Source organism: Camellia sinensis, chromosome 3 (genome assembly GCF_055761805.1).
Source record: "Camellia sinensis isolate YWXY chromosome 3, ASM5576180v1, whole genome shotgun sequence".
NCBI classification, from domain to species: domain Eukaryota; kingdom Viridiplantae; phylum Streptophyta; class Magnoliopsida; order Ericales; family Theaceae; genus Camellia; species Camellia sinensis.
The window spans coordinates 213,126,221-213,191,655 of NC_138963.1; the positions used below are offsets into that span (position 1 = coordinate 213,126,221).

At 33.8% G+C, this 65,435-nt stretch overlaps 2 protein-coding genes across 2 annotated transcripts; one reads left to right on the forward strand and one right to left on the reverse strand.

The window, feature by feature from the left end:
* The first annotated feature begins 17,839 nt into the window (after nucleotides 1-17,839).
* On the forward strand, nucleotides 17,840-19,586 carry LOC114322727 (uncharacterized). Its single transcript, XM_028270116.2, has one exon. It carries the CDS (start codon nucleotides 19,042-19,044, stop codon nucleotides 19,411-19,413), a length of 372 nt encoding a protein of 123 aa, XP_028125917.2. The 5' UTR covers nucleotides 17,840-19,041; the 3' UTR covers nucleotides 19,414-19,586.
* Nucleotides 19,587-26,452: 6,866 nt separating this feature from the next.
* On the reverse strand, nucleotides 26,453-47,666 carry LOC114322726 (uncharacterized). Its single transcript, XM_082918820.1, has 16 exons — nucleotides 46,602-47,666; nucleotides 46,353-46,502; nucleotides 45,723-45,993; nucleotides 45,518-45,610; nucleotides 44,629-44,803; nucleotides 42,736-42,978; nucleotides 42,388-42,582; nucleotides 41,696-41,887; nucleotides 31,294-32,215; nucleotides 30,192-30,307; nucleotides 29,537-29,712; nucleotides 29,192-29,382; nucleotides 28,991-29,077; nucleotides 27,344-27,501; nucleotides 27,040-27,250; nucleotides 26,453-26,946 (listed from the first exon to the last, which is right to left on the reverse strand). Exons 1-16 carry the CDS (start codon nucleotides 47,394-47,396, stop codon nucleotides 26,806-26,808), a joined length of 4,116 nt encoding a protein of 1,371 aa, XP_082774946.1. The 5' UTR covers nucleotides 47,397-47,666; the 3' UTR covers nucleotides 26,453-26,805.
* Nucleotides 47,667-65,435: the final 17,769 nt, after the last annotated feature.

Consider the following 65,435-nt stretch of genomic DNA (forward strand, 5'->3'; position numbering starts at 1 on the left):
CGGCCCGCCCTAGCCCCGAGCCCCACCCCGTTGGTCCCCCCGAATGATATATATATATAGTCATCCTTATCTTTTATTCATTTAGATATATATATTTATTCATTTAGACTTTTTTTGATTTCATCTCCATCTACTCTCTCTCTCATAAAGTAGATCTACTCTCTCTCTCTCTCCATTCCTCACATCTCTCCTCCTCCTCCATGGATCACATCGCCATCGTCTCTCTCTCCCTCACTCACGGCGGCTCCTCTCTCTCCTCGCAGAACCCCCGCAACCACAGCCCTAAGAATGGCCACGGCGGCTCTGTTCGGCCTCAGTCCGTCGATCCTCCACCACCACATCCTCTGCCGCAGATCTGAACAACACAGCCTCTACCCGTCCTCCGCCGCAGATTTCGACATCACTCCCTCCTCCGTCGCAGCACCACTTCTATCCAGCCTCCGTCTCAGCTCCGGTGTTTGACCTAGACGATGGCATACGGCATAAGCACTCCCTCTTCCGTCGCAGTACCACTTCATCACTCAGATCTGTTTTTTTTTTTTTTTTTTTTTTCAAGTTGTTGTTGATCACCAATTCATCATCACTCAGATCTGTTTATTTATTTATTTATTTTTCAATTTGTTGATGATGAAGATGATGATAGATATGTTTGTGTGTATGTTTGTGTTTCAGATTATTTTTTTTTAAGTTTTTTATTTTTAAGTTGATGATGATTGTTGATGATCATGAAGAAACGGATTTTAAAAAAAAAAATTGTTGTGTTTCTGTGTTAAAAAAAATTAAAAAAAAAAAACAAAAACAAAAACAAAAACAGGTCGGGGATTTTTCAAGGTCGGGGAAACCCGATCCCCGTTAGAGAGCGGGGGCGGGGGGGTTGATGGTGTCCCCGTCGGGGATCGGGGGCGGGAACGGGGATTTTCTGGTCTTCAGGGATTGGGGACGGGGAGGGTGATCCCCGGCCCCGCCCCGCCCCATTGCCATTCCTAATGTAGTGAGGCCTTCAGCTCGAGCGCCCGACTTCATGCTCGAGCTTAAATTTGACATAGCCAGTACTTTTGCAGGCCTCATGGGTCCGCTCGAGCGGGGACCCTGTTTTCTGAAATTTTGAAAAGGCATTCTGTGTTTTGTTTTCTGTTCTCTTTCACTTCTGAGTACTCTTAGGCATACATTGAGTATTGTAAATGAGTTAGAAGAATAAGAATTAAGCCTAAAGAAGAATATGTGAATTAAGAACGGATTGAATTGGTTGTGACCCATATGTGTTATGTGATGTGTAGGGTCAAGCTCTAGGGCAAATCAATCAGCCTATCACTGTGAGTAATATCTTAACAAAGATATCTGAAATATGTTATTGTCCAATTGCTTACGTCCATGTAAGTTTTATAAGATTCATTGATTCGATTGGTGGACAATGTTTGCTATACCGAATGAATGGGCCAGAGGCCGTTTTGACAAGAATGGATGGATGGGCCAAAGGCCGTTTTGACAAGAATGGATGAATGGGCCAGAGGCCGTTTTGACAAGAATGAATGAATAGGCCAAAGGCCGTTTTGACAAGAACGAATGAATGGGCCAGAGGCCATTTTGACAAGAACGAATGGATGGGCTAGAGGCCGTTTTGACAAGAACAAATGGATGGGCCAGAGGCCGTTCTGACAAGAATGAATGGATGGGCCAGAGGCCGTTTTGACATGAATAAATGAATGGGCCAAAGGCCAGTTTGACACAAATAACAGTTTGACACGAACGATAGTTTGACACGATTAACAGTTTGACACAAATGATAGTTTGACACGAATAACAGTTTGACATGAAAATATGAATGGGCCAAAGGCCAGTTTAACTTGAATGATACGAATGAATTGGGCCCGAGGCCGTATGATGTGTTTGGAACTGCAGTTACTTAACTTACATATGTCTTTGTATGTGTGTATTAGTTAGAAATATAAACTGGGCCCAAGGCCGTTTGGGGTATATTGTTTCAATGTATATTCTTTATTTGATATTATTCACTGGGCTTTCGCTCACCCGCATTCATGTGTTTGTAGGTGAGCCTAGAGGAGTCTAGACCCAGCCTCAGTAAAGTCTGTATGGAACAACCAAAGTTTTGAAGAGTCAACCCTTGCGTCTCACGCACGAGACACGTCTTCGCCATTTTGCCATTCTGTGTATTTCGTCACGTTAGCGAGGGCTTTGGTTTACGTCTGTGTATAATTCTGTTTGGCTGACTTAGATTTGAATGATCTTGTCTGTACAGAACCTTACGTTATATACTTTCTGTGGTGAGTTATTAACATATGTAAATGTGGAATATTATGATGCGCGTATAAGCACGGCTTTATGGACAAAGTTTTAAATTTGCTTCCGTTTGGCCCCTTTACTCTGATGAGTTTTGTCTTATTTGGTTTGAGGCCGTAGGTAATCTCGTAATTACTGGCCGGTTATGGCCTTAATCCATAGGGGCGGGTTCGGGTCATGACATTAACCCCAATCTTGCAACCAGAAAGCTAAAAGTGCTAAGAACTAGGCTGGATAAGGCAACTTTCAAGTTGATACAAGACTTGGGTCGAATTTAGGTTCACTCCTTTCATCCCACACAGCACTGCATTAAGGAGGTACCAAAATTGGTGGACAGCTAATATGGAGGTGCTCCTGGCTATCTCTCCTCGGATCTGTTGGTATGGCTAGACGTGCCCTCTCAAGCTAAGTCCAAAGAGACTGGGACCACTACTATTGCCTCCACTGCCCCTGTCATCCCAACTCTTACTCTTGTTGTCTCTGTGTCTGTTTCTATTGCCTCACCTCCTCCTCCAAGACTCACCAGGGCTACCTCAAAGAAAGGTATGCATTTCTATTTTCCCTTTCTCTTTCTTTTATGATGCCTTGCTTATTTACTTATAGCTTCTATTCTTAGTGCAGAAACTCTACAGGAAGACTCTCCTCAGAGAGCTCAAGCTTTGAGCATTCTTAAGGGCAATCAATAACAACAAAGAAAAAGGAAACTCTTGCTTGATCCTGAAGAAGAGGTGCCTGAAACTTCTGCAGAAGAGGAGAAAGCAGCAAAGAAAAAAAAAACTCCACTTAAAAGGAAAAAGAAAGTGATAGTTTCTCCTTCTAATTTTTCCCAAGACCCTAGTCATGAGGTAGTTGTCAGGGTAGTGGACCAAGAACATTCCAAAGAAATTATTGTTTTCCAGATGTCTGAGAAAATGAGGCAGCAACAAATGCAAAGAGAAGAGGCTGCTACTGTTGAAGCAACACAAAAGGAGGCTGCAAAGAAGAAACAAACTGCTGAGCTTTATGCCCTTTTCAGCTCTGTAATCATCACCATCACAACCTCTGAAGTTGGTAATTTTCCTTTAATTCTTTTTGATTCCTTCTCCAGAATTTAACAAAAAGTTTTTCTTTCTATTTTCTGTTATGCAGCAGCAGTCATTCTTCCTTTAACATTGGCTCCTTCAGCCTTAAAAGAACAAGGAAGACTCATATTGAAGTGCCAATGAGTATAGAGCCCATTCAAATGATGCTTCCACTTCCCAGCTCTATACTCTCCATGCCTTCCTAATTGAAGCAAAGCATCCCACCTTCCTTATGCCTAGACTTAACTCCATATCTGCCCCATCTTTTTTTCATTTCATCTCATCTTACTCCCCCTATAGTCTTGGCTGCATCTTTACCACCTATGAAAATTCTAGTTTTCACTTCATCTTCAGTGGTAGTTGGTACTCGCAAGGAAGACATTGGTGGCTCACCAATTTTTTTCTCACTATCTAGCTTCAGTCCCTCTTCTCTTAACTTGCTGGTGGCTAGAACAATAGACACTGCTAGGGATTCTTCCACTCCTTTTCCTATTCCTAGGTTCCTATCTCTTCTTTTAACCAGTGATCTTTCTGTGTTGCCAATGTCAAAGGGAGAGATGGGCATCTTTGAGGCTCAACTGGCTAGCTTGTTTGGCATATCTTCACCAGTTCGAGCACCAAGCAGTGAGACTGAGACATTGGTCCTTGCAAACTCTCTCTTGGAAATTATTGAGAGCTCCTCAACTACTACTGAAGCTTCTTTGCCTTGGGTGGACTTGGGTGCTTGCTTGGACCTGCTGCAATCATTCTCAAGGATTCCATTTGAAGCCTTACAAAAGCCTATCATAAAAAATGGTTTCTTTAAGTGCTGTAAAGTGTTTGAGCTGTGCAATATGGCCTTCTTAAGTCACTTATCCCAAATAGTAGCCACCTTAGATTTTTATGTCAATATCTGTCAGATGGCCAAAGCTGCAGAAGAGAAATTGCTGAAAGACAAGGAGTTTGTCTCCCATATACATGCTGAGGTGTTTGAATTAAAAGGACAACATTCCTATGCCTCCCAGTTTCGAACCCAACTCTTGGAAAAGAAAGCCCAACTGGAAGCAGAGCTAGCAGCAGTCAATCTAGCCTTGGATCGAAATGTTAAAAAGCTGCAAATTACTAACCAAGGACTGGCTAACAGAAAGCAGGACATGGCTACAACCATTCAGTTGTTCCCATCCCTTAGGAGTAGAGAATCAATTGCAATGGAACAATTGAAACATTGTACTGATTTTTGGGCTAATTTGTGGCTGCATGTACTTAGTTCGTTATGAAATGAAATCCTTATTTATTATTTAAGTGCTTCATGCTCTTTTGTTTACTCTTACTTAGCATTTCTCACACTTCTTGTGTTTCTCATACAGTTTGATAATGAGGTTTTAAATATCTGTCATTAATTTTCTTGGGATGCACATATCCATTTAGATTTCTTATATGGTATGCTCTCCCGAAAAGACTCTATGAACTTGATATGGTCCTTCCCAATTAGGTGACCATTTGCCAAATTTATGGCTCTTAATGCCTACTGGAAGTATTGTCTTCCATACCAAGTCACCTTCATCAAAACTAATGTGCTTGACTTTTTTATTATAGCTCTTGGCTGCCTTCTTCTTTTGGAAGAGGAGATTATTTAATGCCAAAATTCTAGCTTCATCTACATTATCTAATTCCAAGAACATGCTTTGATGGTATTGCTCAGTAGTTAACTGGTCTTGGCATTTTACCCTTAAGGACTTAATGTTAATTTCTACAGGCAATACTGCATCATGCCTATATACTAAAACATAAGGAGTGATCTCTGTACTTGACCTTTGAGAAGTCTTGTAAGCCCACAATACATCTAACTACAAGTTGTGCCAATCCCCAAGATTATCTTCCACAACTTTTTGTATTCCTTTTTTCAAGGACTTGTTAGATGATTCTGTTTGATTATTTGCTTGTGTATAATAGGGGGTGAAATTGAAAAGATTAATTCCAAATTCTGCTGCGAAAGACTTCACCATCTTTCCATCAAACACAGCCCCATTATCTACAATTATGGTCTGAGGGATGCCAATCCTATGGATTAATTCTCTGATAAATCCAATAATTTTAGTCTGATCCACAGCCTTATAAGGCTTAGCTTCGACCTATTTAGTGAAGTAATCTGTGGCCACTAGAATGAAACAATGATGTTTCGAAGAGGGTGGATATATTTTTCCTATCATATTCATTGCCCATCCTCTAAATGGTCATGGCTTTACTACTGCATGCAAATTAGTTATTTGCACATGTCTTATCATGCCATGCTTTTGGCATGCTTGACATCCTTTTGCATACTCTATGCAATCCTTTAGGATGGTTGGCCAATAGTAAGAATGTCTTCGAATCAACCATCTCATCTTCACACCAGGCTGATAGACACGACAAATACCTTTATGCACCTCAGCCATAGCAGTCAGTGCTTCTTTTGGCCTTAAACATTCCTACAACAATCCATCTGCTCCCCTTTTGTAAAGAGCATTGCCATACATTATATAATACATAGACTGTAATTTAATTTTTCTGTTGGCCTTCGAAGAAGGGCCAGTTAAATATTGAATGATTGGATGTCTCCAATCATGCTCTTTTAAGTTATTCTGATTAACTTCTACCATGATACCCTTTTTAGCCAAATGTGATATTAACTTCTGATATGTTACTTGACTTATGTCCACTTGGGGGTCATCATTTTTTCTGAAATTTGAGGCCTTTTGGGATACACCATTGGCCTTGTGATTCATAAATCTTGGGATATAAGTCACATTGGCTATCTGAAACTGAGAAAGCAAATGCAATGCAGCAACATAATATGACAACATGCTTACACTTTGACATTTGAAAATTCCCTTTACTTGGTTGATTACCAATTAAGAATCTCCAAATATATCAACTGCATGAGCCTGTAATCCAATAAGTATCTCAAGTCCCATTATTAAAGCTTCATACTCAACTTGGTTATTGGAACAAGTAGTTTCATCAACTCTAAAACCATGTGTGGTTTCTACCCCCTGTGGTGATTTAATTATGATACAAATTTCAACAAAACCATTGGCTTTTGATCCATCGAACCACATTTGCCATAGCTCAACATTGACCATACCAAGGTCCATTATCTCTTGGCTTTCTGTTTGACATGGATGATCTGCCAAGAAGTTAGCCAATATTTGTCCCTTTACTGCCTTTTAGGGGACATATTCTAGATGAAATTCTGATAGAACTAATATCCATTTGCCAATTCTTCCTCTTAGCATAGGTCTGGATAACATGTATTTAACCAAGTCTGTGGTTACAATTATCAAGACAATGGTAGACAAAAGATTATATCTTAATTTCATTGCTGCAAAATACAATGCTAGACACAACTTTTCTATAGCTAAGTATTTACATTCACAAGAATTTAAAAATCTACTAAGGTAATAAATTGCTTGTCCCTTGCTACTTCATTGTCTTAAGCCAGAAAAACTCCCAATGAATCTTCTGTTGCAGCAATGTATAACTTCAAGAGTTTGTCCCTCCATTGTGGCGTCAACACTGGAGGCTTGGCCAAATAGGCTTTGATTCTTTCGAAAGCAGCTTGATGCTCAGTTGTCCACACAAACCCTTCTTCATTTTTTAGCTTTAACAAAGAAAAAAAACTTTAGTTTTCCCTGCAGTATTAGAAATAAATCTTCGAAGGAAATTAACCTGACCAAGGAATTTTTGTAATTCTTTCTTACTTGACGAAGGTTTAGCGTCAATGATGGCTTTGGCTTTATTCTAATCAATCTATATTCCTTTTTTGTGCACTACATATCCCAAGAAGTTTCCAACTAATACACCAAAAGCACATTTGAGAGGATTAAGCTTAAACTTGAACTTTCTCATTCTTTCGAAAGCTGCTGTCAAGTGAACCAGGTGTTCCTCCATAGACTAAGACTTTACAACAATATTATCAATGTAACACTCAAGGTATCCTCCAACAAGATCGTGAAAGATAGTGTTCATTGTCCTTTGATATGTTGCTCCAGCATTCTTTAAACCAAATGGCATCTTAACCCATTCGAATGTGCCAATATTCCCAGGACACCTAAATGTTGTCTTGTGGACATCCTCCTCTGTAATGGAGATCTAGTTATAACCAGAATGCCCATCTATCATAGATAAATTCTAGTGCCCTGTTGAACTGTCCACCAATAGATCAACTATAGGCATGTGGGTATTCATCTTTTGGAGTTGCCAAATTTAAATTTCTAAAAACGATGCATACCATCATCTTGCCATTTTTTTTAACCATAAACACAATATTAGACAACCATTCAACATACCTGATTGTTCTAATGAAGCATGTCTTAAGGAGTCTAAGAATCTCATCTTTCACTTTTTGAATCACTTCAGGGCTCATCCGTCTTGGTTTCTGCTTGTGTGGCTTAAAATTAGGATTTATAGGGAGTTTATGTTCCACTGATGACCTGTCCAATCCAGGCAGTTCATTATAAGACCACGCAAAATAATCCTTATATTGCTTTAGGACTACCAACAACTGGTTCTTGTCATTGGTACTTAGCCAAGCACTGATGTAGGTTGATTGTTGTGCAGAACCTTCCCCTAAATTGACTTCTTCCAAAGGGTCCTGTATTTGAGCACTTACTGATGCTTCCCCTTTGACTTCTTTTATCTTCAAAGTAACTTATTCATTGTGTTCTGCTCCCACCTTCTCTAGTTCAACATCCTTGTTTTCTTCCTCAGAGACAAAATTTATCCATAAGGCTTCTTCTTCCTGTATTTCCTGGACTTTTGTATCAATGTCCAATGCACAGTACTTATCAAAGGCCAAAGGCCTGGCCTTTTGTTGTTCCTGATTACGGCCAATCACCATAGCTTCCCTCTCTTGTTCCTACACCCTCTGGACTATTGACTTTAAGTCTAATACTGATAACTTGATTAAGGCCAAGGGTCTGGCTTCTTGGTTCTTATCTTCTTGCTTACAACCAAGCATCATTGTTATCTTTGGTGACGAACTCTTCATCAACACTCTTCTGCACCAAGTGCTTCAGGTGTGCTACTTCCTCATCAGCCATCACTTTGGCTATTCTATCAGGCTTCCTCAACACACTAAGCGGTATAACTCTTTCAGTGTATAGCTTGGCCTCAACAAAATCAGCACAAGCAATAAAAGGCTGTGAATCTGCATTGATTTCCTCTGTTTCCCCATTACACAGAGCTATCATCATTTTCTGATGTAGAAAGGAAGGCACACACTTGTTGGTGTGGATCTAATCCCTGCCAAGTAAAGCATTATATTTGGCGTTACTGTCTATAATAAAGAATGCTGTCATGCAATCTCTAGTTCCCATACTTAGGTTGATGGGCAAAATACCCTGAGCTATTTGCTTATCCCCAGCAAAACCAGCAATGGTTGTGCTGGTTAGAATCAACCTAGGGTTTCTTTTTCCCAATTTCTTCAAAGAGGACCTTGGAAGCAGGTTTACTGTTGTACCATTGTCCACTAACACCCTGTTCATTTGTATCTCATCGAAGTAGGCCTTGATGTACAGGTTCTTAACATGCTAGGTCATAGATATTGTAAAGTACTCAAAAGGGACATGAGAGGTTAATGCTCACCTCCTTACTTTCCTCATAAGTTTCCATTGGTGTGGCCATTTTTGACTCATCTTGAACTATGCTGGCTTGTGAATCTTCACTAGAAACTGGAATGGGGTCATCTTCTTGACCTTCTTGGTTTCCCTCTTCAGCCTGAAATTCCTATGGCAGCACATATACCATATTTAATGGCATTGAGGGGAAATGAGCCAAACTAAACTACTGGCTATACTTGTTTCCCTTCCAAGTTAACTTGTTCTGCTGTTTCAAAAGCATTTTCCATGCTGCATTTTGGTATCTCTGTGCTGGCAGGTTCCTTCGAAGCAGCATGTTGGTGATTTATCTCTGTTGGCTTGTCAACCAGAAAGGTCTATTCAGCCATGAAGGCCTCAAACATTTCATCATCAGCCACTGTTCTCTCTTGGCCTAACTCAGTCCCTTCATCTGTCTCTCCGTCACTTTTCATTAAGGCTTTCTCGAGGCCTGCAAAACTGGATTTTTCTTTGGCTCTCAGTTCAGCATGAACTTTAACCAATTGCTCCATGTGGGCACTCCTCTTGATCTTAGGAACAAGCTTCGAACCTATCCTCTTATCTGTCTAGTCTGTTGCTTGCGCCATGGAAGTGCTCTCTCTAGTTTCTTTCAGATCCCTCTAATACTGGGTGTATCTTCGCTGGATCTTCCTCCTTTGAGACTTAGAAATCATAGGAACCATATCTGGCTCCCTTGTTTTTGGGTTCTTTAACAACACCTAATTGTTTGGAGCCACCAAGGGTAGTTTGATCATTCTTCCCTAGTCTCCAAAAACTTTCCTTTGGGTAAGCATTTCTTTAGGTTTGTTTTGCATGACAAACTAATTTGGAACTCTTGGGACCTATGAGCCTACTGGCTTGGCTGTTGGATCTGTTGTCCCACTCTTTGAAGCAGTCTTCAAAGCAGTCCTTGGGGGCCAATCATCAGTCCTGGTCCCATGCCTTACACTGATTCCATGTTTCCTTTCAGGCTGGTGGTCTACCATGTAATAATTGGGTGGCCTAGTTTCATACAAAGGCCTTTTACCCCCTTGATTGCATCCTGACGTCTGGTGGAACAGCTAAAGATGAATGTTGTCTAGGACCAGTTGGATATCGCCTTTTATTGTAGGTGCTGGCTGACTTTCGATCCTTCTATACATCTTTATAATATTGTTTCCCATTAACTGGGAGCCCCTTCAGTCATTTGTAACTCATCTTGCATCTAGGACACATCCTCTGCACTACAGCTACCTCAAGGGAGTCATCATCTAATACCTTCTTAGTAGAGTCATCCCTTTGGCCTGTAGAGTTCTGTCCACTTGTTGGTGAACTTCTAGTGTCCTTCTTGAAGACAGCTTGGCTAATCACATGCATTTGCATAGTGACTTCCTCCAATTCCTTCAAGGATAGGTTTTGAAAATCTGGCATGCCAACATTGGCTGCGGCCTCTCCAATCTCTAGAAATGGGTTAGTGTCAATTTCATAGTTTTCTCAGTCTTGGCTGGAAACTTTAGCCTCTCCTTCTGAATCTGTTCTTGGATCCTATCTCGAAAAACAATACAGTTTTTAGTTGAATGAGTCCAAGAATTGTGCCATTTACAATATAGTTTTCCTTTACGTTCTTCAGGAGTAGGGATCTTAACTCCCTTTGGTAACTTTAGAAAATTTGCTGCAAGAAAATGATTAAAAATGTCATCTACTTTTGTTAAATCAAAAGAATACTTCCTATGAAGGTCTTTCTTTTTAAACTGCTGGTCTGTTGTACTGTCTTTCTAAATTAATGCTTCAGAAGTCATAGGTTCTTTTCATACAATCTTTGCTGCATCAATTTCATAATTAGGGTCTCTATAGTATGTCTTACATGATGCATTACTTCAATCTTGTTTCTCCTCAAGTAAAGTTTCAAATCTGAACACCTTATAGGTTAATTCCACTAAGTCTCGAAACTCAATTGAATCAAACTTCTTTCGAAGCCTAAACTCCGACCCATTTTAAGCCAATCTCACAATTCAGGCTCGAGTAACATGACCCTACATTTGTTTCGTGCCTTTTTAAATCTGGCAATAAACTGAGCATCCTTCTTATCAGGCCTTTGGCTCAATCTTGCTAATTCTGCCATAGAAACCTTAGGTTCTGTTTGGAAAAATTGGGCGTGAAAAATCTCTTCCATTTGCAACAAAGTTTGGATAGAGCCAGGTGTAAGGTTTATATACCATATGAAGGCTGCTCCAGTTAAAGAGTTTAGAAAAAGTCTCAGTTTCATGTAATCATTATTGGCAAACTCACCACACCGGCCTGTAAACCTAGCAATGTGTTCCACCGTTGACTGGTTTCTATTCCCATAAAAGAGGGCAAAGTCTGGTATTCTAAACCCCCTAGAATACTCATATACCCTATCCACTCACTCTCTGTAAGATTTTCTGTACACTGGTGTTTGGACCCCCTGAGCCATAGGTTCACACATTTCTCTAACTATATCAGCAATTTGGTTTCTTGGAACCATATTTTGTGCTGGTTGAACCACTATTGGAGGAACAAACACAGGGTTTGGAGGAACTCCATGTGTTTGAGGGCCTCTTGGCCCATATATGAGTACATTCAAGACTGGCTGTCCTTGTTACAGTGATTGTTGTTGGAGGTATGGCTGACCTCTTCGAATCTGTCCTGGGAAAGGCCCTACGAAAGGTGTTATAGGAAAAGGAACATGTGTTGTTTCTCTTCCAACCGCAGGAAATCCCTCTAACCCCCCGGGTGTAAATTCAAACACAGGATTAGTGAAACCCCGTGTGCCAAGTATGGCTTCAAACATAGGATTTGGAAACATCCTCATACCATTCTCTTGTGCTGTCCCAGATCCACTAATTTGTATGGTTTCACTAGTGGGCAATGGTACATTTTGGTTTGCTAGTGGTCTTAAAGGAGCTTTGTACCATGACTGAGGCACAGGTGACATTCTCTCATGGTTTTGATTACTAGATTAACCATTAGTTTGTCCATTATTTTGCATAGGCTGTTTGCCTCGAGCCAATCTATGCAGAAGAAAATTCTCGTTCTCTTCAACCTGTCTTGCAACAGTTGGTTGATGAGAGTTCATTTGATCCAAAAAGGATGTTACCCATCTTTTCATTGTATACATTAGTTGCTGTCCCATAGCATCTACTAAACCTCCCCATGGATTTATTGGTTGGGTAAAGGGGACAGTTGAAGGTCCAGTTTCATGGCCATGTCTAGTATGTTGGACATGTGTTGTATATTCCGAAGTGCTAGTCTATTCGACCATTTGTGGAGGATCTGATAGGATAGGTGCATCTATTACATTATCCTCTAGATTAGATATTTCTACCTCTCATTCCATACCCTCTTTCAGGCGTTCATTTTTTCCTCTTGCTCTACGTCTAGCTATTTTTAATAGTCCTACTGGGGGTGCCAAAAATATATGTTGACTTTTTTGACTTTCGAAGGTTAATAATGTAAATTTAAGCGTGCCAACAAAGATCAATTAGCCATTATAGAATTGTAATTGCCAATCAATTATCAGGCGATTATGCTGAAGTTCTTTCGGTCTCAATGAAGAGGACTTTTACTGGTGACTTGTTTGAGAAGAAATTTATAAGAAATAACGAGTACAAAACAATTCAGAAGCTGAATTTCATCAAATGAATAGGAATTTACAATGAAATAACTCCGCCTTAAAAAGGTTTACAGCAATGACTACTTGAAACTACACCTACGAAATGAAGTGCAGTACAGGAATTAAAGTGCTGAAAATGTAAAACTGGAAAGAAATATAAAATAAATAAACTGGTTTCTGGATCTGCGTCTGGGTCTCGAATTCTAGGGTCTCCTCCTCTATTTATACTTCCCAAAAGTAACCGTCGAAATGCACTTCCACGATCTCTGGTCATGGCTTCGCACAATCAGCTTCCACCACGCCATTCCTTCAGTTAGGCTTCCCTCTTGCATTTGAATTCGAATTTTTGAGTAACCGTTGGGCCATATTACCCCGCGTCTTCTCACTACTTCCATGTAACACAAACCCACCATTACCAAGATGAATCGCCACGTGTCCGTTACTGATTGGAGACTTGCATTAATTTTCCAAAACACCCTTCATGAGCCACGTGTTAAGTTGCAACTGGCCAGTACAAAATATATAGTCAACAGTTTATAATTTGTGGACTATTAATTGTTATTATTGTTGATTTGAAAGACAAAAAAATTAAGCCTAAACTAAAAAATAATAAAAATAAAGATAAGATAATGAATGCTTATTTAATTGAGAATTTTACAATATACTATCTTTATTATATGCATTTTTAGTTAGGACTAATTTTCATCTTTAATTATAATATTATTTAAAAAAAAATTATTATGCCTAATATAATAATTAGTTATGATATTTTTTAGTTATAATTTAAAATATAAAATTATATTATTTTTTTATTTAATTACAAGATACATACGATACACACGTTTTTGAGAGACGTCAACCATTCTCCCTCCCTGGAGCATCTGTAACTGGGACCCAAGCATTGATGTTGACGTGGTAGGTCATGGGTGGGTGTTTACTGTTCTTGTTGGACCTTGACCAGGGTTGACCTTGTATGAGCACAGAGCTCTTAATACCTTTGATGCAATTACTTGGTGCTAAATTGAGCTAGTCTACCATGAAAGTAACCCTCATGCTTACTTCTTTTCATTAATTCTCTTTTTAAATGCTTAAAAACACATAATTTACATGCATTTAAGTTGATTTTCTAACACTAATGCTGTGTTTGATTGGGAGATTTAGGAAGAGATTTGGAAAGAAAAAAGGACAAGGTGTGTGAAACTAGGTAAAATGTAAGTATATTTTATTCACATTTCACCTAACTTTTCCCTTTTTCTTTCTAAATCTCTCCTCAAATCCTCCAACCAAACACAGCGTAAGAGTTTGTATGAGATGTAGTTAAAAAAAATTATTTATTAACTAAATAATTTAGAAAGTAAAAAATGTCAATTTGTCACTCGTTAAAGATGTCAAAAATAACTCAACTTTCATTAAAAAAAAATTTACTTTTTTAACAACTTAAGCATGTAACTCTTTAGTTTTTATGAAAATTAAAAAGTCAAAAATCACTAAAAACGTCCATCTACTTTGGCGAAAAAACATTTCACAAATTACTTTTGAAAAAAAAAAAGTCTTCTAAAAAACACTTCATTATTTGATTTCAATTTTTAAATTTTTTGTGGCAGTGATGGTGTGATAATTGCTGTGGGAATTGTAGTGGTGGATGCATGGTATGCTTCATTAGATGCAGAAAATATTTTTTATTCTCAACATTAGTTCATTAATCTTTGATTATATAAAAAATATATATTTTCCTTCAAAACAAATAAAAAGCAGAAATGTTAATCAAATACCACAAAATGAATGCCGGAGAAATAAAAAAAGAGTCGTTGGTCTCCTTGGCTAGTCAAGACCATAGGTGTTAATCTTTGATCAGAATTTATTATCAAATTTTACTATATTTCCAATTAAAATTTTCATCCAAGCAAAAATAATAAATAAATAAATAGAATTAAAAATTTTAAAGTAAGCAAGCACATGTCTCAACTTGCATGCAACTTTTACTAAATAGATCATGCATATATTTTAGGTGGTGTATTTTTTAATTATATTGGATTATGTAATTATTATTTTTATATTTTAAATACATTAATTATATATATTTTTATTATAAGATAAACACACAATAATTTATCAAATAATTTCTAATAGAGAGACACAAGATTATCGGCCGGGTTACAAATTTTTTTTTTTAATTAAAATTGTTAAAAATTTCAAATGTCCTATTAAAAATCAAAAATTCTAGAGGCCTCAAAAATTCTATCAAAAGTTTTACCAAATGTCTCACATGGGTGTGGGATCCACACAATGTGAGTCTCATGTAGATCCGACACCCATATGAAACATTTGGTAAAACTTTTAGTAGAATATTTGGGATCTCTAGCATTACTCATTAAAAATTCTATCAAAACACTCACACACGTAACGATAACGCGCGAAATCGCGAATGATGTAGAAGATTGTCTGGCCTTAAAAAAGAAAGAAAATTTTGTGGGATTCCTAATGAATGGACGAGACTGACTGGGGGGAGCCCACTAGGGATGACATAATATCACTTCAGTTGGACGGGACCAACCCCTTGCGATTTTCTTTCCCAAACTTTTAATTTTTTTATTAATAATTATTTTTATCAACTTAATTAAATTATCAAATGCGCACTCTCAGATTTTCAAAATTATATTCAAATTAAATAACTTTAATTTATTACTTCAAATAAAATTAGGATTAAATCACTCGTGATTCTATTCATACACACTAAATTTATCGACACATGATATAATTAATTAGGAAAAAGCTTTATCTAGGGTTGAGTTTTCATGAGTTCATCATAAAGTATACATTGATAATTCAAATATAACAATACTATATCCGTACAATTTCTTCTCACAAATCCCTCAAAATGATGTGACAAAATTAGCTAGAAAGTTTTAAGAGAATAAAAAAATATAGGACCGTGAATTATTAATTTGTCTTTTTCTTACCATATCATTCGGAGGGTTTGTGGAAGAGAGAAATTGTGTGGATGAAGTATTTTTCAATTCAAAATACTCATATCAAAGGCTCATCGATAAGATCATTCTTACAAAAATATTAAATTATTTCGACAACTGTAACCACATGCTTAGATCATATTTGTCATATAAAAATAGACAACAATTTTAATTTTAATTATACACTGTATATTACTTTAAAAACAAATACAATCTAATAATGTATCTAAAGTATTCTCATTAATCTAATTTTGTACATGACTTTTTCTTAAAATAAAATTTAAAAAAAAAATTTGCTGTATTTTTGTAGGTGTTTTAGGCATTGGGAGTAAAGATTGACAACACTATTAAGGCTTTGTTTGGGATGTGAATTACCTTTTGACTTTTTAGTTATTTTAATCTGGGATTAAAAAATTTCGTTTATAATTAACTTTTTTAACTTTTGTGGGAAAAAAAATAAAATAATTGTGAATTAGATGTGACATTTTATTCTTTTTGACTAAAATAATATATTTTGTCCTATATAATTGTTTTAGTCCAAACACTCATCCTAAACGGGTCAAAGAAAGGCATAATCTACACTTCATACAAAATTGGAAACTTCTTCTACCTATCAAGCGGACACAAAATTAGAAAATGTCCATGTTGCTGTCAAATTTCAACTACTAAAAATGATTTAGAGCTCTAAAGTCACCATTAATGTGTTGGCAGTAGGGCCATCACTGCTGATGTAATAGATGTATCTTCTTATTTTTTATTTTATTTTTTTTTACTTCTTTCATGCCAGCTCATTAAAACTGACATTAGAGCTGCTAGGTTAGAACTCCTAATCACTGCTATTACAACTACAGCAACTCTTCCTACTACTACTTCCAAAGTTAAGTTCATATATAAAATTAAGTGGGCCGGGCCGGGCGAAGTTCAGATTGACTGGTCAACATATTTGAGCTGGCCCATTCTATATTCTTAAAACTCGGGCCCTAGGATGGCTTTTAAAAATATAAAATTTGTAGGCTTAGACCAGACTTGGTCCATTTGGACTTAATTTGGGCTCTAATTTTGATATTTCATTAAATTTAAAATTAATTATAAAAAACTTACAAAGTATAATATAATATTTTAACATGCATACCAACAATCAAATTTGCATATTTAATAATGAAAAAAAATACTTTTATTTACTGAAATAAAAAATTTGCTTCCATTATTATGTTATTAAATAGAAAGTGAGGGAAAGGAAGGGGGCGGGCAAAAGATTGAAAAAGCTAATAATTTTAAATTATTATCTTTTATTTGACCGAACTCATTTTAAATATTTTGGGTATGTTTGGTTTGAGTTTGGGAGATGAGGTTTAGAAATAAAAAGTATGAAAAGTTGTTTGGTTTGATTTTTTTCAAAAGATGTTTTGGAAAACTATTTTGAGAGAGAGTTTTGGAAAAAATGATTGATTTAATGTGTATGAGAGAGAGATTTGTTTGAAAAACTTGTAAACCAAACAAGTTTTGAGAAATTTTTTTGAAAAAATTTGTTTGTTCGATTACTTTTAAAAACTTTTTTGTAGAGAATTTTTTCTAAAAATTTTTGAAAAACACAAACCAAACAAGGCCTTTATTTTTTTATCAGTTTAGTCGGGCAGAATTTAAAAGTATAAAATGTTTTATAAAAAGAAATTTTAAAAAAATCACGAAACACCCATTTAAAAGAACAAAAGTCAAAGATAGTCATCAAATCAGTCGGTCCAGCAGTGATTTGATTACATATACCGTTTGATTCCGCAGAAAAGGAGATTCAGATCCCATGCTACGAGGCAACACTAACTATCTCTTAATTATCAAACTCCTCACCGTACGATGGCCGTATACTCCCGTGCGATGAGGATTCGTGGATCCATGCAACGGCCAGTAAACACGGTCCACGTACTCGCCAACAGAGCCGCAAGATGTGAAACCGGCGAAGCCGATACAACAAGTGGTGAGAGAGAGAGAGAGAGAGAGACACTGACCCTGGACAAGATCGTACAAGTCATGAGCTAAAATCCTTGCCCCACATTTTGACCATGTTGGATGGCCTACTTAGCCATTTTATTTTTAAAAATTTATCAACTATACTATAATTTATTATTAAATAAATAAATACATTTTTAAAAAGTGTAATTATTTAATTAAATCAATAAATACATATTTAGAGTAAATCAGGAAATATGTAGAATATTTACAAGTAATTAATTTATTTTATAAAATTACTAACATATCGTTTTGTTTCTTCTTTCTTTCTTATTCTGTACAAACTCTAATCCTACGCCAACCCTTCTTCCACCTGTATTGCCACCAACAACTGCCTTTCTATCATCTCCTCCACCTCCACCTCCACCTCCACCTCCACCTCCCTACTCTTCTTTATTGTTTACAACCCATCATCGCCCTACTGTCATTTCTTCTCCTGATGGTTTTATAATTGATTTTATTTTATTTTTATTTTATAGTCAAACCATATTTACAGCAAAAATTTATTATAAAATCATAAAAACATTTATAATTTTAATTATTAATATTTATAAATTTTTTCACTTAATTTGTAATTATGGGTCCGTTTGGTAAGAGAGTTTGTGACTATTTTAATCACAAAAGACAAAATAAGTTATTTTAGTCATAACAAACAAAACATCACATCTAATCCATAATCATTACTCTCTTCTCTCACAAAAAAAAGTCAAAAAATTAAAAAATCCTTCCCAAATTAAATTTTTTAACCCAAACTAAAATAATTAAAAAAATCAAAAAGTCAAAAATTAACTCACAACTCAAACGGAGGCTATGTTTTTTAAAATTCACTGATTTGATATTTTCTCAAACTAAAACCCCTGACAGAAGAGGGTTGGGTATCTTAACCACGGTTAGAGCCACCACCCCCTATGCTCTCTGTGCTAGAGAGAGTTAAGCTTATTTCCCCTCTTCACACACACACCCTTTTTTCCAACCTATTTCCTCTCCCCCGTCTTTTCTTCTGCACAACAACTACTCCAACAAAATAATAGATTGCTACATATATATATATATATATACCCTTTGTATAGAGATGGATAGATGTGTAGACAAAGAAAAGGAAAGTTGTGGTTGATGTGTTTTTTTTTGTTTTTGTTTTTGTTTTTGTTACAAGTATTGTTGATTTTGTTCAATAGGAGGAGGGTTTGTATTTTAAGCAGGAAGTGGGAGAGAAAGGGGGAGAGAGAGATGATTCTGATGGGTCTTTTGGACTATCGATATTGATTGGTGAAAGGTAGTATAAGTCTATTTGTTTTGGGTTTCATTTGGATTGATGATTGGAGAGGCAAAAGAGAAGTGAAAAACCACAAAAGCTTCTTCTTCTTCTTCTTCTTATTTTTTTCTTTTTCTTTTTTTTTTTAAAAAAGTAAAAATTTGTAGTAATCTGGGTATTGTTTGAATCGATTCCTAGTAAGGTCGTGTTGGGTTTGAAGATCATCGATATGGGTAAGAAGAAGACAGCGAAGAAAACGAAGGAGGTATCAGTGGCAATAGCAGAATCGGCATCAATAGGTTCATCAGAAGCCCAACAACAGACGCCTAGGAAAAGGGGTAGGCCTCGGAAAATCGTTGAGAAAACAGAGAGTGAAGAGATTAAGGAAGAACAGAGAGAAGAAGCAGCAGAAACAGTAGTTGAAGAGAGTGAATCGAAGAAAGCAAAAATGGGTGAGGAAGAAGAAGAAGAGAAAGAGAAGATGAAAGAAGTGGCAACATCATCATCAGTTAGGGATGCGAAGAAGGAAGCAGAGCTGGTGCCAAAGGGACTGCCGAGAAGCAGTGCTCGGAGAAAAGGCAAACCTCGTAAGAGCAGCTAAACTTTATCAATGAATGATTAATCAAAACTCTTTTATTCCTGTTTTTTTTTTTTTGGCGGATTAATCGAAGGATAGAAGATCAAAAGATGAATGATTTTTCATTTATACTTCTTCTTCTTCCTCCTGTGTTTTACTTTTTTTTTTAAAATTTTAGTTATGGTTTTGATTTGAATGTTGCCTTTTTAGGTTTTCTCTGGCTCTGATTTTATCATTCTGTGTCTCTTTAAATTAGTAATAGGGGAAGAAGAAGTAGATAGGCCAATGAGGGAGGGGATTCAAACTTTTGTCATTGCATTAATTCTAGTATTGCCAAATTATATTTATGATGAAGGCAAACAAGTTCAAAAAAGAGATTACCCCCAAGTTACATATTTTGATTTTGATTGGCTACTAACACACATTTAGGCACGTTTGGATATGATTGGTTTTAAGTATTTTCGAAGGGATATGTGGAAAGGAAAAAGTGTATAAAATGTAACTTAAAATCTTGACACTTATTCTTTAAAAACTCATACTCGAAGACATCAAAACACAAGCAGAGATTTTTGTGATGGAAATGGAGATTGATCTACTAGTATTTTTACTCTGTAGCAAAGAAAAGAGAAGGTATCTTTATGTATGATGTTATATTGGAAAGGTAAGAGTTTGGTGGCATTGAATGAGGCGTGAGTGAGTGAGTGAGCCAGTACTGGTTCTTTGGGCAAAACGTGGATGTGAATATGGGTATTGAGATTGAGGATATTTTGGGAAGATGGTAAAAAATTAGTTTTTAATTTTTTTAGTCAAAAAATTTAATTTTTTAGATAATGGCTTGGGTAAAAAAATTAATTTTTTTTGACTAAAAAAATTAAAAATTAACTTTTTGCTACTTCCCAAAATGACCATGGATTTTTTTTACTTTTTTGGAAGTGGTAAGTTTTTGGTTAGGAAGAGAGAAGAGGGAGAAGAGGGGGAGTACGACGGAGGCAAGGATTCTCTAGAGTGATTTTTTTCTAAAGTTTCTTAGGTTTCGTTTGGGAAGTCATGGTTTGGGCTTTTTTGGCTATTTTAATCACAAAAAATAAAATAGGCTATTTTAATCATAACAAATAAAACATCACATCTAACCTATAGTCATTACATTCTTTTTTCACAAAAAAATTCAAAAAAGTCAAAAAATTAAAAAGTCCTTCCCAAACCAAGCTTTTAAGCCCAGGTTAAAATAGTAAAAAAAAATCAAAAAGCCAACCCACTTTCCAAACGGAGGCTTAGAGTGTTACATTGTGTGGTTGAGATTTACTGGTAAGTCACATCAATTTTTCTGATGTGACTTGCCAATAAATCTCAACCATACAATGAAATACTCTAAGAAACTTTAGAATTGTCAATAAATCTCAACCACACAACGTAACACTCTAAGAAACTTCAAAAAAATTTCACTCTAATGCTGTGTTTGGTTGGGGTTTTTGGGGTGGGATTTGGAAAAGGAATGAGAAATGTAATCCTATTTATGTTTGGTTATAATAAAAAATATATGGGAAAAGAAAGGGGGTGAGAAATAAATAAAGAAATAGGAGACCTTTTAGGACATCAATTCTATTTTATAACCAACACAACCAAACATAGTTGGGATTTGAAATTCTATTAATTCTTTCTCATTTTCCTTTTATTTCCATTTCCCTTTCCATTTCCCTTCCCAAATCTCCCAACCAAACACGGCGTAAAAGATTTTTGGTGGTACGACGGAACGGAGTCGTGCGATATTTGGCTGACAGTGCCAGCTCTATGCCACTATGGATAAAAAAACGTTTTTCTATTTAATTAATTTTTAATTTTAATTTAATTGGGTGTCTCAGTTGACAATAATTCGAGTCGCTAGGTCATAGCACACGTGGGAAGCACGCTCCAATCATTATCAAAACTGCAAAACATATGAACTTACGACGTCCACATTTTCTTCATCATTAGATTCATTGGGTCGAAATTCACACAATTTTTCGTAAGTAGCATTACTAGTAAATTTAGGAAAAAATAACAGTACAGTGTAATAATCAAATTAAATTTATAAACTAATAAAAAAGTAATATATTTTAAAAATTAAAATGTTATATATTCTCTGTGATTTTATAATTTTTTTTGTTAGTGTCACAGGTTATTCCTTCCAAATTTAAGACTTTTTAGGCACTGTTTAAGAAGATGGTTTGGGAGTTTTTTTTAACTATTTTAATCATAAAAGATAAAATAAATTATTTTAATCACAATAAACAAAACATATAATCATTACTCTTTTTTTACAAAAAAATATTAAAAAAATTAAAAAATTAAAATATTCTTCTCAAATCAAATTTTTTAATTTAAATTAAAAAAATTAAAAAATCAACTCACTTTTCAAACAAAATATTAATTGTATTTGTTGGGTTGGGGGTTGTGGAATGCAAGTGTTGTGGTGGCGCGTGGTGAGAAGCCTCTGCCGACTGTCTACTATCAAACAGGACTCAGCCCCACTGTCACTGGAAACCCCCCTCTCCCCCTCTCTCTCTCTCTCTCTCTCTCTCTGTGTATGAATATGGGGGCCATCCAAAGGAGCTAAGACAGAGTCAAGAAAGGTAAAGTCAGCAGGCAGACTGCATGTCCAGAACTATCTTCCTCCTTTCCTTCCAAAATAATGATTCCTTTTTAAGAAATTCAGGCCTTTGGTTTATTTTTTTTTTAAAAATTTTAAAAAAAAAAATTTTAAATAAATTTTTAAGAATAATCAAATCAAATAAATTTTTTTAAAAAAAATTTCAAAATTTTATTTGATTAACTACTTTTCAAAAATCATTCACTCTCTCTTAAACACATAAAATCAATCACTTTTTTAAAAATTCTCTCTAAAATAATTTTTCAAAGCCATTTCTAAAAAAAGCAAACCAAACAAATTTTCATACTTTTTATCTTAAAAATTACTCTATAAACACAAACCAAACACACAATCAATCATTTTTAATAATGTAATTATTATATTTTAAAATTATTCTTTAATAATTCATTTTTTAAAATATATCAATTATCATAATTATATTTTTTATATTATTAATAAATTTTAAAAAAGCGTAAAATAGTAAATTTATATTATTTTATTAATTAATTTTTGAAAAGAGACTAATATTTTGAGATAATAAAAAATAAAATAAGGGAGTAATATTTTGAGATAGAAATAGTATATTATTTATAATTATGTATGTAATTTAAATAAATAAAAATAAAAAGAAATAATAAAAAAATTAATATCATAATATATATTATTCAAATGATAAGATTTTTTTTTTATATATTTTGAATTTAGCTTTCACTTAATAATATAATAAGGATACAATATACACACAAGGGGGAGAGGGTGTTTTCGAGAAGCTAATTTCCATAGGCAGCGCAGCTCTATCTATCAGAGAGCTTTCATGCTCTACGTTTTTATCTCTCCCCGTGACTTCCCAATTTTATGAAATGCGTGTTTCCTATTCTATGGTTTTCATCCCCATCCTAACAACCCTGGGGTTTAAGCTGACTTCGCTATTTGATCATATGTGGTTTTCCCTTGAGCCCCAGACTAATCTCTCGGACTTTGGTATTCATCCTGTGCTATCCTGTTTTGAGTTCGGGGTCAATCTCTTTTTAATCCACACAGTTAGTTTGTGAGACTGGGCTTTCAAACTTGGGCAAATTGTGCATAGTGTCTTGAGTATGGGTGCAAATCTCTATTGCTATGCGAGTCCATCGTGACTTATTAGTACATGATTGAAAGTCTAGTTACCATCAAAGGGTAATAACTAACCCTTGGAGCATCTAGCTCTAAGAGTTACCCTTTGTGTTAGGCCTTTTTATTTAACATCTTTTCTAATCAAGATCATTTGTGACTTTGAAATTATTTAAGATGATTTAAATAAGTACGATTTTTGACTTTTTATGAAATATAAGTTGAATTTGAATTGAATTTGAAGTGATGTGTTAGAAATATGATGTGACTTAAATAAGATAATGTGAGTTAAATAAGATAGTGACTTTTTGACTTTTTTAAAACTTGCCAAACCAACCCTTTATATGCTTCTTCTCATTCACTATATATCTCCTCGGTTCATGATTCTGTCCTGCTTCCATTTCTTTTTTTAGTTCCAAACTCAGGAATTAACTTCGGAACATGAGCATGGCTCAACTGGCACAGTTTTACTTGCACCATCCCGGTGATGTTAAAAGAGAACCAATATATCATTCAATTTCATCCATAAACACAATACACGGATACCAACTACTGCCTCTCAAATGACGCAAGGACAAGGTATATGCATGGCATGCAAATCTTCTCCAATGCAACTACTTGGCTTGGCACTACCATAGATAGAGAATGCTATAGAAAGTCATGACAAAATGGAAATAGTGGAGGCCCCAGACTTTCACATAAAGTTCTCTAATTAATCTTCTCTCTTATTAGCTATTGCTACTCCCCTTGACTTTGACATTTCTAAAAGCAATGTATTATTTATCCACCCAAAATTTTAACATAAAGGTCATGTTTGATTCAAAAGACTAATAGTGAAGTATTAATAATCCTATTAAATTAGTGTAGGATTCACTATCCAATTGGATTAATATCCATTGGATTAATAATCCCACCCCTACCCCATTACTAATAATCCTACAAATTTGTTGGATTAATTATCCATTGGATTAATAATCCTAAACCAAAATGTTAAAACAAACATGAGATAATTGGGCCCACGGATTAATAATCCTAATCCCATGCTCTAATCCACCCAATCAAACATGCCCAAAGGGTATGTTTGATTGGAAGGATTAAAGTATGGGATTAGGATTATTAATCCGTGGGCCCAACCATCCTATGTTTGTTTTGACATTTGGTTTAGAACTATTAATCCAATGGATAATTAATCCAACAAATTTGTAGGATAATTAGTAATGGGGTAAGGGTGGGATAGTTAATACCACACTAATTTGATAGAATTATTAATACCTCACTATTAGTATTGTGAATCAAACATGGCCAAAAAGTACTCAACTGTGTACAGTGTTAATTTATAATTTGCATGATATAAACCACACATAAGATGAATATGATACCCACATTTCGAATTTTGAATTTGTTTTTGGATAAAAATTCCGACTACATAACGTTGTCTATAAAAACATCCAATTTCCACCTTTATTTTGACCAAGTATGATGCTAAAATTTCAACAGGAAATGTCCCAGCATCTTCATGTATATAAAAATCAATTTTACTTGTATATTACTACATAGCACTTGACCCACACCGGCCTATATGTATGAGTTATATAATATATTTGTAGCCTTACCAATATTAAACATTGTAAAGGCAAACATTTAAGACAAAAAAAAAAAGAGAAGTGAATAGCCAAGTACCTGAGATGGCATGACTTCAGTACCCCCACAAGGGAGGTCGAAGCTTCAAGCACTGGCAGAGGCACGGAAGTCATGAAGCTTAATCAACTGAGATGTTATAGACTGATCAGGGTTGTATCTCTTCTCCCTTAGGTTTTGATGATATAAACTGCAATTTCTACTCCATGAGAAAAGAAAAAAAAATGAAAATGAAAAAAAAGGTAATGAATAGGGTGATTATGTGGATATTTCTTTTCTCTATTTGGAAAATAGGAATGGTGCACTATGGTCCCCATATACTTTATTGATTATATTAAAAAGTAGCCTACCATCATAACCACATCCTCTTAATTGTTATTAATAATAATATACAATACTAATAATTGACTCACAAAACTTTCCACAAAAATCAGTTCAAATCCATAGTCGAATGCATATGCAAGTTCGAAAAGGGTGCTGGGTATCAAAGAAAATAACGCAATATTCCAGTTCCGCACAACCTAGAGATTTCTTGTCAAATGGTCAATCAAAGAAACAGAAGGAAAACATACATAAACAGGTACATATATATAGAAAAGAAAGAGAAAAAAAAGGGGCTGATGACTGATCACAGCAAATAAAAATGCCAGAACACAGACCTTTTTTTTTTTTTTTCCTGATCAAACCAGAACACAAAGACTGAAGACCAAAACTATGTGCGGAAAAACCAGAGTCTAAATTTAATAAATAGGTACCTCTCTATAATGAAATCAATCCAGACACAAATCATCACCAACAATTAAAAATTATTAGAATATCATTATGCTGTCTAATCAATTCCAATTAACATATAAACCAATAAAAAAAATAAACAGCCAAGATGGATGCCAACTGTACTCGGATGGAGTACAAGAAAGGAGCAAAGTCAGCAGCCTGTGATGGGGCATGGGGCCATTTCAGCCACCTTGCACAGGCAAATGGTGTGGCCTCAGGAGCTGTTATGAAAAAGTAAAGAACTAAGTTATTAAAAAAAAATCTAACACATGAATAAATTTTGAAGGCAAAGGCTTCAACAACAGCAGTTCAGATTGCACTTGTATTCCCTGACCAAACATTTGAAAACAAAGGTGTGATTTTGCAAATGAAGATGAGAAATTAAAAGGCAAATCAAGTATTGGACAGAATTTCATAAACTTTGGGTGCTCATCTCCAACATAAATGATGATGCATTAGAAAGAATTTCAGAAACTAGGGTGTTCATCTGCACATCAAACTATCTCAAAACCCATGGAGACAGTCACAATCACAATCTGCATTTCCTTGTGCTTTTTCCTGATAATAAAAACTAAAGAAATAAAAAGAGAGATTCAAAAGCCGAAAGCTCAAAAGCACAAGAAAGTTAAAACTGTTACTCTTTAAACATTTCGTTGGCCAAAGACATAGGAAAAGAATTTGGTATGCCAAACCAAGCCATGCACGAGAGAGAAGATAAGGGATCCCATGTTTAAGAGTTCTAGTACATCCATGATCAACCAACACTGTCAACCATTCCTAAATCAGATTTACTTTGATTCCTCACATCAAACTGACAATTTGCTTCCGGAACATTTCTTCAATTAGTTAAGGGTGGACAACAGGCATTAAAACTTTCAAGCTCACATCTTTAATATCAAATAGGAAGTCAAGGGATAATATAAAACAATAACGTATCCCGTAAGGGATGCTTAATTGAATGAAATTGACCAGTACATAAAATAAGTTGCAAGGCACTTGAGCTCTCAAAATAGGACAGTGTGATACTGATACTCCCTCTATAACACTAAAAAAATTCATCATGTAAACTCAAAATAATAATGAAGTACATTCATTACCAAGCATCATATCTGCAAGGATTTACACTCTTCTATTCACCTAAAATTCAAAACTGTTCCACAAATATAACCTAATCTTAGCGAACAAAATCCAAGCAATATTTACTAGTCTACAGTATTCCTACACATCCCTTTTCTATTGGTAGTCAAAATTCAAAACACACCTGCTAGTCAATGACTTGATTTATGATGTCGTTCCTTTCTATATCGAGATTGCCCCGGATCAAAGCCACCCTCCTCTGCTCCATAGACAGCCCAAGACGGTGAGGCAGCCATGTAATCATTGCTGTCAAAAGGTTTTCCACTAGCCACCTGAATTATGTAAGAATGTAAATTTCATGTACATATACGTCCATAGTGGCTTTCAGAACATAACGCAAGAATCAATAGGGTGAAATTACAAACCAGATCATGAAACTTTTCGTAGTCTATCCATGTGAACCATTGGCCATTAACCTTAAACTTGTCAACTTTTGCCAAGAGGATACAACAGGAGTGGGCATGTTCACAAGCAACCTCATAGTTTCCTTCACTTTTTTGAGCTAAAGCCTCTGAAAAAGCTTTCACGTCAGAATGCCAGGGCACATTCTCCATTGTCAACTTCGATGTAGCAGACCTGTTGAAAAATCACCTTGATTAGATCATTTAGTTTTGCAGATTAACAAAATAAAAATAAAAAATCAAATTAAAGAAAGAAAAAAAAACTTACGATCCACAATAGGTAACGCCTTTAATTTCAACAAAATCAGGATTTCCAATGGCAAAGAGGCTAGAATAGGCATCTATGTCCTCTGTATTCCACCCTTTAACCAGTGTCAAGCGATAAACAGTTCGCTGCTGCTTCTCCCTGAGAGCTTTCAACGAATCCTGACATTATTTTTTGCAATATTTCAAATAAGTAGAGAGCTTGGGTGGGTGGGTGGGTGGGTGGGTGGGGAGGGGGAACCTAAGCTGGAAGATCACAAGAAGAAAATCCATGTCACCAAAATTACATATCTTTACCATTTCTTACGAAACATTAAACAGTGGGATCCATAATCTGATGGTCACAAATCGATTTTGGTGCCAAAAATGTAACCAGTTGGGTGATCATGGTCATAAGCCTTATCATGATCGGTCATAGTTAAATTTAATGGCCATTAATGGATAAAAACAATTTACAAAATTGCAGGCAACTGTTAAACAAGTCACCAGGAAAAGCAAACACATTGTTCATACATTGGGTATGAAAAAGGCAGTTGTTAGAACAAAATGATGGGTTGGTCTTCACATTCCTTAACATATATATATAAATTTCTTTTCATAAACACTTTCCTTGACATAATAGAGACGGGGGGGAAAAAAACTTATCTATTTTTGGTAATGAATACCAACAAGAAACAGATAAGGCCTGGTTTTGGTCTTCACAAAAACCAAGGGACAGATTTATCCTAACATATACATCAAATATTATATTTTAATAGTGAAAAAATAAACTAAAATGATAATAAATGACATGTACAGTTAATGATGAAATACCATATGATTTATGTAATTGAAAAACAGAAACCTCATTTAGCATGGGAAAAAAATCAATTGCACCAAGATGAGTTGAAATTTTTTCTTCAACTGAGTTAGTGTGAAGCAGTATGGATACAGATCTGGAAATAAGCTGTTCTGGTTATATTCTCTCTCTATCACGAGTTATTAAGGTCAGCTCTCAAAAAAGCAAATTAATATGGCTAATAGATATACTCCTACGTAATAGAAATTTAAGGAAGATTACATTCAACCCAGTCCATGGCACGCCAAGTTGCAGATTAATGTGACCTGTTATTATTATTGAGCTCAACTGAAATAGAGAAGTACAGATTTCTGTTCTGTTGACTCACATGAAAGTAGCAAGTGACCAGGAATCAACATTTTATTTCTGGTTGAATGCTCTGTTTCTGTGTACTGAGTTAAACAGGATCATAATAAGATGGCTAAGTGAGACATAAGAATGTAGGAGTTATTTGCGTTAGACTATTTTGCTTTACATGTAGAGATCACTGTTGCCTGTTCTTCATTACAGTTATATCCCTTCCCCCTCTATGCCTCATAATAAGATTCCCAAGTGCAATGTAACAATATAAGAGTCGTTTACACGAGACTATTTTTGCTTTACATGTAGCTTATTTAGTTTTGTATCATTGTTGCCTGTTCTTTATGACAGTCATATCCCTTCCCTCTATGCCACGTAAACTTAACAAAATCCCCTCCTTTCACAAATTTTTTTTTTCTCTCTCTGATATACTTAATTGTTTTATACTAAGAAAAAAGAATTAATAAAAGATAGTTTAGGTGAACTATCCAGCTTCCAACAAAAGTTACTTACAACAAATCGCTCCCAGAAATCCCCAAACAATGGCCTATCAATTGCCTTCAAGCTGTCCTTTGTTGCAGCGTCTACGCTTACATATAACTACATCAGCCAAAGAAGTCAAAAATGGTTTGCATAAGAATCCAAAATCCAAAGGCATCAAAACAATCTGTGAAAAACCAAAATTGCAAAGAGAAAAAGAGGGTGGCCTCAAACCTGGGTCACAGGCTTCAGCATCCTGATCTTGTCAGGGAACTGCGCATTTGTTACAAGAAAAGTAGAAATACGCCTCCGATGAAGCTCATCTACAAGTGAGTTAATCTCGGGATACATAATAGGTTCACCAACAAGCGATAAGGCACAATGTCTTGGAGAAAGACCTTCTGTTAAGCGCTCCAGTTTAACACCTACAGGAAAACTTTCCTCTATCTCAGTTAGCAAATCAATTACTATAAAAACCAAGAACACTACCATTTGCTTTATAATTTTTTACACAGTACTATAGCAAAATTGACTCACTTTAAATGGATCATCTGACTAAACAAAAAGTACAAGACCTACCTGGAACTCCTTTCATTTGCCTTATCATTTTTGTATGCAGATCTATAGCAGAGTTTACAATGTCTAAAGGGTCATCCATCTTCCACTGCCAGCTCTTTCCTACAGGATTTGTGTGATGCCTCCAACAAAAAACACATTTATTGGCACATGCCAAACTTGGAGTAGTCTCCATGCACCTATTTCATTCAAAAGGGCAAAAGTGGAAGGGGAAAAAAAGAAGAGAGGCAAATTCAAATTGTCAACTAACGCAAACATAGCTCATAAAAAAATCGCAAGAAAGATTTTGAAGAAAGAGAGTAGAAGCAATGAACCTAAAAGCACACGCTGCCACACCATAAAAATGACTATAAACCTAAAAAGAGATGGTATTTCAAACGTGAAGGCACAAGGCCAGTTTCACTGGATTGCAGCTCTACAACAGTAAGGCACCAAATTGTGGTTGTCGGAACATGGTTCAAACAAACCCTATAAATTACCGTCTTGCAATAGAAAAGACACTGCAGTTTATAGACCTCAAATCACTAAGCTGTAACTTGAAATTGAAACCCATAAGACATACTAACACATCATGCATATCCATGTCATAGAATACAGAATACTAGTACAGCATTCAACAATCAATGCTAAATACAACCATAATGAAGTAAACAGTTACCTATGACTCTCTATGCCATAAAATGAGTGTTTGTAGCAACCTCCACGCCCTCTAAGTTGTGACTTGGTCCATCTGCAGAGTTTAACACCACTATGTGAACCAATAATTTTATATCCCTGCAAATATTATGCAATTTGAAGAGAGGAAGTTAAAACAAAAAAGGTGAAACTAACTAAATGATAAATGGAATAACTAGATATGTAAACATATCATAAATATCAGCAAGCAGCAAAGCTATTAGATTCTCTCTTAAAAAAGACATCTCATGGTGACAATTTATGCTGATCATTATGAGTTTCTCTTGCATTAAAAGAATTTCTTTAGACAAGTTTTCCAATATTCAATATCATATTTATTCCTCCACTCAATCTCCCAATAGAAAATGTGAGGGTTAATGAAACCTTAAAATAAGAATATGTACATCGATTTGATGTATTAATATTGGTAAATTTTACCATAGTAATTATAGTTTCTCCCCCAAAGAAACAACCAATTAAAAAAGTTGAACAAAACAAAAGAATACACAACATAGTAAGGGAAAAAATAGAAAGACAAAAAAATAAATAAATAAATAAGAAGATAAATGGCGAGAGTAACTGGAAACAGGATGGTTTCCAATAAGATGAAAAAGAAATAGGCAACCCAATCAATTCATTATTACACCAAGACTGGTCAACCAAAATATATTGCATTGGGTGGAACTATTAAAGGTGATTTTAAATAAGATTATTGCATAATTTTTTAGTTGATAGCTAACAATTATAGACAGGACGATAGAGAACCTTCAAAAATTAAATTGAGAGATAAATCAGAAGTTTAAAGCTTCAACAAAATATAAAAATTGACCATAACTAATGATATTGTGATGTTTAAAAATTGAATTCTGAACAGCAACATTCAAACAGAAAGGTCAAATATTCAGAACCAGCAAGCAAATGACAGAAGAAACTTTGCAAATCAGTGACAGTTGCAGATTCAACAAAAACAAGCAACAGTTAAAGCAAGTGTAATAGTTAAACATAGTTTTAACCACCATAATAAATAAAAAAGGAAAAAAAAAATACAAAATCAACAATGAGAAAAAGAATTTAAAGATGAGTACCTGCTTCTCCAAGCTAGCTCTAATCACAGGAGTCACCATCTCTTTTTCACCATTCAATTTCCCATTAGATTGAATCACTGTCTTTGATTTCCTTGAAGGGGCTTTGCCAGCAATGTCCTCAAGATCAACAATACCCGACTCCTCCCCATTTTCTTCTCCATCATCATCATCATCATCATCACCATCACTGCTAATCATCTCAGAGTCACTCTCATTCCAACCCCTAACGCCATTTTCCAAAAAACCACCTTTCAGAACCTCAATTAACTTCTTAGTCCACCCATCGAACACCTCATCCAATTCACCCCCATCAACATCCCCCTCCCCAACAGCCAAAAGCTCCGCCGCCCCGAGCGCTCGCATCCGCTTCGAAAACTCCCTCGCCACGGCATTGAACGTCTCGCCATAGGCCTTGCTTCCGACGCCGAACACAGCAAACCTACACTTACTAAGAAGCAAAGATCCAACTCTGAAATCTTCGGCGCTCTCAGCCAACCAATTGGCGAGAAATCCACCGCTAGGAGGTGGCTTACCGTGTTCCCAAGTGGAAGCAACGATCAGAACTAGGGTTTCGCGGTGTAAATCTTCGGGCTCGTAGTGATTGGGATCGACGAGGTCGAATGCGAGGTCATTGGAGGTGAGGAGATCGAAGAGGCGATGAGCTAGGGTTTTGGAAGTGCCGGTGTGGGAGATAAAGAAGAGCTTGGGTTTAGGAGGAGGAGGAGGAGAGAGATTGAGGGGGTGAAGAGTTTGGGAGGAGGAGAGTTTTTTGAGGCGGCGGGATTTGTAGAAGCAGTAGAAGGTGGTGGCGGAGAGGAGGGCAAGGAGAGTGAGATGAGCGGCGGCGGAGGATGAGGAGGAGGAGGAAGGAGAGGACATGTTCAGGGATGTTGATGTTGAAAGAGTGCGGCGATCAGTTTTTCATACCGTAAAAACTGTCTGCGTTTGGTTGTGATTTGTAATTATGATTTGAGTATATAGAGTTGTATTTTGAATTTGTGGGGTTTAAAAGTATAATTTGAGTGTAGAAAATTTGTTTGGTAAAGAGTTTTAAAAATAGTTTTAATTTGAGTGGGGAATTATTGATGTGACATTTGATATTTGATATAAAAATTTACAACTCTAAACATACAACTTAAAATTATTTTAAAGTACATAAAAAATTTTAAAAATTTTCAAAAAAATGTTTTTTCGATTATATAAAAATTAACATCATAAAAAATTAACATCATAAAAAAAAAAAATCACTATTTCGGTCAACCGGTCGGACGACCGGCCGAACGTCCTGTCAGGTAAAATTTTCAAAAAAAATTCTGAAAAACGCGGCTGAGACAGAGCTCTCCGCAGAACTTTCGAAACGTGATTCTAAAACACTAAACAAACATCATATTCAAACTCTGATGTAAAAAACTAGTTTGAAAACATAAACAAACAGAGCCGAAGGCGATGTCGACAAACGGCGTGGCCGCCGACACAAAGGCCGGGGCCGCCGACACAAAATGTTCTCTTATTTATTTATTTCTGATTCTAGTTTTTTTCTTTTTAAAAAATATTTTATTTTTACTATACATATAATAATTGATCCACTTAGACTCGTTTGGTAGAGTTATGCAAAAGTGATTATATATTATAACTTAACAGATTATGACTTATAGCTGTGAACATAAGTTGTTAACCTGTTTGGTACAGTTGTGAGATTATGAATTTAAGCAGCAGATTAATGTTTGATTAATAAGCTGTAAAATAGCTTTTTACTGTATAATTGTTTTTTCTACCCTCATATGATATAAAAATGATTATTTTGTCATTTTTTTCAGTTTTAATTTTTATTAATAAAAGTTAATATAATTAGTATTAATTAGTATCAATTAATATAAAAATTGATACATTCGCTAAAAATGAATGGAAGTATTGTTGTCATAATTATTTTTCATTATAAATTAATTAGAATTAATTAATTACTTAATTAGTATCAATTAATACTAAAATTATTAATTAATATCAATTAATGGCTTAATTAGTCTCAATTAATACTAAAATTATTAATTAGTATAAATTAATATTAATATTTAATTTTTATTAGTGTCAATTAATATTAATAATCAATAATTGTTATTAATTAGTATCAATTAATAATTAATTCATTACAAAAGTATACAATATTAATTTATTAATAATTAATACCAATTAATATTGATTTTTTTCTTTTTCTTGAGAAATATACAACTTTTTATTTTTTAATTAATATAAAAATATACAATATGAATTTATTAATAATTAATACCAATTAATATTGATTTTTTTCTTTTTCTTCAGAAATATACAATTTTTTAATTAATATTAATATTAATATTTGATTATTAATGAGGGCATTTAAGTAATTTTAGCCCCCCACAACAGCTGCGCACTTAAATAAAAAATTTAAGCACTCCCTAACCAACTTTTGAGATAAGCTGAGAAATAACTTGATTTAAGTTATAAACTGGTTAACTTAAGTTGCACCAAACATAATATTTTAGATTAAATTAAGCTAAAGGCATAAATAAGTAGCTTATTAATTTAGGTTTGTTTGAATTATATAAATCAAAATGATTGGTGTCATTATGGTCAACCGCGGGGTGTTTGACAAGAATGTTTTTTAATTTTTTATTTTTTGTTGCTAAAATAGTTTTAAAAAATAAAATAGACTAAGGTAGTTAATAAGATAAAATATCACATCAAATTTATAATTATTTCATTTTTTTCTTACAAACATCTCATCCAACTACAAACATCCCCACTATGTCAACGACATGTGCCCCTGAATGACCGCACAAATTTGATGAAGGCAACATTTTTTTTTTCAAATCATATCATCTTATAAATTTTCATCTCTATTTTCAGTAAAATTTAACTCTACATTTTTTTTATAATTACAATTATGTTTTTTAAGTTTTTATTAATATAACAATTAAGTCATTTTTTTATTAATATTTCTTTAATTGCATGAATGCTAAAGTTACATTGCCACATCTTTTATAGCTCATTCATCAGAGTTGCGTGTGAAGCGTGTGGTACCATAGGAGTAGATTCAGTTCCCGCTAGTTTTTTATTTCTAAGTAGAAATATTTTTCCCGACCTAGCCCAAAAGTATATACCTAATGAGATAGCAAATACGTCTTTAGAAAATAAAGATATAGAAAATTATGATTTAGAAGAGTTTGATTTTGAAAATAAGGGAGATTATTGGACCTAGAAGATTTTAAACAACCAGCTAACTTAAAATTAATTTTTGCAAAAATAGGAAAAATAAAGAAAAAACCAATATATAAAATAACAGAAAATGATTTAGATGAGATAATAAGATTAGCTGAAACAACAGAAATTTTAGGAGAACAGCCCATGAAATATTGGGAAAGAAATAAAATTTTAGCCAGCCTAAATATAAAAAATAAAGATTATAGGATTACCTCAGCACAAATAAATCATACACCAGCAGACATAGAAGAATTTAGAACACAGATTAAGGAATTACTAGATTTAGGAGTAATTAGACCCAACAATAGCTCGCATAGAAGTGCAGCATTTATGGTCAGAAATCATGCAGCGATAAAAAGAGGAAAAGTTAGAATGGTTATAAATTATAAAAGATTAAATAATAATACAGAAGATGATAAATATAATATACCAGATAAAGACCAACTCATAAATAGAATACAGACAGCAAAGATATTTAGCAAATTTGATTGTAAGTCAGGATTCTGGCAGATAAAAATGGAAAAGGAAAGCATACCATGGACAGCCTTCTGTTGCCCTCAAGGACATTATGAGTGGCTAGTTATGCCTTTTGGATTAAAAAATGCACCTTCCATATTTCAGCGTAAAATGGATAGTATATTTAATAAATATAGTTTTATACTGGTATATATAGATGACATATTAGTGTTCAGTCTAGATAAAAATAGTCACATGGATCATTTGTATATAACATTAGAGGAATTCATAAATAATGGAATAATAATTAGTAAGAAAAAGATGGTATTAAATAAACCCTACATAGAATTTTTAGGAATGGAGCTAGGAGATGGGAAAATTAGGTTACAACCTCATATAGTCAAGAAAATTTTAGATTATCCAGATAAATTAGAAGATACAAAACAACTTCAATCTTTTTTAGGAATTTTAAATTATGCACGAATGTATATTCCTAACCTTAGTAAAATAATAGGACCCCTTTATAGTAAGACCACACCTACGGGACAGAAATATTTCAATCAACAAGATGTAGCTCTAGTTAGAAAAATAAAAGACATTTGTAAAAATCTACCAGACCTACAATTTCCCTTAGAATCAGAATACATAGTTGTAGAAACAGACGCAAGTCAATTAGGATGGGAAATAATATTATTAGCTAAACCTAGTAAATATGACAGTAAAAATAAAGAACGCATTTGTAGATACAGTTCTGGGAAATTTAAAGAAAAAGATACAACTATGACCAGCTTAGATTTTGAAATATTAGGAGTAGTATATGTAATAAATAAATTTAGATTATTTTTGCACAAACCTTTTACAATAAGGACAGATTGTGAAGCCATAGTTAGATTTCATAACAAACTAAACGAGCGTAAATTAAGTACCAGAAGATAGGCAAAGTTTTTAGATTGTATAGTAGGACAAGGATATAAAGTAGAATTTGAGCATATTAAAGGAAGTGATAATAAATTAACAGATTGGTTAAGTAGAAAAATTTATTTAGAAAAAGAAGATAACTAGTTTAATTTTTGTGCAAATAATGGAAAACAGCAAGACCATGAACTTTGGGGGATTTTCTCTTCCCATTCATGAAGGCAGAACCAAGTTCAGACCTTTAACAAGGATTGAATTAGACCCAGTTCAACAGTGTCTTTTAGATAACCTTTGGAATAGTCAGAACCACCTAGCTAAACGCCTTTCAGCCCTAAACTCTCTCAGTATATATTTTTCAAAAATCCAAAACAAGCCATTGTCTAAAAGTTTTTCTTTCTATGTAGTAGCTAAAGGAACCAAGCCTGGTATTTACCATGATTGGACAGAAGTAGAACATTTAGTCAAATATTTTCCCATACCTCAGTTTAAAGAATTTTATGATTTTGAGTCAGCTAGTACCTATGCCCGAAGACAAATAGGAACCAGTTACTTTATTAGCCAAATAGCTAAAGATTACCTGGACACATTGAGCAAGATGAGATCAACCATCCTTGCTACCAGTGGAGTTCCAGTTAGCTAGACAATTGGAAGCAGTAGTACTGGTAGTAGTAGTTCTAACCCTCAGATAGATTCTCAGAATCCTCTCCAAATGTGCAGACATTGTAAAGGCCTTTCTAGAAATTTTAAGAAAATTATGGATAAAGGCAAGAAGGTCAGTGAAGAGCTAGATCAGCTCCGAGACGAAGAAAAACAATTGAGAGCAACCGTTCGAACCCTAACCAACCAGCTTAAAAAATTAGCTCCAGAAAGAACACCTACCTCCTTACCTAGCCCAGAAATCAAACAACTCACCAGTGAGGAATTTGACCAATTGAGTGCTATAATGTATTTCTTCAGGCATTCTATCATTCGATCCTTTTGTGAGAAAAGCCAAGTAATGGAAGACCTAAAACCTTATATTTATACCTTAGCCGAAGATAGCAGAAATAATGAGTTAGTCATTATTCAGCAATTTCTTCAAGATCTCTCCATAGCAAGAGTTGACTGCCCCGGCCTAGCTTAGCAATGGACCTATACCTATGAAGATGAAGAGCAGCCCTGCTTAGACGAAGAAAAATGCAATAAGAGGCCAGAACATTTTGGTAGATATCAGTGTAACCTAGACTTCAGCATTTGCCTTTGCCAGATAAATTTAGCTACATTCGAGCCATTGGAGATAGAAATTAAGGGCAAAACTCATTATCTAACAGCCCCAAAATTGTTAGATTACGGCTTTGTCTCTAGACTAATTTTCACAGATCCAGATCAGACAGATAACTTTGGGCATAAGCTTGCTCATGCAGTACTGTGCGTAATGGAAGAACATCATCCGTATGTGGAAGCTTTGATAGATAGCAAACTACCAGAGTGGAAGGGAATATGGTGCAATTCAGCTAAACACAAAATGTACCTCAGAGGAACCTCTACATTCCCAGGATACCCAGGACTTCTCAATAGGAGAAAATTTGCTAGCAACTCTCTCTTAGCCTATAATGGAAATTATGGACATCTAGTCTGTGAAGATAGACATCAGGAGATACATTGTAATTTAGCCATCCCAGGATATCCATTCAGCAAAGAGACATTTGTCGATGAAAGTCAGTATCCTAACTATCACCATGGCGTCTCTCATGAATCACCGGTGATGGGAGAAAATGATCAAGAATGGTACGATGAACCACCCATGGGAGATGGGGACGACTTTTACGACCAACTCTCAGCAACAGACCTGGACGACTTAGCAGACAGAATGCATGGATAAAAAATAAATAAATAAATAAATAAAAACAGGGGGTCCCACTACAAGACTCATAATATATTTTGAACATGTTGTAGTAGATTATTTCTTGACTCTTTACATTTTGAAAATTTTCCACGAAGACCCAACTTTGAAGAATCACTCCAAGGGTCGACATCAATAATTGGCACTCTAGCAAAAGAAGACAAAATCCATAGAAGATAAGGATTCTCCTCAGATATCAGAAAAATGCACGCCAAAGACAAAAAGGATTTTGCAAATATTTTGTGTCTGTAATTATTTGAGTCTGTTAGTGATAAAGATTTTCCTTCACTCACTACTTTAATAAAGTGGATATTTCTTATCCTGCTTTATTAAAGAAAAGCTGTGAAAATCTTTAAACGTGTCTTGTAATAAATTATAGTGTCAAAATTTTGTCAAAAAATGAGGATTGAATGATATGCGATGGGGCCCAAAGCAGTACCCGATATCATTATCCTAATCTTTCATTGATAAGATTTTATCCATAATAATAACTTACGTCCAAATCTATGCATTTATGGCATAGATATTATTGTATGAATCTAGGTAGTCTATGTAGGAGTCTATGGTCTAGGTAAAATAGCCTTTAGACTTTTTGTTTTCTTTGCCAGAACTTTTGACGAAATAATTTTTTGGATTGTTTCGACTTGTGTATAAATTGGCATGCTTGCCAACGAAGAAGGCAGAATGAAAAACACTCATTCACTCTGCATTGTAAAAATTTCCAACCCCTCTCAAAAAACCTCTACTTGTATTAAGTTTTTCGGAGTTCCAGAGTATGTAATATAATCTTTGTAAGTATATTTCTTATTAATATGAAATGTGAGTAGTTTCTCTTTTTCCTTAAATATTTTGAAAGGGTAACTCTTCTATTCTAAAAATTTATTTTCTTTTGGAAAAACTAAGTTTATGGAATGCTTGTTTGCTCATTAATATTACATGCTTTGAACCTTCGTAGTATCTGCTATTTTCTAATCTATTACTGAGTGACCTTAGCTGAAGAGCCCGTGTGAGCCGTGGTTAGGCGTTGAAGGGCAAATTGTAGGCAGAAAGGGAAAGGTAAAAATTAGAAAATAAAAATATACTATGTTGAACGAGACTTAGCTTCAAGATGGGAGTACATGTAATGAAAACAAACATTGCCTAAAAATAGTTTTGCCAAAGAAAAGAATTTTAGAATAAAATGAGAGCAACTCGAGTAGAAATATTAAGGAAATATTGTCCATAAAAGAAGTTTAAAAAATCAAAAAATTGTATGCCCTTAGAAGAAGAACTTAGAATTAAAATAAAAATTAGCACTGAACTAATACAAGAATTAGAAGATCAAAAATCAAGATATCAGTTTCTTTTATCATTAGCTTCTGGCAGATCTCTAGAAAATTACAGTTTAAAAATTTCTCAAATAAATAGACAGCTAACTGTAAACACAAGAAATCTTAAAATTAACTATACAACAGCTTGAAGACCTTCTAGCATAACTGTAGAATTAATTAGATAATTCTCAACCCAATTTCAAATAGTGGTAAACCACTAACTCGTCTCCCCTAAAAAAATTGGTATCAGATTTTTATTTGATTTAATATTTACTCACCATTTATATTAATTTTAATGAAATAAATATTAGTATAATTATTTCAAAAGTGTAGAATTAAGTATAATTTCTCTAAACTCAGGAGAAAGTGTAATTTAGAAAATGTACTAAGTATATATATATATATATATATATGGAAAAAATAGTCTATGGTCTCTCTCTAATTTTTAATAATGGAAGAGATCCACAATATTATTTTGTGATGTCTAAGGTCATTCAACCTCACATCCATATATCACAAAGAAATTTGACTTCTCTCTTTGCCAACTTCTCCATTACTGAATCGTTCTCTTTTTGTCTCTCTATCTGTTGTGTTTCTTCTCTCTCTAAACTGTGTTTCTCTTTATTCTCTTTCTTATTAGCATCATTGACGACCGACGTCGACAGAGCGCATTGAAGTCGATCTAAGTCGATATGTGAGGTTCAGGGTTAATGTAAACCCTAGGGTTATTGTTTTAGGGTAAATCGTCTTTAGAGAGAGAGAGAGATGCCTCTCATGGCGTCGGTGTCGTAGCAAATCTTGAATCCCTACATCTTCTCTGTGAATTAAATCACACATTCTCTTCAAGAACCTATTCTGCTATTTCAAGAACTAGTTTGGGATCGATGAGATAGCATTTGTTTGATCCATTTTTTTTTTTTTTTTCTATCAATGCATTTGGTTCAAAGAAGCATAATAATTCCTTGTTCCTCGAAGCAGGAGTACTTGAATCTTTGGTATTTTGAATTAGTTTTTTCTGTTTTGTGATCGAATCACTACATCATGATCAGGTAAGAACAAAGCATAGAAATTTTGAATTTCTCTGTAGTGGTTTAAATTTGCTCTAGATCAAGTAAGAACAAAGTAGATAACTTTTGAATTTTTCTAGAGTACTTTGAATTTTCTCCGGATCAGGTAAGAACAAAGCAAATAAATTTTGAATTTCTCTAGAGTGCTTTGAATTTTCCCTAGATCAGGTAAGAACAAAATAGAGAAATTCTGAATTTCTCTGTCCAGAGAATTTCTCTCTGGAAAAATTCTCTAGTTTGAATTTTCTATGGATTGATATTGAGGGACCTTAAATATCATGAAAATATTGGATATTCTTTATACTATAAAATCTTAATACTAGATACTCTTAAAAAAATCCCATATATATATATATATATTGGAGAGCCTTAAAAAATTATGACACTTTATTTATGATCCTAATGAGAACAGTTATCTTATATATTTTGGAGAGCCTTAAAAAATTATGACACTTTATTTATGATCCTAATGATAACAGTTATCCACAACAATAATGCACGACCTATGAAAATTGATAAAAGAATTTAAGAAATTATTAGAATTAATTAATAGTAAGAAATCAATTTTATTTTCCATTATATCTTTCCCCTCTTGTTTTTCCTAGTTTTTTCATTTGGGAGTGATTTGAAAAATTGCTTAAAAGTTGACTCTTTTTTTTTTCTTTTTTTATCTTATTATAGATAAAAAAAAAAATATAAGAAGTAATGTAACTTAAAATGAATTAAAAATTAAAAGTTAAATTTTAACGAGATTGCAGGTAAAACTTGAGATGGTCAAAAACTTACAAGGGACACAGAAATGGGTGCGTATTGAATAAGCCTTCATGTTCCAATTCTGGAACACATTCTAATTCTATTCCCATTGCAAAATCCCCAACAATGGCACAGGATTAAACAGAGTTAATATGCAAGGGATTCATAAAATTTGGTCTGGTCCACGGTCTATATGAACCCTTTTTTGTTCTTTCTTGGTCTCATCTGCCTGGTAAAAACAATCTCCCTCCATCCCTCCAATCAAATTAGATGCAGAAAATATGAATATGAAACCAAAATTATTAAAATCCAAAAGTTAGTTTATATACACAATAACAAACCCATCCAATTTTATGAAGCAAAGCAAAAGTGTTTTGATGCTAAATTCAAATGATTTCATTTCTGTTAGCTGTCATAAAACACACCAAGAATACAATTAATACAAATATTACAGAAAGTCATGTCCTACCACTATTCCTGTTAATAAAGATGTATAAATTTATCTTACATCTCTCACAAAATTGATTAGGAGTGTTACCCCCCCCCCCCCCCCCCCAAAAAAAAAAAAAAATTTGCCTCAACTTTGCGTTTTGGAATAAGGGAAGAATACGTTGCAACTAGAGGAACAAGGCAAGCTTCTTGATTCTGCTTGTTAAAGAACCGACTTGAAGATCAAATGCTGAGGAAGCCAGCAATGTCGTTGCTCTCTAATACAGAAAAACAATTTCGAGCCAAAGAAACTAGGGTCATACAATGCAGGCAGCTTAACAGAGCTTTAGGGCCGCCACAGGGTTTTCCGGACACACATGATGCCTTCTTTATCCTGATTATAAGTCATACATATCTCCCAATGCAAACTTCTGAAAATTCCTTCTAGCGGATCAAGTATCTCCACCTTGTCACGTATAATTGCCCAACCATTGGGCCTTAATAAGCGATCCATCTCCACGACAATTCCTACAGGCTGCTTACACCTACAAAACCGTCCTATAGGAATCAGGAAAATTGTAGTAATGAAAAGATGGTCGACATTTTTCTTTTTGTTTTGTGAGTTTTAGGTGTAATGTAATCAATGGAAATTTTTTTTCAACATTTCACCACAAAGTAATATAGCATTATAAAAAAATAAAAAAAAAAACCTGTACTCACTGGTATAATCACTGTAACAAGGCAATTCCATTATTTCAGATTCAAATATTAATTTCATAAATTTTAGTGATAAAGAGTAATGGAAATGGTAGAAAAGAAAAGCTAAAATTCGAACACAAAGTGAACCAAGACTGTGACTGAACAATCTAAACCTTCACTGTAGGGCAGTAGTTTGTATTTGTTAAACACCAACTGCTGGTTTGCATCAAATGTTGGGCCTATTAAAACCTATGGTTTGGTTAGTCAAGATAGAAGGGCTTGCATGCAGCTAATTGCCAAGATTGTAATCTTTCATCCGAGATAGACAAATGAGTTTCAGTTTTACCTGTTCTTAAGCCTTGAGAAGAGATGATCTGCATGCAAAAGGTCGTATGATCTCGGGTAAGTACCAAAAGACTCGCACCAGTCATGATAGACACCAACAAGACCACGCTCAAAAATTATGGGAAGAGTGTCTGGTGCATGCATAGGGACCACATTCATCACCCAAACCTTCTGTTGTGAGAGGGCTGCAGCAAATCTGTAATTTTTGAAAAGGGAAAAGAACAATACTTCAAAATCATATGCCATGACACTTTTCCATTACCAAAAAAGGTGAAATAACAAAAAGCATAACTACCATTACAGAAAAAAAATATAGAAAGCAAAATTGAATCTTATTTATAATGCATACCCTCCATTTATAGCTTTCATGTCCATAATATTCCGGATATTGGACCAATCAATACCCATTCCAGTGAGGTACGACTTGTCAACAATAGCTTTCCAGTGTTCAGTGTCCGCAATCAGATTTTCTTTGTTGTTCATCCAGTCAGGATAAGTTTCCAGCCTCTTGGGCCATTCCTCAGGCCACTCCGTTCCACGCTGTTCAATGGAAGAAGGAAGGGTGTGCAAGCAACTTTTTATTGGAACATACCTGTGCCAAATGAAATGTTAATATAAACAAGGAGTTGGCATAAAAGCAAAATTAATAAGATCCGATGTAGAACAAGGCGACCAGTTAAAAGTTGTTAAATTTGGGCCAAAACACCCATGTTTGATCTGGAATGGCCCAATGATCAAAACTCACTGCTTCTCTGTGACTTAAGTTGGTTTGCAGCTAAATTTCATCGTTTAGCCTTCAAAATTAATATTTTTGCTACTTTTCAAAAGTTTTCTCTCCGCTTCTTGGTTTGATACCATTTGTTTTGGGATACTTCTTCTAGAACTATATAGTAACCAATTTGAGCTTAACTCAAAATTTACATTTTTGGCAATGTATTCCTTTTCCCTTATTTTTTTTAATTTTATTTTTTATCAACAACAAAAGATTTTATTACGGCACAAAGCCAGAATCAGTGAAATGAGGATGAGTCATCCTCTACAAAGAAAATAAAATAAATAAATAAGAAAAAAACAGTAAGAACGAAACATGACAAAACCATACTAGACCGCAACAAAATCACACTACATATCATTAAGTTATAAATAGTGATGCCAGTCTCCACTGGGGAATCCATTTTTAATAAGAATTACAACTTTTCATATTTCTCCATGTGGATTCAAGGTTTTCTTGTCTACTAGAACGTTATATGTCGATATATAGTCCCTTTTGCTATCACCATTGCGTCAAAATCACTCCCTTTTTGGGACCATGCATACAATATTATGGAATCTTCTGGGGCCAGTCTGCTCCATATACTAGCTGATGTTTTTTTCAGCAACCATTAACTGTAAAATACAATATGGTGTTTGGGAAGTGAGTTTTTATGTAGATTTTAGTAGATGTAGGTTTTTATGAGATAAAAAATTTTTGGTGTTTGGGAAGATAATTGGGTTTTTATGTGGTTGGATGTGATGTTTGTGAGAGAAAAAGTGAAATGATTATGGGGTTGGATTTGATATTTTGTTTGGATGTGTTTTTTTTGGTTTTGCAAAACTTTTGTCTTTTAGTGGAAAAAATGAGAAAAAAATTTGGGAACTTGCTTCCCAAACACCACTCATATGTTTATGCCATGAACTATAACCCACTTCTACTATACCAGTTTACCACCTGCTGATTAGCAAGATGCCTGTTGTTCCAATGTCACATGTAAATGTTTTGGTTTCTACTATGCACACGATTGTGAATGCCAGGAATTCTAGGGAAGGTCTGTGATACAGCTTTTGGGAATAGTGGAAGCTCTGTTTGATTGTCTTAAACTGTGGATCGAGTTGTTAATTTGGTAAATTTCATGTTCTGTTCATGATTCTCTCAATGCTTCATTGTCTTGTCTTCAAGATGGTAGCAATTTAGCAAATAACTTCAAGATTGATTGTTCACACCCCTTAAAGGAACCTGCCATCAATTCCTTCTACTCCAGCATTCACTAAAAACAGTACTCTTCGTATTCACCTTAGAATATTATAGGCCAACATAATTTTCCATACTAAAATGTAGATTTCCCTAGTTTTTCAGGCACAACAGTTAATGTGACATATTGTTGGCACAAAAAGAAAAATTAATATAACAAATTGCAACTGTCAAATGAAGAGTCAAATGAATAAATACAATATATACGAAAAAAACACGTTGATCCCAGCTTACCAGGTGGCATCTGGGTTCTCATTTTCTTTGCATAAAGGAGGAATTCTCTTCCTTCTTAACTCATATATATCATTTGATTCTGGCTTCTGATAAATTTTGACACCTACTTCGCTGATTTCATCAGTTTTATGAGCCAGGATATTCCAACAGATGGATGCTGTTAGTTTAGACATAGCTGGAAAAGAAAAGCAAACATCATTAAAGAGAAAGGAAAATGATTCCACAAAGAAGGGTTTTCTTTTATAGATATGCACCAAGATAAGTATACAGAGAAAGTTTCTTTCTGCATAGATGTGAAACATGCTCTATATGCAAATAAACATGTCTTGAATAATCATCATCTGTTTTGCAAGTTCGAGCAACAAAAAAAAAAAGTATAACATTTATTGTTCACATGTGGCAGACCTAGGTCTTTTTCAACAGCCATATGGATAGAAGGTGAAGTGGCCAACAAAGATCCCATAGAGGGGTTCATGTGACAGTGCACAGCAATATTTAAATGCACTGTCAAAGAAGAAATTGATCTTGAATTCAACTCAAAATTTGTTGGTGTTACTTGAGAGATGGAAGAGAAAACCCCAAGGAGCCTGAAGAAGAAGCCATTTACAATGCAAGTATCTTTAGGTCACCAACTTATTAAAAAAAAAAAATCAATCCAGGCCATAGTGTCAGTTGTCCCAGATGAGCCCTAGCCAAAGAATTTCAATTGCATAAATGGTTTGGCAAAGGTTGTGATGCCTTGAGAGGAAATGTTTGCCCAATTAGAATGTAATGATATCATATCACCACAAGAAATGGAAAATAACAGGGTTATTGTCAGTCAAATGAGGGATATTAGGTATTCAAGCATCAATAATTGAAATTCTAAATATATATATAGTGGCCAAACCTTCTTCAACTTCGATGCTGTCATGTTTAGTCGACAAAATAAAATACCCACCAGGCCTCAAAATCCTATTCATCTCCAGAAGAAGCTTACCCCCTGAAAGAGATGGAAATAAAAAGTTCTCTTAATATCAATTTAGTGAAAGTTATTTAACTGACACAAAAATATTAATGGGGCAAAAAAAGGAAGCAGAAAATAAAATACAAACCATTAGAATGCCAAGGAATGTGGCATTCACCACAATGAATAGCATCAAAAACACCACTAGGGAAAGGAAGCCTCCTATTCGCAAAAGGGTTCACAATTGCGGGAAAACCACGCTCAAGAGCGACCTGTGCTAGGTCCACTAGGTCATCCTTTAATCCTAGTGCAAGTGTCAAAACATCCTTGTCAAGAAGAGTAGCAGCAAAGCTTGAATCTTTACATCCACCATCCAATACTATTCGAATATTTTTTCCCCATTCAATGTCTGGTGCCATCTATCAAACCCAATCAAATTTAAGAGCATCAAAAATGGTCGAGGATAATAAATTAAGAACAAGAACTGAACTAGAAACCAGCCAGCAGAGCAGGCACAAGCGTGACATTCTCTAAATATAGCTAGGTTATTTGAAAAACAAGAAGCTATTTCGAAAAGACATATAGAAAAGTAGAGAGGTGATATAACAGAAATAAATCAATAAGCCATTAAGCAGAATTCTCCGGGAAAATGTTAGTTTGGTTCTTGGTTCTTGGTTCTTTTATGCACTTCCATTCAAATCTCATAACTATTAGAAATTAAGAAGCCTTGAGAAGCAAAAACCAAGAATATTATACGAGAGAGCTCCAGAAATTTTACCTCCTCAATGGATTCAAGATAATGCATAATTCCACCCTTGAAATCAGACTGGTTCTGAAGAAAAGTGAGAAATTCTCCAGATTGCACCACCCAACTCTGGGTCTTGACAAAGGCAGCTAGTTTTGGATGTGCCACATTCTTATACAATATCTGCAAATTCAACATCAACATGGGCAAAAAATTAAGCAACTTCACATACACATAACTCTCAACTTCTAATGCAAATCGCATCAAATCAATCTTATATACCTTTAATTTGCTTTCAGGCCATCTTACTGGAGTCTCATACCCCTCATGGGGAAGAGGAACAAGGCACATTGGAGGTGTTCTTGGACAGCTTCTCTCGTGATGCCGATAACTCTGCACCCTTCCAGTGGCACTCTCAATATCAATACAAGGAATGTAATTATGCTTGCTTCTAGTGCTACACATTTTCCAAGTATAGTGAGAATTTGGATCGAACACCGGCCGAATTTTCTTCTTCCCTGTACTTTTCGACCCATCTTCAACCACATCATCAGTGGGAATCAATTCAGCATCCCCATCCAAATCCTCATTTTCATTCTCTTCTCCATCCACTACTTCTTCTAATTCACCTTCTTGTTCTCTCTCCTCTTTTTGAAGCTCTTTAGTTTCAGATCCCACAGACCCATGATTCTTACTATTATTACCTCCCTCTTTTTTCTCAGTACCTGTTTTTTCCCCACCCATGTGTGCATCAACAGGGACATTAGATGCAGACCCATTAACCCTTTTCTCATCTTTCTCTTTCAAATCAGACCCCAATTTCGCTTTCTTGTGTTCTTTATCTACTTGATCCTTTCTGGGCTCTTTCGAATGAATCTCAGAATCGACAAATTTCCCATTGGAAGATACGGGTTCGGCAATACCTGCAAAAGTACTCCTCTGAGATACCACAGATGAAGAAGACGAAAACAGAGACCAAATCAAAATGAAACAGAGACCCATGACGGCCACTGCCGTCATCTTTACGCAGAACCCATATGAGCGTTTTGCTTGACGACCAAACCGAGCTATAGCCATCTCTCTCTGAATCCAGTAATGATTTTGTGCTTTTTACAAAGAAAAAACCCAAACAGAGATCATCAAACTAGGAAATCATCATCAAATCAATGTGTAGATAAGAAACCCAGGAGTGTAAATCAGTATAAATTAGCAGAGTGAAGTAGGCAAGAGAAAGTGATAGAAATCAGCAGAGTAAAGTAGGCAAGAGAAGTGAAAAAAGAGTCAAATATCCATGAAAAAAACAAAAAAAACTCCTTCAAAATAAGGGAAGGTAGTTTCTATTTGCACAGACTCATTCTGCTCTGTACACACACTTATAATAATCAATGTGTTTGATTTAAATTTTTGGGAAAATTAGTCTAAGGTCCCTCTCTCATTTTTAGTAATGGAAGAGATCCACAATATTATTTTATAATATCTAAGGTCCTTCAACCTCCACACCTATATATCATAGAGAAATTTGACTTCTCTCTTTACCAACTTCTCCATTATCGAATCTCTCTTTCTCTTTATTTGTTGTGTTTCTTATCTCCCTTAACTGTGTTTCTCTTTATTCTCTCTCATTAGCATCATTGACGTCCGGCGCCAGCGGAGCATGGTGAAGCCAATCTGAGTTCGTGGCAGATCTTGAATCCTCACATCTTCTTCTTGTATTTATCTAGCTCCTGAAATTCCGTCTATAGTCGATTGAGGCCCACCCAACACATTTGATGATGTCACTGAAGGCGGCGACGCAGGGCGTAAAACGTGGGATGCGACGGCAAGGTTGTGTGGATCGTCGCAGCTCTCTGTAATGTGATTCGAGGCGAGTTTCAAAGAAGAAGGGCCATGGTGATTACTTGTTGAGCAGTTTATGCACTTCAATGAATCAAAAGAATTTAAGCTTGTGCACTGGTAACCATTTAATTAGCGTTAATGGTCATAATGCTACTTATGTGGAGAAGAGAATTTTGCAGAGACACTAAAGTTCTCCTGCCACGAGGCAGCTTGCATTTCTTGGATTCTGAAATTGAGATATGGTGAAGTTGTTTCTTGTTTGAGTCTTCTGATGTCCATGTTTGATGACAGTTTTTCCAAGTAGGCAAACAACCCAAAAAAACATATTGATTGGGTGTGGCATGCCAAACCCAATATGATATTTTTAAGGCTTGGTTGGGTTTGGTACTTGCAGTGAAAATTGGCTTGAACACAATACCATGCCTATCCCTACTTATGTAAATATTTTTTGAGAAAGATATAAAGTAGATATATTAAAATAAAAGTAAACAACATACTGATCTAGAAAAATAAAAAATAACAAAACTTGAGAAGGCTAAACAAACAACAAAAAAACAAAGCTGGAAAAAAATATTTCTTTGGTTTCTTTGGGAATTTTCTCTGGATTTTTGTGAATTTCACTGGGTTGGAAGGGAATTTTTTATGGGTTCTTGTGAATTTTTTTGAGTTGGAGGGAATTTTCTCTGGGTTTTTGTGATTTTCTCTGGGTGGAGAGGGAAATTTCTCTGGTTTTGAGAGAAATTATCTGGTAAGTTTTTCTCTGTTTCTCTTGTTCTTTTCAGTCTTCTGTGAGTTCATTTTTATTTTTTTTATATTTGTTTCTATAACTCGTTATCTTTCTGCATCATATAGTGTTTGTTTTTTTAGATGGGATTTTATAAGAGAAGTCTCTTCAATATGCAAACTTGCAGGAGTTATTGTTGCAATTCTTCATGACGTAAATGTGAACAAGTACTGCGAATAGTGTCCATATGTTGATTGTGTTCCCTCAAAATGGTGGAGCTGCAAAACTAGTTGTAGTTAGGGTCATGTAATGTGTTTGGATGACTGATATTGGTAACTCTGTTATCATTCATGTAAAAGAATTGGTTCATGAAAACAATGAACCAAACTTTCTCTTGGTTTTCAAATTTCTCTGGATTCATTTTGACCAATTGAAGGCTGGTAAAGTCAGAGAAATTTTCATGTATTTTTCTCTGGACCAATTTTCTCTGGACTGAAATTTCTCTGCACCAATTTTCTCTGGACTGAAATTTCTCTGGATCAAGGTTGAGGGACCTTAGATATTATGAAAATATTGTTGATGGACCTTAGACATCATAAAAATATTTGATGTCCTTTATGCTATAAAATCATAATATCAAGGACCTTAAAAAAAAAACCTCTAAATTTTTTAGATTAAATTTTTTAAAAGTTGAGTTTTTAATTTTTATATTTTTTAATTTTTAGTGGATATTTTTAAAATTTTATTTTTATTTTTTTAGATACACCTTACTTATATCTAAAAAATAAAAAAATTATAAAAAAAATATTTTAAAATTAATAAATACATAAAAATACAAAAAAATGTACTGAATTCTTGTATTTTTTTCCCCATATTTTTAGTATTTAGTGAATTTTTAAAAGATTTTTTTTACTTTTTATGTGTATTTATGTTAGGTGTGTCTAAAAAGTAAAAAAATTGTTTAAAATATTAAAAAAGTTCAGTAAAAATAAAAAAAAACGGAAAATAAGAAAGTATAATTTTCTGAAAAATATTTTTAGAAAAATGAAACCAAGCTAGCTGAATTATTTTTACTATAATTTTATTTCTGAGTGAAATTACTATTATGAATATCACACACAATTCCAATAAACACATTCGGAAGTTAAATGTCGAAAAAATGAAAAAAATTCGAAATTCTACAATCGAAAGAAATGATAATTTTTGAAATGCTACTTTCGAACTAATTGTTTATTTTCAAAATACTACTTTCGAACAAATTAATTATTGAAAGGATGTGCATAAAGTGTAATGGGTGTATGCAAATAGAAGCTCTCGTAAGGAAACTTGAATCGACGTGATGTTTACGAAATTACCCTCGAGAACTGAGAAAAGTCTCTCAGTACTACTTTGGAAAAAGACTCGACCTTGAGGGTTCGTTAGGAAAGTGAGTTGCATTTTTAATTTTTTGGGTTATTTTAGTTTTGGGTTAAAAAGTCTGATTTAGAAAAGGTTTTAGGTTTTTTTTGACTTTTTAATTTTTTTTGTGAGAAAAAGAATGTAATGATTATAAATTTAATGTAATATTTTATCTTATTAAGTTAAAAAATCTATTTTATTTTTTTTGTGACTAAAATAGTTAAAAAAATTCTAACTTAAGCCTCGTTTGGGAACCCTCAATTTTAATCAAAAAATTAAAAAGTTACTAATTAGCCAAAAAGTCAATAACCCATACCAAAAAGGCAAAGATTCTCTTTTCTCTCTACTTTTTGCACATTTTTTCGTAAAAAGTCAAAAAGTCATCCTAAACATATTAGTTTTTTTTAGCTCATATTTTAACCAAATAGTCAAAAAGTTACTAAATTAACCTGTTCCAAACGAGGCCTTACTGCTCAAGCTCCGTTTGGCAAGAGCTAAACGGGACTTTTTTGATTATTTTAGCTACAAAAGACGAAATATGTTATTTTAGCCACAAAAACAAAATATCACATCCAACTCATAATCATTACATTCTTCTCTCACAAAAAAAGTCAAAAAAGTCAAAAAGTCAAAAAATTCTTCCTAAATCAAACTTTTTAGCCCAAGTTAAAATAGTCAAAAAAATCAAAAAATTAAAAAGTTAACCCGATTCCCAAACTGGGGCTCAAATGATGCCTGGAGGCTCAGCTAAGGTTTGTTTGGTAAATTAGGACTATCGTCTACCTAAAGATTATTATATTCCACAAATTCAAAAGGTTGCGGCAATCTAATCTAATGTATCTTTATGTAGAGGAAGAAGAAAAGATTAAAGATTATTTACACATTTGGCTTCTTCACAGAAATTACATTATGGATTTATTTGGGAAGTGAGGTGGTGTTTTAGTTTTTTAATTTTTTAATCATTTGATTAGTTAATTACACATTTGGCTTCTTCACAGAAATTAAAGCTCGGTTGGAACTAAATATTTTAATTAAAAAATCAAAAAAATTATGACAAATTATCACATTATTTTTTTTTATTTTTTTAACATATTTTTTTTCATAAAAAATTTAGAAATTATCTATTATTATCATAGTTTGTTTGTATGTCGTTTTCTTGCAGTGGTGAGATGGAGAGATGTCCACCTCGGAGTCTCTGGCATAGATAAGACGAGATCTAGAGAGAGACAGTGTGCATCAGCGAGTCTTCTGGGAGATTTTTTATTTTTTTTTATTTTAAAATTATTTTATTTTTAGATAAATTATAAACACATCTTTTGAGATTTACTTAAATTATAAATTATCTCTGTGATTTTAGAAATTACATTATGCCTCCTAAGGTTTTTAATTTCATAATAAATAGGTCATTTTATTAATAAATCATTAAGTTAATTAATAATATTTAATAATGTTAAAATTTTATTTCAATTAATAATTCATATAATTTTATTATTGTATAGGTGAACAGTTAAAAATTTTATTTTTTTAATTAATTATGTTAAATAAAAAATTCTGACAATAAAATATTTGTAATTTTTCAAATCATAAGGACCAATTCGTATTTTAAGTAAATCTCAAGAGATGCATTTGTAATTTATCCTTTATTTTTTGGGTCAAACTGCACAAATGAGACGATTACTCCAGGCACACGATATTTTTTAAAGCTCACTACTCTCGGGTGAGCCCATACATATGTATTTTACAATTATAACCTTATTCACTATTTGTAGGGTGTAAATTTAGTCTGACGCGACTTACTTGGGCTCGGGCATTTGTCAAAATCCAGACTGGTCTACAGGTCAAAAAATTAAACCCAAGCCCTAAGAGTATTTGGGCTTCAGACGATGGCAGACGAGTCTAGGCTTGGATTTGGACTTAGGGCAAACTGGAGTTAGGTCTGATTATTTTTTTCATTAATTTTTTTTTTTGTTTCCACAAAAAATAACATCGGACCTCTGGTCAGACCTTGAGAAGACTGATAGGCCAATCTGGGCTCTAGAACACACAACCTAGGCCCAAACCCAAGGTCTCGAGCTGGGCTCGAACCCGGACCTTGTTGGAACAATCTTCTGTGTAAATAAAATAAATTGAAATAATTCAAACAAAATAAAAATAAAACTTACAGAATTTATTTTGTTGAACCGAATCAATAATTAAAGACCAAGTCGAGTGTGTAACACTCTGTTCTTAAGACATATTCGCCCCGCTTCGGTGCTTGCGGTTGAGTGGTGTCTATCTCCCAATATACAATGATCTTCACAAATTTGTAGAAGCACTTCAAACAAATTTGCTCGGCGAACCAAACCTGTGTTCTAATACTCTCTTTATTTAATTCTAAAACTAGAATGTAGAATAATGCGGACAAAAATAGTTTGGACAGCAAGACAAAAACTTCAGACTGTTTTCGGATAGGAAAATGGATCTCCAAGACTGCTGGAATTGATGGGTATAAATAGGCAAACACTGCCGTCCGAATAGGTTCCAAATTTGAATGAACAGATGTGATTTGAAAAGAATAGGTGCAAATAGTAACCGAACAGATAACTGCTGCAGTATTGAACCTGTCCGGGCAGTTTTTCCAAATTTGAATCTGTCCGAAATAAACCTGTTCGGGTTCAACAGGTAAGACCTGTTTGGACTGTTTTGGAATTTCGGACTGAAAGAGATAAATATAGACAGAAAACAAATTCAATTTTTGGCACAAAATTTGAATTTAATTTAATTTAAAATTCAAATAAATTTTGTCCAAAAAATTAATATAAGAACCGACCCTTCCCACAACCCACACCCGCGCCTGGCACGGCCGGACGGACGGCGGCAACAGCGCGTGCGTGGTGATTTGGGCTAAGGTTCATTTTGTCTATAATTTCTCCATTCTACAAACTTGGGGTGCCCCTTGGGGCCCAACCCAAGTGTTGTAGGCTAGAGCTTATAAACTCAACAAAACTCTCTTAAAGTTTCAATGTGAGACAACCCTTTCCAAAGAAACCCACATTTACTTCCTTAAATTTCCTATTCCACGAACCAGAAAAAGACGTCATGTTCCCATTCACTAACAAATAGTTTTGACGAACCGTCTTCACCGTTTGATTTGTCACGAGGCAAGGAACACTTCACCTCTTCGGACCCGCCCCAAAAGACGTTCGGGGCCCACTCAATTTTGGGCTTAAAGTCGACCCGAAATATGTCTATATTAACTATTTTTCCAACAATCCCCCACATGAATGGAATTTGGCGGAGAGAAACTGCAACAATATGATCTAAATACAGAGAGTACAGAAATTGAAAATATTCTACAAATGATAGGTAGCTTTTGGCTTTGAACCTTCCCTTGTGAAACACTATCGGATTTACTAGCTAACCAGTGAATATGATGTCTTGAACTGTTCAGCCGTTTGTGTAAACCAAGACAATAGAACTCACACAGTATATCCCCAAACACAGTTTAGTTCTCACTATTGTGTTCATTTTGGCCCTAAACAACCTTGTCTTTTCATGAGTGCTCTATAGACTTGTAGCCCTTCACAAATCTTATAGAACTGGCCCAGTTCACACTTACATAGGTGATTCTTATGAAGAGTATCCTGCCATACTTCACTAAGTTTACCTAGATATAAGAATCATTAAAATTTTACTTAACCTCAAACGCTGCAGAAGACATCACTATTTCATCAAAGAAATGGGTAGGAGTTAGACTCCCCAGTGATCCTTCTGAGTCATTCACAACTCGGTTGTCCCTTTGAACCTAGATCTTGGGATCTCTAGTCAACTAGGTTGGGTTGCCATTGTGATAACTTTTATTTAATAGGCTTTAGTCTCATTCATTTTGATGAATTCTCAACTAGCTCTCTTGCTAACCCTTTGGTTAGTGGATCTGCTATGTTGTCTTTAGACTTAACAAATTCTATGGAAATAATTCCATTAGAGAGTAGTTGTCTTACGGTGTTATGTCGACGACAAATGTGTCGTGACTTACCATTATACATATGACTCTGTGCTCTACCTATAGTTGATTGACTGTCGCAATGTATGCATATAGCAGACACCGGTTTTGGCCATATTGGAATATCTTCAAGGAAGTGACGAAGCCATTCTGTCTCTTCTCCTGTTTTTGCCTAAAGTTATGAATTTTGATTCCATAGTAGACCTAGCAATGCAAGTCTGTTTAGAAGATTTCCAAGATACCGCCACCTCACTGAGAGTAAAGACATACCCACTGGTGGACTTTGAGTCTTTAGTATCCGATATCCAATTTGCATCACAGTATCCTTCAAGTACTGCTGGATATCTTGTATAATTAAGCCTAATGTTACGAGTAAATCGGAGATATCTTAGAACCCTTATAATTGCTTCCCAGTGTTCTACTCCCGGATTACTCGTATATCTACTTAATTTACTTACTGCATAAGCTATATCTGGGCGAGCACAGTTCATCAAGTACATTAAGCTTCCAATAATGATTTATATGAATGTGACAGAAAAATCTACACATTCATACCATTGCTTTGGCGCTTGTTTTAAACCATATAATGTTTTAACCAATTTACACACTTTATTTCCTTTTCTTGGAACAGAAAAATCTTTTGGTTGTTCCATGTAATTTTCTTCATTTAACTCACCATTTAAGAAAACGATTTTCACATCCATTTGATGAATTTCTAGATTGTATAGAGATTCAATGGCAATTAGCATTCTAATGGATGTTATTCTAGTAACCGGTGAGTATGTGTCAAAGTAATCAAGACCTTCTTTTTGTCTAAAACCTTTGACCACAAGTCTTGCCTTGTATTTGTCTATTGATCCATCCGCTTTCAATTTTCTTTTGAAAATCTACTTGTACTCAAGAGGTTTACAACCTGGTGGCAAATCTACTGATTTCCAAGTGTGATTTTGCAAGATGGATTCAACTTCACTGTTGATAGCTTCTTTCCATAAAGGAGCTTCAGGATTGGATATAGCCTCTTTAAAAGTTAAAGGCTCATTTTCTAACAAAAATGTTAGGAAATCTGGACCAAAATATTTTGAGGTTCTAGCACGTTTACTGCGCCTAGGTTCCTCTTCCTCATTTTGGTCTAACTCTTGCTCTTGTTCTTGATCATGTTCTTGATCTTGACTAGTAATAACATCATGTGATCTTTTATTGTTACTAGTCTCTTGTCCAGTCTTATTTGGAAATACATGTTTAAAGAATGATGCATGCCTTGACTCAATAATAGTATTTACATGCATTTCGGTATGTTCTGATTTATGAATCAAAAACCGATATGCACTACTATTCTTAGCATAACCAATGAAAATGCAATCAAGGGTCTTAGGACTTATCTTAGTCTTTTTAGGACTAGGAATAGCCACTTTAGCCAAATACCCCCACACTTTTAAGTATTTGTAGGATAGTACTCTTCCATGCCACAATTCATAAGGTGTTTGGTTATTTTCTTCCAAGATACTTTATTAAGTATATAATTAGCAGAAAGTATTGCTTCCCCCCACAAGTTCTGAGGTAATCCAGAACTGATTAACATGGCATTCATCATTTCTTTTAAAGTCCTATTTTTCCTTTCAGCAATTCCATTTTGCTGAGATGAGTAAGGAGCGGTGGTTTGATGAATTATTCCATGTTCTTTACAAAACTCACCAAAAGATGATTCATATTCACCACCTCTATCACTTCTAAGTTTCTTGATTTTCTTACCAAGTTGATTTTCAACTTCATTCTTATATTGAATGAAAGTTTCCAAAGCTTCATCCTTGGTTCGAATTAAATAAACATAACTATATCTAGTATAGTCATCTATAAAAGTAATAAAATATTTTTTCCCACCTCTAGTTTGAATTGATTTAAAATCACAAATGTCACTATGAATTAATTCAAGTGATTCCGTACTTCTTTCAATTGAATGAAAAAGAGTTTTAGATAATTTTGCATCAACACAAATTTCACATTTATGATTTGAATCAATGTCAAATTTAGGTAAATATTTCATATTAATTAATCTACGCAAAGATCTATAATGAACATGTCCTAGTCTACCATGCCATAAATTTGAAGACTCAAGCAAGTAAGAAGAAGATGTATAATTATTAATAACTGAGGGTACAATGGTCATTACATTTAACTTGAAAAGGCCATCAGACATGTAACCTTTTTCCTACATACATCCCATTCTTAGTAAGTATAAATTTATCACTCTCAAATACTAGCCTAAACCCATTCTTACTCAACAGAGATCCGGAAACAAGATTCTTGCGAATATCCGGTACATGCAGCACACTGGTGAGAGTGAGTTTCTTTTCAGATGTCATCTTGAGAACAATCTTTCCTTGTCCTTCAACTTTAGAAGTTGAGGAGTTGCTCATAAAAAGTTGCTCACCATTGTCCACTGTAGAATAAGATGTGAACATCTTTTTGTCGGCACAGATATGGCGAGTAGCACCAGTGTCCATCCACCATTCTTTAGGATTTCCGACAAGATTTGCCTCGGAAACAACTGCAGAAGGATTGATGTCATCTACACCATTGGAAATCTTGTCCACTTCAGTCATGTGGGCTTGAGCAGGCTTCTTACTTGTTCTTCTTTTGCTTTTGCCTTTGTTACAGCAATCTTTCGCCCGATGTCCCTCTTTGTCACAGATGTAACATTTGCCATTAAACTTGTACTTTTTATTTTCCATCCCTTTAGAGCCTTGTGATGAACTTTCTTCAGAAGACTTTCGTTTCTTGGTTTTTTAAGCATGTTCCATCACATTTACCTTAGACTCCATAGGATGCTTACCAGCCCGCTTTTCAGAATTGCGGTTGTCCTCCTTAATTCTTAAACGCACAATTAATTCGTCCATAGAAATTTCTTTGCGCTTGTGTTTGAGGTAGTTCTTGAATTCCTTCCAGCCTTTTGGTAATTTTTCAATTAAGGCTGCAACTTGGAAGGATTCACTGAGAAACATGCCTTCTGCGTGAATATCATACAGAATGAGTTGGAAATCTTAAGTTTGGCTGATCACAGTTTTTGAATAAACCATTACAAAATCTAGGAATCTGCCAACCACAAATTTTTTTGAGCCGGCATCTTCCGTTTGTACTTTTTCTCCAACGATTCCCAAAGTTCCTTTGCTGTCTTGATAGGACTGTAGACGTTGTATAATGTGTTGTCAAGTCCGTTCAAGATGTAATTCCGGCAAAGGAAATCGGCATGTTTCCAAGCATCAACCGCAGCAACCACTTGCCGGTCGGTTTCATCCTCTTTCAGGATAGGAGCATCTTCACAGAGGAAACGAGCTAGGTTCAGAGTTGTAAGATAAAACAACATTTTCTGTTGTCATCTTTTAAAGTCAGTTCCTGAGAACTTCTCTGGCTTCTCTCCATGATTTATTGGTACTGTCACCACAGGAGAGGGGGTTGGCGCAATTGCAGCCATCACAGTAGTACTTGTTTGGACATTTGTTTCAGTAGCCATCAATTCTAATTTATTAAACAAAATCATAATTAGAATTTACACTACACAGAAAATTAAACCAAAATCATAGAATTAAATTCTGTAAAAATAAAAGAAACAAGAATGTAACTTTTATTTTTCAATTAATTTGGAAATAAAATAAAATTTTATTCAACCAAATTAATTCCACACAGAAAATTAAATTCTGTAAAATAAAAGAAATAATAAAATAACTTTTATTTTTCAATTAATTTGGAAATATAATAAAATTTTATTCAACCAAATTAATTCCACACAGAAAATTAATTTTGTAACACTTTAATAATTAAAATACTAAAACAGAATTTTAAGTAATGAAAACACAGAAAATAATTTGTAAAACCCAAAATTAATTTTTGAAAAAATTCCACAAAAATATATTCTGAATTGTTAATGACACCAGTATCGTACTACTAGTTGTCAAAGAAAATAGATAATATATTATTACTATCTGTCAAATAACATATAATCACTATTTATTTTTCCAACCAGAATATTATTTTGTAAATCCACAGAAAATAATTTTCTTAAAAGAAGAAAGAGAAAAGGAAACCAACGAAAAATTCTGTAAACAGAATAATTCGAATATGTCTTAAGATTGTTGGAACAATCTTCTTTGTAAATAAAATAAATTGAAATAATTCAAACAAAATAAAATAAAACTTACAGAATTTATTTTGTTGAACCGAATCAATAATTAAAGACCAAGTCGAGTGTGTAACACTCTGTCCTTAAGACAGATTCGCCCCGCTTCGGTGCTTACGGTTGAGTGGCGTCTATCTCTCAAGATACAATGATCTTCACAAATTTGTAGAAGCACTTCAAACAAATTTGTTCGGCGAACCAAACCTGTGTTCTAATACTCTCTTTATTTAATTCTAAAACTAGAATGTAGAATAATGCAAACAAAAATAGTTTGGACAGCAAGACAAAAACTTCAGACTGTTTTCGGATAGGAAAATGGATCTCCAAGACTGCTGGAATTGATGGGTATAGATAGGCAAACATTGTTGTCCGAATAGGTTCCAAATTTGAATGAACAGATGTGATTTGAAAAGAATAAGTGCAAAAAGTAATCGAACAGATAACTGCTGCAGTGCTGAACCTGTCCGGGCAGTTTTTCCAAATTTGAATCTGTCCGAAATAAACCTATTCGGGTTCAACAGGTAAGACCTGTTTGGACTGTTTTGGAATTTCGGATTGAAAGAGATAAATATAGACAGAAAATCAATTCAATTTTTGGCACAAAATTTGAATTTAATTTTATCCAAAAAATTAATATAAGAATCGACCCTTCCCACAACTGTGCCCAGCACAAACGGACGATGGCGGCGACGCGCCCGTGGTGGTTTGGGCTAAGGTTCACTTTGTCTATAATTCCTCCATTCTACAAACTTAGGGTGCCCCTTGGGGCCCAACCCAAGTGTTGTAGGCTAGAGCTTATAAACTCAACAAAACTCTCTTAAAGTTTTAATGTGAGACCTTTCCAAAGAAACCCACATTTACTTCCTTAAATTTTCTATTCCACGAACCAGAAAAGGACGTCATGTTCCCATTCACTAACAAATGGTTTTGACGAATCGTCTTCACCGTGTGACTTGCTACGCGACAAGGAACACTTCACCTCTTCGGACCCGCACCAAAAGACGTTCGGGGCCCATTCAATTTTGGGCTAAAAGTTGGCCTAAAATATGCCTATATTAACCATTTTTCCAACAGGCCTAACTGGGCCGAGCCCACCAAGGCCACGGGCTCGTGGACTAGATTTACACCTGTAACCACTCGGTTAATTTCATGGTCTTGATTTTTTTTCCAAATTAAAAGAGTATAAGAATGAAAAAAATATAAAAAAATTATTCATTCCCTAATTTTGTCTTGTCAAATTTTATCCTAATGATATAGAATTAGAGGGGGCTAAAATTGAAAGGAGAATAGTGAAATTATTTCATATAGATTTTACCCATGTCATTAAGAGATAAAATTAGAAGATATAGTATTACTCAAAAAATATTTGCATTGTCATTTTTATCTCTCACACTTGTTTGTAAGGTCAAGTTTGGCTACAAAGAAAAAAGTGCACTTATTTCATCTTTTTATTTTTTTTGGGTCACATCAATCAACATCTCTTCTCTACTTTTTCTACACATAATACAAAAAAAGTAAAAAAATATACTTATTTAGTCTTCTCAAACTAGGCCTAAATCTACTCGAGGAGAAGGAGGAGAATGAGGAGAAGAAACTCTTTTTTTTTTTTAGAACAAAAGACCAGTAATAATAAGGATGGGATTTTTATCAGCTTTTACAATTTCAACTGGGTTTTGGTAGAGAAAATTCTCCTCCCAACTACGGCTTTTTGACTTAGACCATCTCCAACGCTTCAGCAAACCTGATATCAAATTCAAAATTTGATGAAAAAGTCACTTTTTTGAGCTCCAACGGTTTCACCAAATCGATATCAAATCCAGAATTCAGCAAATCTTGTACCAAAATGAGAACAGGCGAAGCATTTTACCAAATCACTGTTCCTAACCGTTGGGAGAGACCAACCGGTCAACCAGCCGGTTGCCCGGCCGGTTGACCAACCGGTTGACCGCCTAAAGGTTCAAACGGTTCGAAGAAAAAGGTTCAAATAGTAAAAAAAAAAAAAAAAAATTTTTTTTTGCCTAACCGGTCGACCAGCCGGTCGACCACTAAAAGGTTCAAAAAAAAAAAAAAAAAATCAAAAAAAAAAAAAAAAATTTTTTTTTCGCTTAACTGGTCGACCAACCGGTTGCCCCTGGTACAAATTTGATGAAAGTACACCGTTGGAGCGAGTGGTATCAAATTGGTAAAATGAGTCATTTTTTACTCAAATTTGATGAAAAATCTGAGTAACCGTTGGAGATGCTCTTGTACGTCTCTTTCATGCATAGAAATTCCAACCAACTACTTTTGACAATAATGCTCATAACACAATCTTTCCATTATATCCCCTTTGAGTCATTTGTATCCATTTTATATTTGGTCATTTGTTACATTGTTATATTTTATTTTCAATTTTTGCTGAACTTCGTGTTTTAGGTAATATTCAGCCTATCTATTTTAATAAGGTATATTTTATTTTCAATTTTTGCTGAACTTCGTGTTTTAGGTATTATTCAGCTTATCTATTCTATTATTGAAAGGGAATAACTTTCTTGAAATGCTAAAGCCATTGTCTTAAAAAAAAAAAAATTCAGACCTTATTTGGTTTGTGTTTCTAAAAAATTTTTAGGAAAAATTCTCCACAAATAAGTTTTTAAAAGTAATCAAACCAAACAAATTTTTTCAAAAAAATTTCCCAAAACTTGTTTGGTTTATAAGTTTTCCAAATAAATCTCTCTCTCATACACATCAAATCAATCACTTTTTCCAAAACTCTCTCTCAAAATTATTTTTCAAAACATCTTTTGAAAAAACCAAACCAAACAACTTTTTGTTCTTTTTATTTTTAAAACTCATCTCCCAAACTCAAACCAAACATAATTTTTTCTAAAATAACTTTAACTTTGTAAATAATTATATTATTTTTACACTTATATCAGTTTCTAATTAAGGATAACATGATAAATTACTAATTCACAAACTAAACAACCTCCACTTTCACAAACTAAACAACCTCCACTTTCACGTTTCACAAAATGCTGCAGTTTTACTTTTACAAAACAACTACTGTGGGTAGCCATTTTTTGAGTTCCCTCTCTATTCACAAACTTTTCCTTCTCTTATGGGAAAATACTGTTCAACTATTCAACAACTTTTTCCTTTTTTTTTTTTTTTTTTTTTTTTAATTTAGTGGAGAAAGACTAATCAACTGCATTCAATCTTACGGACTAATCATCTAACACTAATTTGATTGGACGGATTGGATAATGGGGGATTAGAATCCATCGGATTTGAGTCATGAGACTGTGAATCCTCCGAACTATTTGGTTTGATTGGATATGTATCCTGTGTTTGTTTTTTCATAGGATTAGATGTCTGTAAATCCAACGTTTTGTTGGACGGACTGAATAGGACAAATGACCAAAAGCCTATTTTACCCTTTTTCAATAGTTTATTAAATAATAATAATATTAAACATATCTTTAATATTTTAATTATTTTTATCTAGATTAAATAAAAATTTATTTTATTTTATTTTTTACACAATTAAATAAATTTATTTTTTAAAAATTAAATAAATAAAATAAATAAAATATCAATAAAAATATATGTTATTTTTTAATTAAAATTTTAAATAAATTTGTTTTTAAAAATAATAATAATTAAACAATGAAATTAAATAAAACATCTATTAAAATTTAAATAATGAAATTAAATAAAATATAAACAAAATTTTAAAATAAAATATCAACAAAATATCTATAAAAAATTATTTTAAAAAAATTAAATAAATAAAACATCAATAAAAAGTTAAATAAAATTATTTTATTTTTAAATTGAGACATTTAGGTAGCGTTTGGTAGAGTTTTGTAAATGTGATTTGAGAGAATGAGACTGTGTTTGGTTTGAGTTTTCTGGATTAAGTTTTTTGAAAATTGAGTTTTTTGATTTTCGTGTTTTTTTGTTTTTAGTGAATATTTTTAAAATTTTAAACATTTTTTTTTACTTTTTTAGATGCACCTTACTTAGATGTGTCTAAAAAGTAAAAAAATTGTGAAAAAATATTTTAAAAAATTAAGAAATACATAAAAATACAAAAAATGTACTAAATTCTTGTATTTTTTTTTATATTTTTGGAATTTAGTGAATTTTAAAAGATTTTTTTTACAATTTTTTTACTTTTTAGGTGTATTTATGTTAGGTGTGTTTAAAAAGTAAAAAATTTGCATAAAATATTAAAAAAATTCAGTAAAAACAAAAAAAACACGAAAAATAAGAGTGTAGAATTTTCTGAAAACTGTTTTTAAAAAATGGGAACCAAGCAAAGATTTGAGTGTAGAAAATTTGTTTGATAAAGAGTTTTGAAAATAATTTTGAAAAGAGTTTTGATTTGAGTGGGGAATTGTTGATGTGACATTTGATATTTGATACAAAAATTTATAACTCATAACTAAACATACAATTCAAAATTATTTTAAAGCACGTAAAAAATTTTAAAAATTTCAGAAAATATGTTTTTCGATTATATAAAAATTAACATATCAATTGCAAAAAAAAAAAAAAAATCACTATTCCGGTCAACCGGCCGGACGTCTCGTTAGCAAAATTTTGAAAAAAAAAATTCTGAAAAGCGCGGCTGTTACAGATAACTCTGCAGAGTTTTGGAACGTGTTTCCAAAACACGTTCCAAACACCATACTGAAAACACAGTGTAGAACTAACTTTTAAAAACACAAACAAACAGAGCCTTAAATTTTATTGAATTTTACTAAATATAATATATAATTAAATAGTAGAGGGTTAAAATGGTCATTTTACCACTTAATCCCAACAGTAGATTGTCTCACACCTCCCCTAGGACACAATAGTCTCCCATATGGGGGATAAGGAGTCCGGCTGGACTCCATATCCGGCGGATTAAAAAAAAAACAAACGGCAGATTGGATGCTTCCTCCGGATTACAATCCGCACAGAAAATAGTTCCCCCTTATCCTCCCAATCAAACACACCAATGTACTATTGTTAAGCTTTTGTTTGTTTTTTTTGGATAAATTCAGTATATTAAAATTAAATTTGTTTGTTAACTTAATTTTGTGTGTTTGTTATTTAAAATAAAATTCAATGTTAGTTTATTTATTTAATTATTTATTTATTTTTTACAACCTATCCAATATTTAAATAGAGATTTAACTTCTATTTCAGTCATTTTTCTTTTCATTTTTGTTTCTTCTCATCACAAACCCCTCCCTCAAATTATTGATCCAAACATAGCCTCTCAATGGCCAAAGCATAAATAACTGTTCAATAGGGAATGGAAACAATAGCTTAAACAACCAGTCCGGATGTATTGCTCTGGAAATTAAAACCCAGAAATGAGGAAAACAAAATTATTAGTTTGATTTATTTGTTAATACAATCAGTGTTCATAAAAATTTCTGTGTAGTGTTTAAAAAAAACAAAATCAATGTTCTTAAATTTTTTGTGTCTGCTTAAAAAATCAGTATTTATTTGTTTGTTGTCTTCATTTTGTGTGTTTAAAAAAGAAAAAAAGAAAAAAAGAAAAAACTGTGTTCTTAAATTTTTGGTGTGTATTTAAAAAATTCAATGTTCTTAAACAGCTTGGGATTTTTTCTCATTTCACTTTTTTAAGGTTTTTTTTTTTTTTTTGTGTGTATAAATTCAGTATTTTAAAATTTGATTTGTTTGTTTACTTAATTTTGTGTATTTGTTATTTAAAATAAAATTCAGTGCCCTTAAAAAAATATGTATAATATGAGTGTCTTGGATTTTTTTTTTTTGTAATCATACTTTCTATATAAAAAAAAATTATAGGAAAAAAAATTATTAGTTTGATTTATTTGTTAATACAATCAGTATTCATAATTTTTTGTGTAATCATACTTTCTATAAAAAAATTTATAGAAAAAAAAATTATTAGTTTGATTTATTTGTTAATACAATCAGTGCTCATAATTTTTTTTAAATTATTGGTTTGATTTATTTGTTTATATAATCAAAGTTTTAACCGTTTGTAATAATATACGAATGTTGAGAGCGTTGATGGACGTGTCTTGAACTTGAAGGATTTGATTTTGCCTAATATGAAAAATAAAAAAAATAAAAAAATTCCCAATTTTGAAGAAAATAGAAAAGTTTAAAGTTGTGTGCGGTTTTTGAATTTAAAAGGATAAAAAAAATATATTTAAAATATAGGTAAAAAATTAAGTTGTTTGATTGCTTAATTTTGTTTATGTTTTTCTATGTTTTTTATTTAAAATAAAATTCATTGCTCTTAAAAAAATCATATAAAATGAGTGTCTTCGATTTTTTTGTCTTATCAACTTTAATTGTTTAGACTTAGGCTTAGACTTAAATAGTTTGGGGTTTTTCATGTTTCATTTTTTCAAGCTTTTGTTTGTTTTTACCACAAAAAAAAAAAGAAAAAGATTTGTTTGTTTACTTTTGTGTGTGTTTAAAAAAAATATGAATTTCATATTATAATTATATCAAATCTTTTTTACTGCAAGTGTTCCAAGAATATGGGTTTCTGTTTTGTTATTTTGTGTGTACCATTATTACTTACACTTTTTATTTTCTTCATTAAAAAGTAAAAGAGAAAAAATTATGTTAATAGATTTCTTGGAGAAAAAAATTGACTATTATTTTCCTTCGTTTATATTTTTTGTAGGTTGCTTTACAACTTTGTGTTGTTTAGAATAAACTTTTCGGATTATTCTCTGTCGACACCTATTTGCTCTGACTGTAAGTATTCTATACGAATGTTAAGTTTGTAATGCTAGACACTTGAATAATTCTAAAAGAATTCTATTGCATGAGTTTGTAATGTTTCAAATATATAATTTCTTTTTTTATGCTTGAAAAAAATCAAATATGTAATTTTTTTATTCAATTTTTATTTTTATTTTTATTTATATGCAATTTTTTTTTTATATTTATTTATACGAATCTTTGTTGTATAATTTTTTAGTTAAAATTCATGAAAGTTTGGCCAAATCTTATGAAATT

Excerpts from the sequence above, each read along its gene's own strand:
- LOC114322727 (XM_028270116.2), top strand. The coding sequence starts at position 19,042 with ATGGGTAAGAAGAAGACAGCGAAGAAAACGAAGGAGGTATCAGTGGCA.
- LOC114322726 (XM_082918820.1), bottom strand. The coding sequence starts at position 47,396 with ATGGCTATAGCTCGGTTTGGTCGTCAAGCAAAACGCTCATATGGGTTC. Across the intron at positions 46,503-46,601 it reads GGCCTGAAAGCAAATTAAAG|ATATTGTATAAGAATGTGGC; the intron begins GTATATAAGATT and ends TTGAATTTGCAG. Across the intron at positions 27,502-28,990 it reads ATTTCTGGGAGCGATTTGTT|GATTCGTTGAAAGCTCTCAG; the intron begins GTAAGTAACTTT and ends AAATAATGTCAG.